The 71,790-nt window shown below is 42.3% G+C and overlaps 3 protein-coding genes across 8 annotated transcripts in view; all 3 read left to right on the top strand.

The window, feature by feature from the left end:
- Positions 1-18,690: 18,690 nt before the first annotated feature.
- Positions 18,691-21,348, top strand: LOC122001325 (probable receptor-like protein kinase At1g49730). Its single transcript, XM_042556014.1, has 7 exons — positions 18,691-18,996; positions 19,927-20,179; positions 20,282-20,334; positions 20,400-20,467; positions 20,596-20,685; positions 20,804-20,873; positions 20,954-21,348. Exons 1-7 carry the CDS (start codon positions 18,930-18,932, stop codon positions 21,253-21,255), a joined length of 903 nt encoding a protein of 300 aa, XP_042411948.1. The 5' UTR covers positions 18,691-18,929; the 3' UTR covers positions 21,256-21,348.
- An 841-nt stretch (positions 21,349-22,189) lies between these two features.
- LOC122001324 lies at positions 22,190-39,708 on the top strand. 6 transcript variants are annotated; one of them, XM_042556011.1, is made up of 8 exons: positions 22,190-22,336; positions 32,070-32,319; positions 33,133-33,256; positions 33,617-33,963; positions 34,066-35,833; positions 36,715-36,971; positions 39,054-39,145; positions 39,427-39,708. In XM_042556011.1, the coding sequence occupies exons 1-7, from the start codon at positions 22,251-22,253 to the stop codon at positions 39,123-39,125; spliced, it is 2,904 nt and encodes a 967-aa protein (XP_042411945.1). In that variant the 5' UTR covers positions 22,190-22,250; the 3' UTR covers positions 39,126-39,145; positions 39,427-39,708. The 6 variants fall into 6 exon arrangements, 5 of the variants coding, with proteins under 5 accessions (XP_042411945.1, XP_042411943.1, XP_042411942.1 ...); XR_006117318.1 differs by lacking the exons at positions 39,054-39,145; positions 39,427-39,708 and adding exons at positions 38,060-38,171; positions 38,265-38,557 and having other exon boundaries at positions 22,198-22,336; positions 32,013-32,319; XM_042556009.1 differs by having other exon boundaries at positions 22,198-22,336; positions 32,034-32,319.
- Positions 39,709-59,334: 19,626 nt separating this feature from the next.
- Positions 59,335-71,790, top strand: part of LOC122001322 (putative hydrolase C777.06c) — a 14,001-nt gene continuing 1,545 nt past the window's right edge. The window contains exons 1-6 of the mRNA XM_042556007.1: positions 59,335-59,582; positions 64,438-64,573; positions 64,781-64,908; positions 67,580-67,727; positions 67,808-67,913; positions 70,788-70,846. Of these exons, the coding sequence (XP_042411941.1) occupies positions 59,365-59,582; positions 64,438-64,573; positions 64,781-64,908; positions 67,580-67,727; positions 67,808-67,913; positions 70,788-70,846 (795 nt within the window). The 5' untranslated portion in view covers positions 59,335-59,364. The remainder of the gene's footprint in view (positions 59,583-64,437; positions 64,574-64,780; positions 64,909-67,579; positions 67,728-67,807; positions 67,914-70,787; positions 70,847-71,790) is intronic.

Below are 71,790 nucleotides of genomic sequence, written 5' to 3'. Positions count from 1 at the left end.
TTAGAGTACTGTTGGCTATGACCGCGCTATGAAATCTCGAAATACATCAGATGGATGTAAAGACAGTTTTTCTAAATGGAGATTTAAAAGAAGAAATCTACATTGAACAACCTGAGGGGTTTTCTGTGTTAGGACAGAAAAACAAGATTTGTAGATTGGTGAAGTTATTATATAGTTTGAAATAAGCATTAAAGCAGTGACATGAGAAATTTAATATTGTCATCAAGAAATGTGGATTTAGGATTAATGAATGTGATAAATTAATTATTATTTTTGCTTATATATATTAAAAAATTTTAAAATTTCTACCTATTTACAAATTTTAAAATATTCACTAGTCACTACTCCGACTAGTTACCATCCATGATTTATCTCTCTTTACATAATCTGGGAACGAGTTATAAGGTCGTTTGAAGTGAACCTTATCACCTTTTGTCATCGGATTGGCTATGAGAAATGTTTGGAGTGAGCAAAATCAATTATTATTTTTGCTTATATATATTAAAAAAAATAAAATTTCTACCTATTTATAAATTTTAAAATATTATATATATATATATATATATATATATATATATATAATTGTGTTTTCTAGATTTTCTAAAGTCGTTATATCATTTTCTAATTAAAAATTATTTAGAAGATTGTTCAAATTTGTTATATGATTTTAAAGAAGTAAAAAAAATAATAAAGTGAGGTCATAATCTACTTATTTTTAAATTTCTTGAGCATAAAGGGCTTTTAAATATTTATATGAACATGGGAAAAAATAGAGAAAAAAATAAAAACGAATGATAATATAAATCAAACAATAAAGAACAGCTCCTACAGCAATAGGTGATTGCGTTGATGTTAGACGTCTCTCAGTTCAACCTCACCAACCTCACCAGGATGCTAGGGGTAGGAGAAATACACTATTATAATTTTAGAGGTGGCTGGTTCTATTCTAGAAAGGGAATAAGTTGGAAACTTTTTTATAGTACATTACAGTTAGAATTTAAACTTTAAATGTTTGATTAATCACTTGAATGATCGATCATTACATCATAGCTCAGGGAGATGAATCCCTTTTTTTGGCATGAATGCCACATGAATGCCCTTTTTTGATTATTATTTTTAATTGACACTCAAGTTTTTATCAAATTAATTTTAAGACGATCAATCTAACTATCGGTTACTATTCAGAATATTGTACTGGTTCCCCTGTACAAAAATTTTATACAAATCCTGAATCATTCTTAACAACCTATTGTGTTCTTTAGAAATTAAATTTGGAATCGCAAATAGAAATTAATATTATTTATTCCAAATTCAACTTATCTGTTCTTAGTGATTTAGACTTGGATCGCAAACGATATTTAACATTATTGATCCAAATCCACTCATGTTACAAATTTAATTAAATATTAATTTCAGAGATCGACTTCTAAGTTAAACATGGTGAGGCACTAGGTCTTCTTGAGTATGGGAACATCCACCACTTCCTAGACAAAGCCTTTCAACAAAGTTCAATATTTAATTTCCTTATAGTAACTCTAGGTTTAACTAAAAGGAACAATCAAATCACAAATTCGAAAAACAAAAGAAACATAAAATCGAAAACATAAATTCGATAACCTGGATTCATTAGCCTCTTGTGTTTGGTACTAGCCAAAGATAACCCATCCAGGGGCTTGGGTTTCCGACGCCAAGGCAGGAGGATCGAAGGGCCGAGCGAACACGGAAAGCTCAAGTTCATTAGGAGACCAAAACTCTTATATGGGTGTTTTTTTTGTAGTGGTTGTCAGTAACTCATTTAATTAGTGGACATTCGATATCTTAAACATAGGAAGATTAACACACTCATGATAAGAAGGAGCCCATATAATAATATGGGATTGGTGCGGTAATTCAATAATAACTCTTTAGTGATATGAGTTATTGATGACCTCAAGTTAGGTGTTCAGGGCGAACACAGGAAGCTCAAGTTCATCGGGAGACTAAAACCAATTCTTCCTCTCGGTTCCTGTCGTAGCCTCTTATTTATAAAGTATTATACCCACCCATACTCACCTTCTTACCCATCCTAAGGTGGTCGGCCAAGCCAAGCTTGGAGCCCAAGCAAGGGGTCGGCCAAGATCAAGCCTTGATGGAGCAAGTAGGTGGTCGACCCTAGCTTGAACCCAAGCTTAGGTGGTAGGCCACAATAAATTAAAAGGGATTTTAATTTTTAAAATCTTTTCTTATGTGGAATCCATGGTTTTAAAAGAGAGTTTAAAATTTAAATATTTTCTTTTATAGTTTTCTACAAAGGATTAAGAGAAATGTTTGATATCTTTCCTTATTTGTAGTTAAAAGGAAGATTTAATTTTTGATAAAACTTTTCTTTTTTGTAACCATCCTCATGAGTTTAAAAGAGAGTTTTAAAAAATTATAAATCTTTCCTTTTATAGTTTCTACAAAAGATTAAGAGAAAGGTTTGATATCTTTCCTTATTTGTAGTTAAAAGAAAGATTTTAATTTTGGAGAAAACTTTCCTTTTTGTAATCATCCACATGTTTTAATAAAGAGATTTTAATTTATAAGCCTAGTGGCAAGACGCCACGTGGCTCTTCTCGCGTGGCGGCGATGATCCGTACGATGGGACGCGATTGCTTCGAAATGGACGGTTGGATGTCGACCTCGTCTCTCGTGACCTGCATCCGACGGCGGAGGCCGACCGACCTCAGCCGTATAAAGCCTCCTTCTCCTTCCTTCGCCGCATATTCGCTTGCGCGTTGCCTTCTGCTTCTTCCTTTGCCGTGACCTCCGACGATCCAATTCTTGTTTTTCGGCGGCTACCATCTCACCGGTGATCCTTTCCGTCCGTTTCCTTCTCAGTGAGTCTTCTCCCTTCGTTTACAAGGTCTTCCCCACTCTTTTTGCCTCTGCCGCTCCCGTTCTGGTTTCTTGTTGTCTCATTGCCTTTCCGAGATGGCAAGCTCCTCTGCGCCCGCTGTTGGTGTTCATGGCCCTTGGTACCTGACCATGGAGAGTCAATTTGATGAGGAGGGTGCTCGGCGCCTCGTTCGGACGTATGGGATTCCCGATAACTATGAAATAGTTGTAGCCGACCCGACTGACCGGCCCCATGACCCGCCGATCGGCACCGTTTGTTTCTTTTTAGACCAATTCCAGGGCGGCCTTAGATTTCCTACCCATCCATTCATTTTGGAGGTTTGTAATTATTTCCGTATCCCGCTCGGCCAACTTGTGCCGAATTCCTTTAGGCTGCTGAGCGGGGTGGTCGTCCTCTTTAAGCTGCACAGTATCCCTCTGGACCCCAAAATATTCCACTTCTTTTTCTACCCTAAACAATCCGAGCTGGGCACTTTTATCTTCCAAAGTAGAATAGACTTTAGATTTTTTGATAATATGTCGACCTCCAACAAGCACTGGAAAGAATTTTTCTTCTACATCCGACTTCTCGAGCGGCCCGCATTTCGAACCAAATAGCAGACCGCTGTGCCGACTCAGCCGGAGCTCGGCAAGTTCAGAAGCAACCCAGCCTATCTTCATGCGGCGAACTGGTTATCCGGTCAGCGATACAAGATCGACCAGTTGCTTCTCAAGGGGGTGTTGTATATTTTCGGATTGTCTCCCGTTCGGGCGAATCTCCCCTTCCGCATGAGTAAGGATTCTTTACTCTCTTAGTCTTTTTTGTCTAATTGATTTTAATTTCTTTTACTGCAGCTGAAGTCATGTGGCGCTCCAAGGCTACCGCTCATCTGAAGTTGAAGGCCGTGGAAATTGAAGCGGCCACCAAGAGAGAGCTCGCCGAGCGGGGTCTTATCCCCAGCCGCCCGGCAGATGCAGGAGAGGGGGGCTGCCCCATCCGCTTCAACGGAGGTTGAGGCGGATCCTGCTTCCTCAGCCCCCGCCGAGTCAGGCGTCCCCAGTCGGAGATCCACCATTGGAGGTTCGAGAAGTCGAAGACTCACCTTCAGCCGACGCCGAGGGGCACCACAGTGCCGATCGGCGTAACCGCTGCTCGCCGCCATCACGGACGGGACCCACGTGGCCGCCTCTGCACAGCCCTCGGCTCTCCTCCCGGACTCGTCGCCGCTTCGTCGGTTGGTGAAACTTCCACCATAGGGAGTCCTCGCATCGGCGGCCCGAAGAAGCTCGTGCCACCCTTCCATCAAGACTACCCTCCGATTCCCATCGGAGGAATATTCTTGTCCGTCGATCGGCCTTGAGCCAGTTCACGAAATAACCTCGACCGGTCCGCTCGCAAGCTCTTCGAGGGCTTGATTCAGTGGCCCTCATGACGCCCAAGCAGCTCGGCGATAACAACATGCAGCAGGCCACACAGGTAAATTCATCTTTCTTCATGTGACATGCTATTGTTTGATTCCTGATTTCATTATTTCCTTACAGCGTTGGGCTGAGCAAATCGCCACCAGCCAACGGCTAGCCGAGCTGGAGGATCTCCTGGAAAAACTCCAAGTATCGGGGGGTCCATCGGCCGAGCGGGAGAAACAAACCCTCGAGGCCGAACAGAAGAAGGCTGCCGATCTGGCTACAGAGGTGGCCCGACTCGAAGACTTGGTGAAGAAGCGGGACGGCGACGTGAAGCGCGCCAGTGGCCGGAAGAGGTGGGCGATTGCTGATCTGGATAAAATGAAAGTTGAAGTCCGGGCCCTAGATCAGCAGTCTAAAAAGCTAGAGGCCGAGCTGAATGCCGAGCGGGAGATCCGTTCGGCAGAACGCACAAAGGCCGAGGTGGACTTGAAGGCTGTCCAAGATACCTTAACCGCTTCCCGAGCGGCACTCAAAAAATATAAGGAGGGAGAGCCGAGTCGCTTAGCAGCAGCGCGCCAAGAATATCTCCACTTGGAGCGGTTTGGCGCAAAATTCGGCGACAACGTCTCCTCAACTTTCGCCGAGGCGGTCAAGGTCACCATGGCGTATTTGAAGAAGAGTGGCCACCTTCCTGTGGGAATGCATATTCCCGCCTCCGACCTGGCGGCCATGATTGATGACATCCCGGACACCTTTTTTAATTTTGAAGACCCGGAGTGAGGCGAGTTCTTTCAAGTGCTTTTTGTATTTCATCCGCTCGGCGGATGCAAAAACTTTTTTGTACGTGTCGTTCGGCCTCCTTATGTTCCTTGTATTTTTTGTTTGCCTTTCATTGCCTTTCTTTAGTGCGTTGCTGCTTATTCGTATAATCTGTTGGGCTCCCCGGGTTTCCTACTAAACGACTGATCAGGTTAATCGGTAGACTCGTTTTCCTCGAAATCGTTTTAACGTTTGGCCACACTGCTTGCATCCAGTGAATGCGAAGTGTTGGCAAACCGATGGCCGATCGGACCTAATTAATTTAGTACTTGCGAACGCTCGTTATTTGGCGTCCTCAGTTCCGTCCAAGTTCACAGTCACGAGTTCGGAACTCGATCTTTGACGGAGCTCGTCGGCGCGGATATTTATAGCCGATCGACGCGGCTCTCGATCTTTAACGACGGTGCTCGTCGGCGCGGATGTTTATAGCCGATCGGCGCGGCTCTCGATCTTTAACGACGGTGCTCGTCGGCATTTTGCTCGGACATTTATAGACGTCGGCTCGTCTCTTGATTTTTAACGACGGTGCTCGTCGGCGCGGAAGTTTATAGCCGATCGGTGCGGCTCTCGATCTTTAACGACGGTGCTCGTCGGCGCGGATATTAATAGCCGATCGGCGCGGCTCTCGATCTTTAACGACGGTGCTTGTCGGCATTTTGCTCGGACATTTATAGACGCCGGCTCGTCTCTAGATTTTTAACGACGGTGCTCGTTGGCGCGGAAGTTTATAGCCGATCGGCGCGGCTCTCGATCTTTAACGACGGTGCTCGTCGGCGCGGATATTTATAGCCGATCGGCGCGGCTCTCGATCTTTAACGACGGTGCTCCTCGGCACGGATATTTATAGCCGATCGGCGCGGCTCTCGATTTTTAACGACGGTGCTCGTCGGCACGGATGTTTATAGCCGATCGGCGCGGCTCTCGATCTTTAACGACGGTGCTCGTCGGCGCGGATATTTATAGCCGATCGGCGCGGCTCTCGATCTTTAACGACGGCGCTCGTCGGTATTTTGCTCGGACATTTATAGACGCCGGCTCGTCTCTCGATTTTTAACGACGGTGCTCGTCGGCGCGGATATTTATAGTCGATCGGCGCGGCTCTCGATCTTTAACGACGGCGCTCGTCGGCATTTTGCTCGGACATTTATAGACGCCGACTCGTCTCTCGATTTTTAACGACGGTGCTCGTCGGCGCGGAAGTTTATAGCCGATCGGCGCAGCTCTCGATCTTTAACGACGGTGCTCGTCGACGCGGATATTAATAGCCGATCGGCGCGGCTCTCGATCTTTAACGACGGTGCTCGTCGGCATTTTGCTCGGACATTTATAGACGCCGGCTCGTCTCCCGATTTTTAACGACGGTGCTCGTCGGCGCGGATATTTATAGCCGATCGGCGCGGCTCTCGATCTTTAACGACGGTGCTCGTCGGCATTTCGCTCGGTTTTTATAGCCGGTCGGCACGGCTCTACGATTTAACGTCTGGGCTAGACGGCCTTCAAGGCTAACTCCTTACCAGGTCGAGCGACCTTGGCCTTCATAACTTATCTCGCGCTTGAACAGTCTTTGTGCCCGGCCGAACGGCATGGGTCATTTGCTTGCGAATCCAATCGGATGGGAGGCCTTCACTATGAACGTACTCCTGGCCGAACGGATCAGGGTCTGCTTCGTCGAGCATTTTGGCTCGGATAATATACCTCCGTCCGGAAGGTACTGGGTCTTCGATCCTCGAGCGCTTGGCTCGACCCATTTACCTCCGGCCTAACGGCGCGGGGCCTTCGTTCTTTTGTTGGCGATGTCTTATTTGTTCTCTTGATTTTTCGTTTCTGCATTTCAAGTATTCAGTCGAAAAAGGTACACAAGATGATTTACATAGGCACACCTTTCACCCTGCCCGGTAAGGCTGAAGGTGGTTTGCGCTCCACGACCTATCTAACTGCCGACCGTCCTCGTCCTCCAAATAATACGCTCCCGAGCGGAGCTTTTCGATGATTTTGAAGGGACCTGCCCAGGGAGCTTCGAGCTTGCCAACGTCGCCGACCGACTTGACTTTCTTCCAGACAAAGTCGCCGACCTGGAATGATCGGGGGATGACGTGCCGGTTGTAGTTTTGCTTCATCCGTTGACGGTACGCCATCAGCCGAACGGATGCCTTGGCACGCTCTTCGTCGACCAAATCCAGCTCCATATTTCTCCGCTCGGCGTTACCTTCATCATAACACTGGACCCGGACGGACTCAATGCCGACCTCAACCGGAATGACCGCTTCACCGCCGTACACCAGATGAAAATGTGTAACGCCCGTTCCTTCCTTAGGAGTTGTTCGGATGGCCCATAAAGCGCTCGGCACTTCATCCGGCCAACTTCCTCCCAAGTGGTCGAGCCGAGCGCGCAGAATACGGAGAATTTTCCGGTTGGCCACTTCAGCTTGACCGTTGCTCTGAGGATAGACCACGGATGTGAAATGTTGCTCAATGTCGTAGCTCTTGCACCAATCCTCTAACATCTTCCCTGTGAACTGCCGCCCGTTGTCGGACACTAGTCGGCGAGGGATGCCGAACCGACAAATGATGTGTTGCCAGATAAATTTTTTAACCATTTGTTCAGTGATCTTTGCTAGCGGCTCGGCCTCCACCCACTTGGAGAAATAGTCTACCGCCACTAGTAAGAATTTCCTCTGCCCGGCCGCCATCGGAAATGGACCGGCAATATCCATTCCCCATTGGTCGAACGGGCATGAAACGCTTGACGCCTTCATTTCTTCAGCCGGTCGGTGGGAGAAGTTGTGATACTTCTGGCATGAAAGGCAGGTAGATACTGTCCGAGTGGCATCTGTTTGTAAAGTTGGCCAAAAGTATCCAGCTAGCAAAATCTTCTTGGCTAGTGATCGTCCGCCCGGATGTCCTCCGCACGATCCTTGATGCACCTCCTGGAGGATGTAAGCCGAATCTTCTGAGCTCACACACTTCAACAACGGGCGAGAGAAAGCCTTCTTGTAGAGCTGATCGCCGATAAGTGTGAACCGACCGGCCCTCTTCCTGAGCAGCTGGGCTTCATCCCGATCGGCCGGTATGGCTCCCGAGCGGAGGAACTCTATGATGGGTGTCCTCCAGTCACTCGGAAACGTGAGGCTTTCCATCCGGTCGACGTGCGCTACCAGCAGTACTTTTTCAATAGGTTGCTGAATGGTGACCGGCACTATCGAACTTGCTAGCTTGGCCAAGTCATCTGCTGCCTGGTTCTCCGTTCGGGGAATCTTTTGAATAAGGACCTCTCGGAAAGTGGCTTTGAGTTTTTCAAAAGCCTCAGCGTAGAGCTTAAGCCGAACACTGTTGATTTCAAAGGTGCCAGAAAGTTGTTGAGCGGCCAACTGTGAATCCGAATAGAGAGTCACCCGACCGGCACCCACATGCCGGGCTGCCTGCAATCCGGCTATGAGGGCCTCATACTCTGCTTCGTTGTTGGTAGCTTTGTAATCCAGCCGGACGGATAGGTGCATCTTCTCTTCTTGAGGTGAGAGCAGCAATATTCCAATCCCACTTCCGAGCCGAGTGGAGGACTCATCCACATATATTCTCCACATAGCTTCCGGCTCTGGCCTTTGCACTTCGGTCACAAAATCAGCCAATGCCGAGCGGGGCTGATATTGGATGTCAAATTCACTTAATTCCGTCGTCCACTTGATGAGCCGTCCGGACGCTTCGGATTCAACAAGACTCTTCCGAGTGGACTGTTCGTCCGGACAATGATGGTGTGAGCCAAGAAATACGGTCGAAGGCGCCGAGCGGCTAGAACCAAAGCAAAGGCCAACTTCTCGAGCTCGGTGTAACGAGATTCAGCATCTTTTAAAATGTGGCTTAGAAAATACACCGGCTGCTCTTCGCCGCTTGCCCTCACAAGTGCTGAACCTACAGCATGCTCGGTTGACGACAAATAAATATAAAGTGACTCACCCCGATCGGCTTGGCTAACATGGCAGAGAATTAAGATATGTCTTCAATTCTCCGAGCTCGATCACATTCTTCATCCCATCGGAACTTAGTAGCCTTGCGAATCTTGAAGAAGGAAGCTGGTCGGCGATTGAAGATGAATGGAAGACATCAAACTCTCAAGAACTGCCACTACTTCTCTTGCGAGCTTTCACCTTCTGGGATTCGATTCCCCCCTCGGTCACTATGTACCCCAAGAACGCCCTCTTTCGAACAGGCACTTCGGGATTTAGCTTGACCCCATATTTGCAGCGTTCGGAAGGTTTCTTCCACGTCCTTGAAGAGATCGGCGCTTGGACGGTTTGATAAGAATGTCGTCCACATAAACTTCCGATTCCGATGCTCCGGAACACTCGGTTCATCAAGCGTTGATAGGTGGCCGGCATTCTTCAATCCGAACGGCATCACATTGTAGCAATAAGTCTGTCGGCCGTTCTGGCTTACTTTTCTTGATCTTCCGGGCGGCATGATGATATCCTTGGTAGGCGTCAAGCATGCAAATTAATTAGCGATCCGTAGAGTCCACCGGTGATCTATCCGGGCGGGGATAAAATCCTGGGGCATGCTTTATTTAAGTCCCGAAAGTCGATCCACTTGCCGCCCGGCTTGGAGACCAATACCACGTTGGCCAGCCAGCTCGGGAACTGCACCTCGCGCATGTGGCCGGCCTCCAGAAGTTTTTCTACTTCCGCCCGGATTATAGCATTCTGCTCGGCACTGAAATCCCTTTTTCTTTGCTTCACTGGCTGAGCGTCGGGTCGGACATGCAGCTCATGCTGCGCTAGGCTCGGCGAAACCCCGGGCAACTCATGTGTCGACCAGACGAAGACATCATGATTTCGTTGGAGGCATTGGATCAGCTCCTCCTTCTGCTCCTTCTCCAGATCAGAGGCGATAAAAGTCGTGGCCTCTGATCGGGTCGGATGGATCTGAACCTCCTCCTTTTCATCATAAATTAAAGCCGGAGGTTTCTCGGTTATGGCGTGTACCTCAATTCGGGGTGCCTTCCGAGCGGAACAAGCTTTTGCTCGGACCATCTCTATATAGCACCGCCGAGCTGCTAGCTGATCTCCACGTACTTCTCCTACTTTGTCCTCCACGGGGAACTTTATCTTCTAGTGGAAGGTTGAGACAACCGCTCGGAATTCGCCGGCGCCGTGGAATCCCAAAATGACGTTGTAGGGCGAGGAGAGTCGACCACCAAGTTTATTGTCTGGTCCTCTGGCGGCTCCTCTCGGCGAGGTAGCCAACCAGATCTGTCCGGCGGTGAACCGTTGCCCGTAAACCCGTAGGCGGGTCGTCATGAGCGTGACTCGGCTCGATCAATTCTGGTGATCGAACGCCTTCTTGAATATGATGTTGACCGAGCTCCCTGTCAACAAATATCGGTGAATAGTGTAATTTGCTATTACCGCTTTAATGAGAGAGCGTCGTCGTGGGCACTTCTACTCCTTCCAAGTCTCCGGGCCCGAAAGTAATTTCCGATCCACTTGCCGCTCTTGGCTCTGACCTGCGTGGATCTGCATGGACTCCGCCTTTACGGCTCGATTGAGTCTCCTCGGTCGGCCCGCCAATAACGTTGATCTCGCCCCGGGAAGTATTGCTCCTGTTTTCCTCTTCCCGAGTGGACGGTCGTGACCGTTCTCTGGACGCCCGGCGATTCTCCTGTCTCGGAGATCGGTGCCGATCGGGTGTCTGTTGATGTCGCCTTTCGGTGCGGGTCCGGTCAGCTTCATGGGTCCTTTGTCTCCTGTTGATGGGAGGAGACCGTCGTTCGGCTTTCCTGGGAACAGGATTGGCCACAAAGGGAAGGCTTCGACAATCCCTCGTGTTGTACGTATCCGTCTGGTGGAAGGAGCAGAACATAGGGGTCCACCTCTTCTTTGGCTTGGGCCGAGCGGCAACCACCTCTTGTACGTGAGATCTGGCGTGGGGGGATTGGATTGCTTCGGCCCTCGGTCCTTTTGGCGGCTGCTGAGCGGCTTGTTGTTTCCGCTCGGCATGAATAGGTGCCCGCTCGGTTGGAGCTTCCTTTTTCCGGGCGGCTTGCGCTTCTTCTACATTTATGTATTCGTTGGCCCGATGTAGCATGTGATCATAATCTCGGGGCGGCTTTCGGATGAGCGACCGGAAGAAGTCCCCATCCACAAGGCCCTGCGTGAAGGCATTCATCATCGTCTCCGATGTGGCCGTTGGGATATCCATCGCCACTTGGTTGAATCGCTGGATGTACGTTTGAAGCGATTCTCTCGACTCTTGCTTGATGGCAAACAAGCTGACACTTGTCTTCTGATAACGCCAACTGCTAGCGAAGTGGTGGAGGAAGACCGTTCGGAAGTCTTTGAAGCTAGTGATGGATCCGTCCGGCAGCCTCCGAAACCACCGTTGAGCCGATCCCGAGAGAGTTGTAAGGAAGACGCGACACTTTACTCCATCTGTATATTGATGGAGTGTAGCTGTGTTATCAAACTTACCCAGATGATCATCCGGGTCCGTTGTTCCGTTGTACTCGCCGATCGTCGGAGGCACGTAGTGCTTGGGTAGAGGGTCTCGTAGAATAGCCTCCGAGAATTGGCGATTGATCCGCTCGGGAGATGAGTCCGCCCGGGGGGCTTTCCCTTTTCTGTCATCCCGCCTTGGCATTTCGTCTGAAGAAGAGCCTCTATCTCTTTGAGCTGGTGCGGCTTCAGGGGTGCGAAATAAGGCCCGGTGGAATGCGACGGTGGCTGGAGGTGCGTCCGCTCGGCCACCAGACGCCGATGTTGCTTGTTGCTCCGGCCTCTCGGCTGATGCTTTTTGTCTTTGCTCCATAAGTTTGGCGGCCCTTATCTCGACCAGAGCATCGAGTTCTTCTGTTGAAAGCGCCACCGTGTGTTGTCGTCCAGCCTCGTCCATTGTTCTTGTTCGAATGCAGGAGCGTTCCCACAGACGGCGCCAATTTGATCCTGTTCGAACCAAGGGTCAACGAACGCTGGGGATGCGGCGCTTCCTACTGGATCCTCGAGTGCTCCGGTGAACCTGCAACAAAACCGAGCCGGGAGGGATGTCCCGGCGACGGCCCTCCGACGCTCAAGTTAGGCGAGGAATAACAAGAAGGTGGCCTCAAGATGAAGATTTTTTATACCTCCGGTGAAGAGATGGAGGCCTTATATAGACCTCTCGAAGAAGCCTGGGCGCGCCAATCAAAGCAACCACCTGCCTTTGACCTTGCCCAGGTATGGGTCTGTCAGAAGGGCCATGCCCAGATATGGATCTGTCAGGAAGATGTCCATGAGGCCATACTGCTACTGTATCAACCTTTCCATGATGTGACGGCAAGATCCTCCATCGTGCGATCTTGTGTACGGCCTAATCATCAGACATGCTTCTGCTGATATCCCATATCCCGGGCCGAGTGCATAGGCCGCTCGGCCACCTTTGTACCCTCGCCCTTATCTTGGCCGAACGGACAACCTGCTCGGCCCTTTGGCCCCAGCCGAGCGGACTCCCCGCTCGGCCCTTCGATCCTCCTATCTTGGCGTCGGAAACCCAAGCCCCTGGATGGGTTATCTTTGGCTCCGCTAGGACCTACTCAGCTGCTCGGCGCGGCCATTAACCGCTTAGTCAGCCCTTCATCGGTCCTCAAGCTGAGTCCCTTCAGGAAGTGGGTCCCCCATTCTTACCGCCGGATCAATATCTAACTCCAAGAGTAGTACCACTCAACCTTATTGTCATGTCGGACTAAGTCCACTTGCAGGGTTTATATAACAATCCTTATGAGCTCCTCTTGGGGACATTATCAACGTAGATTACTAGGACACAGTTTCATTTTATAATTAACAACACACCATATAAATAATATCATTTCCCAACTTATCTGACCTATTGATTTATCGAACTAAATCACACCATTTGATAAATTTAAAAAATGAATATTGAGTATATATGCTTATTATTATATCATGATTAAAAGCACACACTTCCATAATAACAAAAGTCTTGTTCTTTTATGCAGTCAATATAAAAAGAACTTACCTTAAATAGTCCTGCTCAATACACTCAGAGTGTACTAGTATAATTTTATAGTCAAGATAAATTAATACCAAATTACACTACGACTATTCCAATGGTTTGTTCCTATCCATCTTAGTCGTAAGCTACTGTTTATAATTTATAATGAACTGATAACATAATCTTCTGTATGTGACACCACACATCATGTTATCTACAATATAAATTAATTGAACAACTACACTTAGCATAAATGCAGACATTTGACCAATGTGATTCTTTATTTTAAAATAAATGTTTACAAAAAGCTAGACTTTTAGCATACACTATAACACTAACTTCATGGAAATTTTTCATTGATTATCCAGGTAAATCGAAGAAGTACATGTGGAGACCATCCTCATTGTCAACGTTCTCAAATTAATTACCCATTGAGAAGAAAATCTCTCATAATATGTCTGTTGGAACCCTAAGGTTATTTTTGGTGTGATCAACCAAGTTAGGTTAGGTCCTGTTTTGATTTGATCCCTGTGCCTAAGTGTGCAGGAGCTTAGGAACACAGGAAGTCGAGCGAAAGACGTAGCTAGCGAGAAGGACAACACGGGAGAGAGTCGACGGGCTCGGTGCGTCCGAGGGACGAGGTGCCGCGGTGGACGAGAATAACGTACGCGACGTTCGAGGAACGAGAAGTCGAAGCGAAAACCTGCTCGAGGAGAAGACCGAAAATTAGATTCGGGTGAGCCCTATTCCGGTGGCTGAAATCACCCAAGCGAGCGGAACCGAAGTGGAAGATCCAGATCAAGGTGAGCAGAATCGGAGCAGAGGGTCTGGATCGAAAAAAGTCAACAATATTGACTTTGGTGGTCCGGGCACCCGGAACTCAACTTTTATCAAGATCAACATGTATGTTGACCGACGCGTCGGGGATAGAATTCTATCCCACTCCAGGCGCCCGAAACCCTTCCAAGCACCCGGAACAGAGTTATAAATATCAGTGTTGAGAAAATCGGACCGACCGGTCCGATCGGCCGAATCACGAACCGGTCCTTAATCTGGTCCGGTCAACCATCAAAGATGAAAAAAATAAAAAAAAACCAGTCAAAACCTCTCAAATCCGATCAAAACCGCCAGTTCAACCAGAATTGAAGAATGATTTTTAATTATATATATATATATATATATATATATATATATATATATATATATATATATATATATATATATATATATATATATATATATATATATATATATATATCAAACCTCAAAAACCTCAACCCGATCACCTCACCGGTTCAGTGGTCGGTCCGATTTTCAAAACATTGATAAATATAGCCCTGATTTTAGTAGTTCAGATAATAACTTGTAATTCCTTTCTTTCTGTTCTACTATTAATTGTGAGCTATTAATATTGTAAGATGCTACTCCGCTCGAAGGAGATTTTCATAAAGTGTGCTTCATTTTCCTTGGATTAGCAATCTTCTGATTGCAAACCAAGTAATTCTCCTTGTATCTTTGTCTGTTTAATTAGTCTCTTAACTTTTATTACAAGTGTTCTTAATTAATTTATAAGTTGAGAAAGGGTTGAGTTTGTTTGTGCTGGACAATTCACCCCTCCCCTCTTGTCGGCCTCCAAGAGACCAACAAGTGGTATCAGAGCCAGGACGCTTCAGAAGGACTAACCGCTAACCGAAGTAAATAAACCAATGGTCGGACCAAGCATCGTTCCACCAAAATTCGAGGGAGAATTCGCACACTGGAAATGTCGAATGGAGATATTTCTAAAAACTGACTTTGAGATTCGTTTAATAATCAAGTATGGTTTTGTAGCTCCTATGAATCAAAACGGTGAGGAGAAGGAGGAGAGTTTTTGAACGAAGAAAGAACAAAATGATTCCATAGCAAATAACAGAGCGGAATATCACTTGTTGATTATACTGCCACCTCAAGAAGTCAATCGCATCGGGAGCTACTCGTCGGCTAAAGAACTCTGGGAAAAATTCCTGGAACTCCACGAAGGCACATCCAAAGCCAAGCTCACAAGACGAGATATACTTCGGAACAAACTAACGAATATCCATTTGGAAAGAGGTGAGAAGGTAGCCGACCTACACGCGAAGGTAAAAGAACTAATCACTGAACTCGAAAATCTCGGTGAAACGGTAACCAACCAGGACTCGGTACGCTACGTACTCAATGTCTTTCCCAGGACTCCAGAATATACCTCAATAATCGACGCCTACTGCATCTCAATGGACCTGGAGGTAAGTACCCTAGAGGAACTTTTTCCTACTTTAGAATTACATGAAACCAGATGCACAGGTACAACCAAAGAGTCAAGGCAGATTTTGGCGCTAAATGCAACCAAGAAGGATGAACCCTTGTTGGACTCAGAAGAAGATCAAGAAGCTTACATGGTAAGGAAATTTAGAAAATTCTTAAGATCTAATAAATTTAAAGAAATGCAGAACAAGAAAAATCCAAGAAATAGAAGAAGGGTTTGATGCTACTAGTGTCAAAAGGAAGGACACATAAAAGAGGACTGTCTAGACCTCAAGGAAAATGATAAAATGCCCAAGTAAAACAAGTATAAGACTCTAAAGACTACTTGGGATGACACCTCATCATCTGAGTCAGAAATAAAAGAATATGTCGAACTAGCACTGATGACAAACCATAAAGAGCAAATCACTTCAGAAGCCAGCATCGATGAAGGGGGAGCGACTTCAGATGAATGCAGCGAAGCAGGGGAAGAATCAGGATTCAAGTATGATATGGTAAGTGAGGTATGCTTCTTACCTCCCGGTCAACTCTATTTTGGTATTAAATCTATGACAAAATCAGTGTGCAAGTTAAAAAATAAAAATGATAAATTAAAAAAATGAAAACTTAGAAATAAAAAGAATTTTGGCAAAATCATGTCTAATAGAAGATTTTGAAAAAGTAAGACTTGAAAATGCTAAATTAAAGGCACAAATAGAAAACTTAAAAAATTCTGCATGTTCAAATGTTTCTGCTTTAAGGTTACTTTTGGTTGGGTGTAATGTAATTGAGCTTGTAATGTAATCAAATTTGTAATGTAATGCAATGTAATATTGGTTACATTACTACGTTTGGTAATATAATGTATGTAATTTTTGATTACAAGGATGATTACATTTTTTTGTTTGGTGCCCATTATTTTTTATAAGGAATGTAATTCATATTATTATAAAATAACAAAAATATCCTGCGACTTTTACCGACGGGCCGCCGCAGGCTTCGACAGAGGTGTGGCGGCAGCCACCGACAACTAGCGGTTGTCACCACTGATCGCTGTTGGAGGCTAGCGGCGGGTGGGCGGCGGGCGATGGCGGGCGATAAGCAGTGGCGGGGGCTGAGTAGGGGTATATTCGACGTTCAAATTTTAGTTAAGCAGTGACCTTGTAATGTAATCGGATTACATAGTATTTACTTTGTAATCCAGATTATAAAACTTCACTACCTTTTGTAATCGAGATTACATTACATTACAAGTTTAAAGTTAAACCAAACAAAATAATCAGCATTGTAATTTACAAGGCAAATTACACCCTACCAAACGTAGCCTAAATATTAGAAACTATAAAGGATTAAACTGGTAATATAGATTTCACAAAGGTCAAATCAGAAAAGTAGCAAAATCTTATATCCCTAGAAAATATCTGATTAACCCTGTAGGAAGGAACTTATATTGGGTCCCAAAAACTTGTATAAATTAAAAGTGAAATTAGACTTAGGGCTTTCAGATATAAGATTAAATATTTAAATTTATTAAAAGGCTTTGTCTAAAAGTGGTTGATGATCCAATAACTAAGAAGGCCTAGTGTCTCACCACAGTCTGAAAGCCAATTTCTAAATTGAATATTTAATTGTCAAACTGATAATCATAAAATATTTAAATGCTTTCAATTTTTGTCAATGGTTTAACATTTATCAAAATATATTTACTTGACCTACAAATTTCACTGCACCCAGAACTCAACTTTTATCAAGATCGACGTGTACGTTGACCGACGCGTCGGGGATAGAATTCTATCCCACTCTAGGCGCCCGGAACCCTTCCAGACGCTCGAAACAAAGCTATAAATATAGCCCTTAGATTTTATTGAGTACCCTAGTTTTTTTTATTTGATCAAAGGGGGAGAAGAGAATGAAAGATTAAGTCTAGAGGGAGGTAGTTCAAATTTAAATTATGATTTTTTTATTATTGCATAATTGCAACTTTACTTACTTAGTATCACACAATTTTATTATCTTTACTTTATGATTGTTTTACCTTAACTTAACTTGGGTTGTTCACATCAAAAAATGGGGAGATTGTTGAAAACCCAAGGTTGTTTTTGGTGTGATCAACCAAGTTAAATTAGGTCATGTTTTAGTTTGATCCCTGTGTTTAAGTGTGCAGGAGCTTAAGAGCACAGGAAGTCGAGCGGAAGACGCGGTTAGCAAAAAGGACAACACGGGAGAGAGCCGAAAGGCTCAGTGCGTCCGAGGGACAAGGTGCCACGGAAGAGTACACCGGTGGATGAGAAGAATGCATGCGACGTTCGAGGGACTAGAAGCCGGAGCGGAAGCTTGCTCGAGGAGAAGGCCGGAAATTAGGTTCGGATGAGCCATATTCCGGTGGCCGAAATCACTCAAGTGAGCGGAGCCGGAGCGGAAGACCCAGACCAAGGTGAGCATAACCAGAGCAGAGGGTTTGAATCGAAAAAAGTCAACCATGTTGACTTTGGTAGTCCGAGCACCCGTAACCCAACTTTTATCAAGATCGGCGTGTACGTTGATCAACGCGTCGGGGATAGAATTCTATCTCACTCCAGGCACCCGTAACCCTTCCAGGCGCCTGTAACCCTTCTAGGCGTCCGGAACAGAGTTATAAATATAGCACTGATTTCAGTAGTTCAGATAACAACTTGTAATTCCTTTTTTTCTGTTCTACTATTAATTGTGAGCTGTTAACGTTGTAAGAGGCTACTCCGTCCGAAGAAGATTTTCATAAAGTGCACTTCATTTTTTTTGGATTTGTAATCTTCTCATTGCAAATCAAATAATTCTCCTTGTGTCTTTGTCTGTTTAATTAGTCTCTTAACTTTTATTATAAGTGTTCTTAATTAAATTATAAGTTGAGAAAGGGTTTGTTTGTTTGTATAGGATAATTCACCCTTCCTCTCTTGTCAATCTCCAAGAGACCAACAATGTTATGATTGAATTTCAAACTCCAGATGCTTAGTCTATCGTTGGAAGTTCAATCATGACACCTTATTATATTATTATTATTATTGATAATTTATATATCTAAATTTCATGTCTATAAAAATGGTGCAGAGACCATTAAAAAAAATTCAAAAGCGTTTATAAAATTCCATCCAAACGATCAGTTTCGTATTTTTGGGAAGAATCCCCTACTACGCACCTTATTTTTATGGTTTTATGAAGAAAGAGCATCAGCCTCTTGATTTTTTGTTTTTTTTTGTCAATGCTAATGTGCTAGAAACTAGAAAGGCATCTTATTTTTTTTTTTCAAATAAGAAAAAAAATTATTAGAGATTATTTTAATTTAAAAATGATAAATTGTAGGCAAAATGAAAGTGTGGTGGATGAGTGGCGAAAGAAGTAAAAGTAGAACGTGGGTTGGCTGGCGGTTAAAGCAAAGAAGATCCTCATCCTCTCTCTCGTTTGATCCCTCTCTCTGGTGGAGAAGAAATAAATGGTGGACCAAATCGATCTTGATTGGCCTTGGAGCCTTCCCTTTGTCCTTCTCCTCCTCCTTTCCTGCTCTCTCTCCCAACTCGCTTCGCTGTGTCACTCCGAATCATTTTGGGAAAACTCTGGCCTGGGATCGATCCGTGATGGAGCACCGATTGCTCCGACGGATGATGGCCCTAATCTTGCGGTGGCACCGCCTGTCGAGGTCAGGTAAAGTTCCGATTTTTCCTGGCGCTTTGCTTCCCGTGGTTGGAATTGGTGGAAATTGCGGGAGAGAATTGTTGGATTTTGCCGAAATTGTGCGCATCCCTTCTTGTAGATATCCTTGGAGAAGTTGCTTTTTTATATGCCGACGGAGTTTTCCAAATTAGTATTTTCTTTTCTTTTCCTTTTGAAAAAAAATCGCCATTTCTTTTTTTTTTAGTTCAATTTAGCAGCTTTTGCTGCCGCTACAGGCTTTGGTTGTTCCTTGATGTATCGGAATAATTCATAGGACGTGTGTGGAGGATGGGTAATAAATGATTAGTACAACTTCAAAAGCTGGATTTTGTGCTTACATATTCGAGATATCAGTCATTGTACACCTGGTCTCATAAGATTCATTTCAAACCATATAACTTTATAGAATTTGTTGTATTCTCACTCTTCTTCAATACACCGAGTTGTAAGGTTCAGAGTGTCTACGTAATACTAATAGTTTAATCAATTTCTAACTGGTTTTCAAAAACATTGTAGAGACTTGAGTATCAGGGTTTCAGTATACACTAATACCGCATACTGGTAGTATAATTGATGAATTCTTTCCTCGCTTTTATTCTTCTGGACATGCTGTTTTTCAGAATTGTTGAAGGCATACAATATCAGAGGGAACTAATTTCCAATATAATGATTCTTACTCCAAGTTATCCAAGTTTGCATTATTAGGAAGTGATTTGGAGTAGTGTTATGTTATTAGGAGAATACAGGACAAATTGCTTCCTAAAGACCTTTTCCTGTTAGATAATTGTCACTTAAATAGTTCCGTTAAGCGCAAATCAAATGGTAGCTGATTTAATCATTGCTCTGAATTCACCATCTATTGTACCTGTATTATTTGTAGACTGATAGAAAGCTAGGTAATGATTTATCTTCTTAATGAAGGCATACCATTTGTGAAGAGTTTCACATACAAGCAGATCAACAAGGCAACTAGTGGTTTCGGTGTGATTCTTGAAAGTGGTCCTCAGGGAACAATTTACAAAGCTCAATTTCCTAATGGACTTGTTGGTGCTGTTAGAAGAGTAAGATCACACCAACTACAGAATAATTCCTTCTTGAAAAATGTCCAACTCTTGGGGCGCTTGCATCATCGTCATCTTGTCAAGCTTAAAGGGTTCTGTGAAGGCAAAGACAGGTATGAGTACTTAGCATAGGTTTGGTCGAATCTCTCAATTAATCCAATTGATAAGGTGAGTATACTAAAGTTTCTCATTGTACCGTGCCACATTTTGCTTAGGTTTCTTGTTTTTGACTATATGGAAAATGGAAGGCTGAAGGATTACCTTCATGGTAAGATTATGTCCAGTTAAATCTACAGCATTGCCTGTAATTTCTCACAATTTTACTCCTGACAGACCCACTGAAAACACCCTTGGACTGGAGAACTAGATTACAGATTGCTATTGACATAGCGGCTGCTCTGGTGGGTATCTGATCAGAATGACATTTTTTTTTACGGGATATGCTCAGCAGCCATACTTGGGAGTGAAGATCTTCAATCACTAATTTACTTTCACTGAAACAAAATTTTACCTTCCCTTAATTATGCAGGAGTACCTTCAGTATTTCTGTGAACCTCCTATATACAATGTGTCCATCAGCTCAAACAACATTTTCTTGGATGAGAACTTTGTTGCGAAGGTAAATTTTTTCGCCCACACCTCTATTGGAAAGGCATATTTTCTCATGTGAGTTTATGTACCTTTTATCTAAGTAGAAAAAGAACTCTGTAGTAGCTACCACTGAACTTTTGTTTCAGTTATCTGATGTGGGCTTTGTTGATTGTGATTTAATCTGCAATGGTGAATCAAATATCACTTGTTCTGAAGGCCAGTCTCTTACACTTATAGCTTTGCTGTGTTTACATACAAATACTAGTACTAATAGTAGGAATTGAAGTTTCCGACAGATAACACTGAACAGAGAAATAGAAGACTTGTTTTCCAGTTCGGAATGCTACTTCTCGAGCTTATCACTGGGCAATCATTGCTTAATGAAGCTGAAATTGTCCATTGGATCCAAGAATCTGGATTTGCCTATTCAATCCACAAGATGGTGGACACTGATCTCGGTGATAGTTATGATTCCAAAGAACTTGGAAATTTACTTGTCGTGGCAAGATTGTGTACCAAGGCTGAGAATGATACATCAATCTCTATTCCCCAAATATTACGGTTTCTGCAGGGACATACAGGACATTCTACATTGTAATAGTGTGAGCCATACCGATATAATTTGACTTGCGAATTTGTATGCCCTTGAAGAGTGTAAATTTGGCTAATAAAGTTGAGAAGTTAGTGGGTTTTTTTAAGTGTGTTTCTTTAAAACTGAAAATCAGTTAAAAAAAAAAATGATTTTATGTTGAAGTGTGTAACTGGGCAATTTGGTTTCTGTTACATCAAAGAGTCAGTTAAGAGTGCTCTCTGCTGGCGACACATCTTTTGCCTCATGTTTTAGTTTGTTAATAGAAGCAAATGAAAGAGAAGGTTGATTATTATTTTCAATAAGAAAAATTTCCTGTGGTTGTCATCAGAGTCTTATTTTTCTCAATCATGTTGCGCCTGCTGCTAAAGCTGATTCTTTCTTGATTCTCAATCTTGTTATTGTAGATTTTAAGTACTTTTGGACCTCTTATTCGTGTCTCCATAAGAACGATTTCGAATGTCGACCATTTTTTTTTGATTTTTTAATTTTTTTTATTTTATGTTTTGAAGGCCAATAACATAAACTGTGCCTAAATAAATCAAAAAGAAAATAGTCTACCTCCGATATTAATCAGGTGAAACTCGAACACCGCCTGGATTATGAAGAAAAAAATGACATTTTTAACTTAATTCAATATGATGATTTCAAGAACATTGTTGCGTCTCATTTCGTCAAAAGTTTTTAAAGTTTTAAAAAACAAATATATTAAATAAAATTAAAATTTTTAAAAAAATTATATTAGTAAAATTATTCTGATTAATAATTTTAATTTACCCTCACTATATGTTTTCGAATTTAATAGCTCAACGGCGTCCATCTCCACCGTTTATTCTACTCATCCGACGGCGCAGAGGAACCATGGCAATTGGAAGTTCCAGATTCCACCTTAACGCCGTTAGCTTCGTTGGCTATAAAAGGGTGCTCGAGGAAAGTGAGGTGAAGCGACTTTTTTCCTTTCGTGTTTTATTTTTCGTTTCTCAGAGGGAGAGAGAGAGAGGCGGATGCGGGAAGAGGTGATTAGCTCAGGGACGGCGGACGTCGTCGCGCTCGCTAGATCTTCTTCTCCTCCTCCGACACCAGCAGCGAGGTCTTCTTTTTCTACGTCATCTTTATCGCTTGCTCTTTTACCACCTAGGGTTTCGCAGTTCGATTTTCGGTATCTTGTCAATTTTGTCTTCTTGTGCAATAACTCTCCGATCTGAAGCACTAGGATTCCACCCATGGCTAAAAGCCCAAATTTTAGCTTCTTATTCAAGCTCAAAATCCATACCTGAAACTTGTTTTTGCTAATGTTGGCTCGTTTTCCTTCCTCTGGCAAAGAGAATGCGTAGGTCTGTTGTTCTTGCTGTTGAAGTTCTATAATTTTAGATCAAACGTTGGCGTTCATGGTACAAAGTTTGACTAACGTAGCCACTTCATGCTCTGCTTATAGGTTTTGTTTTAAGGAGATAATAATTCTGATGAAGTCGCCTTTTTCAATATAGGCAGAACTAGAAGGCTCAACTGCAGATGAATAACCATTAACGACTCTTAAATGACAAAGTGCTACTTTTTCTGTCATGCTATTTCAGGAAAAAATATGTAAACCCGAAAATAAAATTTCAACTCTCATCACTTCTGGATTTTGAGAAGAGGGGATCTCTGCATTTAAGCTCAAAGGGAATTTATTAAAGGAAACAATTGTTATGCTGCTTTATTGTACAATCTTTCACTCTTTATTTTGCCAAAATTTCTTCTTTTTTTTTTCTAGCAAAGATATCAAACTATCAACATTTGACAAGGTACACAATTTTAAACTTTTCAATATTAAATATGGTTTAGAATCCTAACTGCACTAGAAAGTCATTTCACAGCTATCGATCTAGAATTGTTGAACCTAACAACTTGGTTCTGAAAATTGTTTAGACAACTTATGGGATTCTAACAAAAGTTTGTGGTGTTCCTTTATCAGCCGTGGAGCATCATGCACAAGCTGCTGACATAATTAAGACTTGTGAGCGCTTAAAGTTGTTCTCCAATCTAATTGAATCCCACCTTGCAGTCTAGAAGCCACTTACAATTTATAGAGGCACCTCAACTAACCTTCATGCAACAATCTTGTTTTCACATCCTCACATTATTGCCTTGCTTTCTCATAAGCACAACCTTCTAATTTGCATCGGTATTCTTGCTTGTTTATGATAACAATATATCATCCTGCTTATCCGAGCTTTCTTTTATAATATTGCTTTGCCTTGAGGCTGGAGCCACCACATCACTTGCGCACAACAACCATTAGGACCATGTGGTTGACTCATGTGCACATGTCGGATGGCTTGTTGTAGCTTTAATTGCAAACAACATAATGCTGAGCTGCACCACCATCCTATTCTTATGAAGAGGGTCTAATTCATTTTATCTATAGCTTTGAACAATTGTATTTGAAATTTCCTCATTAGAAAACAATGATGCTTCTCTCATTTTCTTGAGCCATTGACACAATAATTACTATCACCAATTGAGATGCACTTGGTTGGTATCCACTTCATTAAGGAATGTTGTCAACTTTGATTTGGTCCATCCATTTCAGGGAGCAATTTTTGTGAACTTGTCAAATCATGCTAAGTTGAAGCTGTTGATATTTGTCACTCACAATTTGATATGCTCTTTCCTTAATATTCTTCTTATCAAAAGATGGACTTGTTCATTAGCGGTTTGCATCCCAAGATACAAATTGAAGTTCAAATCAACCATGAGATCTTAATGACGGGTGGATTCCACAAGGTTATATGAGTGCCATGCAAACCACTATTGTGTTCTCACAACAATGACCATACGCTCTTTCCTTACTTTTAGTAATATGGTCTATCAGATCTAAGAAGGCCCACAAGGGTGAAATGTCAGAGCAAAAAGGAAATGCTTATGTTTTAATATTTTTGCTATATTTCCACTCCTATGAAGTAGGCCTTGTTAGGACCGAAAAGTAGCTAGAGGGGAGGGGTGAATAGCTCTTCGCGTGCTCGTTGCTCGGCGTTGCTTCGTTTCTTCAAGGATGCGCAGCGGAAATACAAAGAAACAAATACAAACACGCTAACACTTGGATTTTACTTGGTATCCACCTCCAAGGGAGGTGACTAATCCAAGGATCCACACAACGCACGCACCCTCCACTAATGAAACTCTCCTTTATGGTAACTACCAAGGGCGGAGAAGCCCTACAAGACTCAATACAAGAAGAAGAAAGGGTAGTAAAGAAATACAAGCTTACAAGCTTACAATGAGTGCACAAACCCTAACCCTAGTTTCTTCTTCTTGCTTTGATCCGCCTCTTGACTTGGAAGAGCCTCCAAGAACCTTCAAGAACTGAGCGATCTCGAGCTTGAGAAGAGTTGTGGAGGAGCTGGTGAAGATCTGAAATGAATCTGTGAAGTGATTGCCGAAGACAACGCTCGCCTGCGGCTCAAATACGACGCAACGGTTGGATCCCAATCGATTCGATTATTCCCAATCGATCGGGGAGGCTTTGGATCGATCCACTGATCGATCCAGAGCGCCTCTGTGCTCTGGAAAAACGCCTGGATCGATCCACGGATCGATCTAGCGCTTATCGCGCGAAGCAGCAGCGTCCCAATCGATCCACTGATCGATTGGGACCTCTGGATCGATCCACTGATCGATCCAGAGGCTTTCTGATCGATCCAGAGCCTGGATCGATCCACTGATCGATCCAGAGCTTGGTTTTTGCCCAAAACCAAGTCCCAAACCTCCCAAACCAACATCTGGTCAAACTTAACCTGTTGGTACGTCATGCCTAGCATCTAGTCACTCCCTTGACCTGCTAGGACTCCCTCACCAAGTGTCCGGTCAATCCCTTTGACCCACTTGGACTTTTCTTTCATGCCAAGTATCCGGTCACTCTCTTGACTTACTTGGACTTTCACCTAGCTTCACTCACTAGGGTTTTCAATCTGCCTAGCTTCACTCACTAGGTCTTTCACCTGGCTTCACTCACCAGGATTTTCATACTGCCTAGCTTCACTCACTAGGACTTTCACCTGGCTTCACTTACCAGGATTTCCATCTGCCTAGCTTCATTCACTAGGACTTTCACCTGGCTTCACTCACCAGGATTTCCATCCAGTCAGGTATACCTACTTGACTCTTCTTCATTCACACTGATCAGTCCTGAAGGTCTAACTTAAACCACACATTCTCCTCCTATTGGCACACATCAACCTATCTTTGAGCACACATTAACCCGTGCCTCAATTTTGGGCACTCTTCAACAAATGCCCCATTGTTGACAACTCTCCCCCTGAAGAGTTGCTCATCGTTGTTTACAACTTCACTCGTTGTGACCAACACGATAATGAAGGACCCATTCCCTTCATTAACCTTAACCCTACATTCTCCCCCAATGTAGGCAAATGCCCATCCTTGAGCATTATCCACTTGAAGCCACTTGAACAATGAGGATATCCACTTCCCATTAAAGTTCAAACGCTCAACCTTGAGCATGTTCTTAACGGAAGGTTGACCACCTTCCAAGGTTCATGAAAAATAGTTTTCATGTCTTTAAAGAGTCCCTCCCCCTAAAGACATGGTGGTAACTTCTGTCATTGCACCAACAATGACTTGGAATCCCCAAAACTTTTGGAAACCCAATTTTAGAAGTTTTGAGGTTCAAATATTCAAAATTTGAAACAAACCTCAACCTAAACTTCAACTTAGCCTTCCTTAACCAATCCATCCTCGTTTTCCACACGAAAATACCCCTTTTATGTATACAAATGTATTTTCAGGGGTTTGGAATGGTTACCTAGACTAAAATATGTTCAAAATGCTGAAAATAAGCTTTCCCAGTCAAAATTAGCATCTTCAATCGATTGGAGTTGGGTTCCAATCGATTGAACCCTGCTGAATCGATCCACTGATCGATCCAGCGAGCTTCTGCTCGCGAGAATTGCCTTCTGAATCGATCCACTGATCGATTCAGACACTCCAATCGATCCATGGATCGACCGGAGCTCTGATAGTTGCTGAATTTCAAATTCAACCAACTTCAGAGACCTCTAGAAAATTCTACAAAAATCCAAAAATCATGAAATTTCGTGTAGACATTATTTAGGGCATACTTTATCATGGAAAAATAGTTTTCTATGAAAATATATCATATCTTCAAAGATTGACACAATCTTGAAAACTTGCTAAAACTTTAGCGTTTTCTTCAAGTTTGTGTCTAACTATTCAATGGTGATTACTATCAAAAGATAGCCTTCACCAAGGTTTTCCAAAAGTCTTTTAAAATAATTTTCAAAATCAATATCCCATCACATTCCTTGGGCTTAATGCACATGACTTGTACATTAGCTTTCCCAATGATGGGAAAACACATAACTATGTGTTTTGATGAACCTAAAACTCAGAAGAATGCACTAAATCAACATCTTGAGTTTTGTTCATCTTCCTAACATCTCACTTGTATCTATTGTGGACAAAACACATACAAGTCATCTTATAGGTCTTTGTGAGATGTAAAATTTGGTTTTGTCCTATTCTAGGGATCATGCATATCTATCTAGGCATTTTAGAGATATTAGACATCCACCCAGGATGTCACTTGTTAATAAGTGTTGTTAAATGCCATTTGTCTTTAATTACAAGGAATTAAACTTAATGCATGATTATGCTATGGCATACATCAAAATGAAATAACTTTCAAAAGAAAGATTCCTATAATTACATGATGTATGTATGACATGACATGGTATTTTTGTATTTTCATAATAAGGTATGAGTGCAAAAATAAACATGATGTCATGACATATAATGGGCAAACAATCATGGCAAGATTCAGCATAAATAAAATATACCTAAATTACCTTTCTAAGTATCCTTACCCACTTAGCTAACCCCACTTGTTTTAACTTAAAACGTTAAACCTAGATTGCCCTAAATGCTTCAAAGAAATGCCAAAACCTAAATTGACATTTCTATTTCTCTTGATTTGTTTATGCCACTTAAAAATTAAGCATATCCTCAAATGTTGGCATATTCCATTTTTCCTCAAGAATAATCACATAAATCAAAGCCCGGATTGCCTTAAATTTCTAAGAGAACACCAAAATCCCAACTTGGTATTTCTCTAGGTTTTCCCAATTTATGCCATTTTAAGATAAAATCAATTTTTCACCATTAGGCACATTTTACTCTTTCAAGGAGTAAATAATAATTCAATTTCATTTTCAAAGGTTAACAAAAACCTTGAAAATGCTCCTTGAGTGTCAATTTCTTCATGATTGGGTTAACTACCCTTTCACTTAGAGTTGACACTCTCTAACCCATTTGGGGTAAAGAAACCGCTCCTAGGAACCCAACACCTATTGGTGCTCCTTGGATGCTCTAGGTATTCACTAGGGATAACTTCCCTAGATACCTTCCTAGTGACCTTGTTTGGCTTCTTAGAAGCCTTGGTCACCTTTTCTAGGTCAACTCTAGGGATAGCCTCCCTTGTGACCTTGTTTGTGACTTTCTTAGACTTCTTAGAAGTCTTAGTCACTTTGGTTGCAAAGATACTTCTAGGGATATCTTCCCTTGTATCCTTGACTTGACCTCTAGACTTAGGGTTTGTTCCATAACTATATGGAACCCTATGATAACTAGGCACATCCTTTTTAGCTTTGGGTTTGTATCCCAAACTTCTATGGTCATTGGATGACTTTTGCACCCCTAAACCTAGGTTATGCTCATTTTGCTCTAATAGGATATTTTCCAATCTTTTTAGGGTCTTTTCTAATTTATCAAGTCTTGACCTCAAGACTTGATTTTCCCTTACTAAGTCCTTAGTATTTGATTTTTCATTTGATCCATGAGCATTTTTATTCTTGGGCTTGTATCTATTATCCTTAGTGTTTTTGCCCAAATGTTTATCTACCTTCCTAACCTTAGGTTGGGTAGTCTTGGCATGTAGGGCCACATGCTTTTCCTTAATGCCCTCATGCTTTCTATTCTTATGGTAAATTGCATTAAAATGATAAAAATTTGAACTATTATGCTTTTTACCATAACGTAAAGGGGTAGGCTCAATAAATGTTACCTTCTTCTTTACCTTGGAGGCTCCCCCTTGACTAGTGCCTCCTTGATCCTTGACCATCTTCTTCCCCTTGGGGCATTGACTTCGGTAATGCCCTTTTTGTTGACACAAGAAGCACACAATGTGCTCCTTGCTCTTCTTTGTCCCGGGGGTGGTCTCCTTGGGCTTCTCCTTGCCCTTTTGTGTCACTTGACCCTTCTTCTTGGCCAAGTTGGGACACTTGCTCTTGTAGTGCCCACTTTCCCTACACTCAAAACATATTATATGTTTTTTATTTTTAATTGAAACATTTATACCTTCTTGTGTAGGGGTGGCGCTTTCTCCTCCATGTGATGTGGATGTAGAGGCTTCCTCTTGATCCGATAGTGATGCTCCTCCATTTGATTTTTCTTGACTTGTGGAGGTGGAAGCTTCTTCATCCTCTTCTCTTCTTGACCCGGATGTAGACGATTCTTCTTGCTCTTGATCTGGTGTCAATGAAGATTGCTCCCCCTCAATCCTAGAGGTGGAGGCTTCATCATCTTGTACATGGAACAAGGAGTATGCTCCCTCCTTGTTCTCTTCATTGCACTCCTTTGAAGATGAAGCTTCTTCTTGGACTTCTTCTTCGGAAGTTGAGCATCTCTCAACCTCGGAGTCCTCCTCTTGATCTCGCTCCAATGAGTCTCCCTCTTTGGATTCCTCTTGATTCGGTACAGTGGAGGGTTCTTCATGGATTGTTGCCAATTTGCTTCAAAGCTCCTTGGCATCGTTGAATTCTCCGATTTGAGCCAAAATGTGGCTAGGCAATAAGTTGACCAAAAGCTTGGTCACTTTATCATTTGCCTCGCTCCTTTGAATTTGCTCCAAGCTCCATTTGCTTTTCTTGAGAAGCTTGCCCTTGGAGTTTGTTGGAGCTTTGAAGCCTTCCATTAAAGCAAACCATTGCTCTATCTCCATCATAAGAAAATTTTCGATTCTTGATTTCCAAGAATCGAAGCTTGTGGATGTGTACGGTGGAGCCACCCTTGTGTCAAATCCAAGTCCATCTTGGAATTGCATCTTGAAGTTGAGCTTCTTGAAATCTTTGACTTTTGATGAATTTGCTTCAACTTCTTCACCCTCTAGCTCTTCTTGTTATGCTTGACCCTTCCGGCGATGATTCCGGTGAAGAGCGGCCTGGCTCTGATACCACTTGTTAGGACCGAAAAGTAGCTAGAGGGGGGGGGGGGGGGGGGGAATAACTCTTCGCGTGCTCGTTGCTCGGCGTTGCTTCGTTTCTTCAAGGATGCGCAGCGGAAATACAAAGAAACAAATACAAACACGCTAACACTTGGATTTTATTTGGTATCCACCTCCAAGGGAGGTGACTAATCCAAGGATCCACACAACGCACGCACCCTCCACTAATGAAACTCTCCTTTATGGTAACTACCAAGGGCGGAGAAGCCCTACAAGACTCAATACAAGAAGAAGAAAGGGTAGTAAAGAAATACAAGCTTACAAGCTTACAATGAGTGCACAAACCCTAACCCTAATTTCTTCTTCTTGCTTTGATCCGCCTCTTGACTTGGAAGAGCCTCCAAGAACCTTCAAGAATTGGCGATCTCGAGCTTGAGAAGAGTTGTGGAGGAGCTGGTGAAGATCTGAAATGAATCTGTGAAGTGATTGCCGAAGACAACGCTCGCCTGCGGCTCAAATACGACGCAACGGTTGGATCCCAATCGATTCGATTATTCCCAATCGATCGGGGAGGCTTTGGATCGATCCACTAATCGATCCGGAGGCCTGGATGCTAAGCGCTGGATCGATCCACGGATCGATCCGGCTATTGAAGCAGCGGCGTCCCAATCGATCCACCGATCGATTGGGACCTCTGAATCGATCCACCGATCGATCCGAGCTTCTGACTGGAAAGTCCGGATCGATCCATCGATCGATTCGGCTGGATCGATCCATTGATCGATCTGAGCTTGGTTTTGCCCAAACCAAGTCCCAAACCTCCCAAACCAACATCCCGTCAAACTTAACTGTTGGTGCGTCATGCCTAGCATCTAGTCACTCCCTCGACTGCTAGGACTCCCTCACCAAGTGTCCGGTCAATCCCTTTGACCCACTTGGACTTTTCTTTCATGCCAAGTATCCGGTCACTCTCTTGACCTACTTGGACTTTCACCTAGCTTCACTCACTAGGGTTTTCAATCTGCCTAGCTTCACTCACTAGGTCTTTCACCTGGCTTCACTCATCAGGATTTTCATACTGCCTAGCTTCACTCACTAGGACTTTCACCTGGCTTCACTCACCAGGATTTCCATCTGCCTAGCTTCACTCACTAGGATTTTCACCTGGCTTCACTCACCAGGATTTCCATCCAGTCAGGTATACCTACTTGACTCTTCTTCATTCACACTGATCAGTCCCTGATTAGAATCTCCCCATATGAACAACTGCACCTGCATTGTCCATGTGTCTACATGTATTGTTAAACATCGAAACTATGACCAAGACTCAAGCTTGGTCAAACCAGTCAACCTTGACCTAAGGGATATTGCACCAACAGGCCTTTGATCACATGTCTATCGAAACCATTGGGATTATCATTTCTCCAATTTTTACAGCATTGATAATAATTGTGGAATCATGTAAAACATCAATTATTCCTACATGGATGCAGTTCGTTCATATTCAATTGGTATACTCATGTTGATCTGAGTTCAGTCAATCAAATAGTTGGATTTATTTATATCTTTTTTTCAATCCATTAATGAATCTTATTTGTAGTATGTAACATATCCCAATGTAATTGTCGATTCTTTGAACTCATTGGAATCTAACTGCATTTTTGAATAGGACAGCCCAATTTATATATTTGTTTTTGAGCTAAACGTTTAGGTATTAAATGCTAGTAGCTAATTCTGTCTCATTCTTTAACTTGTTTAGCTTGGTCAATCTACATCTTGTGTTAAGTTTGATTCTAGGATTCTTCATTGTACCACTAATTTGTCTTAGGATTTCCGGCAACTTATGTTTTGTCAACTTTTATTGAGTGGAAATTAGGACTTCTCTTATATCAAGGTTGGAGAGATGACATTACAAGTGCAACTACAGCTTTCATTAACACTTCTGGCAATAGTTGCTTCAGTACCAAACTATTTTCTTAGAAACTTGCATGCTTGTGGAAATAATTATATTATTTAACTACTCATATCCTAGTGCTATTTAGTAAAGAGAATTTGTATAAACATACACGCCCTTTGAAGTGCTCTTACATATCATAACTTATTCCAAACTTGTTTGTGGGAGCAGTTATGTCTTGGTTAGGAAAGAAGCATGCAGATTATTTTGTGCTTGGAGAAACTACTTCTTAAGTTTAGGAGAGATTCAAATGATGGATTACTTACTATATGTGATTGTAAGTAATCCATATTAAAGCAGAACCTCCATATGAGAGATTCAATTGACTGTTTGTTGTCCCTTTAAAGCAGTCATTAGCAGAACCTTTCATATTCTATTCTGAATAGGTTGAATGTCTGTTTTCATAGGATTGGGTATTCCTATTTTTCTTTTCCCTGTATAATTACACATCTTATAGATAGGGAACAATAAATACACATTTCTTTGGCATCATCAATTCTATTTTAATAAGCAATGCTGTTTGAATGAACCTTTAGTTTAACATGGCTATTGAACAGATTATATTTTATACTGAAGCATTTCAGAAATGAAATGTAGCTATCTTCTTCTCAAGCATATTGCCACTTCTTATAGTTCTGTTGGGGCATCCTCTCCTGCTGCTCCAACAAATGCAACCAGCATTGATTGGCTTGGTAGCGTCCAGGGTTCCAAGGTTGGGTCTATATCTCGTGTTGGCCCCCAACTGCCTCGTACTTCAATGAGCACAAGTGCTTCTGGCTCTGCTCTGGGAACTTCAGAACCTTCATGCCGACCCTGGGAACGGGGGGACCTACTTCGTCGTCTTGCCACGTTCAGGCCTTCAAATTGGTCTGCAAAACCAAAGGCTAGTAATCAAGTCTTTCTGAACTTTTCGATTGACTTTCGATCTAGTTGTTGAGTTTGTTCAATATTTATGTGCTAATCTTTGTCTTTTTTATGTTCTTCCTTGCAAAACTCAATAGTGAAAATTTATGTATATGTGTTGTGAAAAATTTTATATAAACCATCACCCTTTCTTTCTTGACATTTATTGTAGAAATTGGCTTCTTTGGTTCATGTATTTTTGGATTTGATGCTGCAAAAAATTGGCTAGCGGTTGATTTGAAACAATATCATGTGATGATTTTTAATAAATAAAATAATATGATAAGGTGAAAGTACACTCCAAATGCTAGAAAGAAGCTATTGAGCACATGACCATCCACAATCACCTGTTATATGTCAATGAAATCTCTCTCTTATGTTAATTTGACTTTAGGACAATTAGTTGACTTATTTATCTTTGATGTTATTGAACTATTCAAATCAGTTTCATCTCTGTTAAATCTTGTCCTGTTATCTCAATCCCGGCAATGAAATTTGTGATTTTTTATCCAGGTTAGTCTATTCATATTACATGCATTCGATTTTCAAACAAGTTTAAAATATCTTTGGGAATTCCAGTGAGGAATATGTATCACATTCATTTATCAGTTTTATACATACAAAATAATATCATAATATTTTGCAGTCCTTTTTCTACCCTAAAATCCTTGTCTTTCTGATCTCCAAATATGTTTCCCTTCTATTTGATATTGAATTTTTTTATTCTGATAGAAGAACAATTATTGATGTCCTGTTGCTCAGTATAAACGCATGCTACATGCTAAATCTGCAGGGATCAAGTTCACTATCTTGTGCTCGGAGAGGATGGATTAATGTTGACACGGATGTGATTGAATGTGAATCTTGTGGTGCCCAACTCACCTTTACCGTATTAGCATCTTGGACTTCTACAGAAGGTAATTTTCAGAAAAATATTTATTAAAATTTCATAATATTTACTCATATTGACTACTATCTCTTTTATCGTTCTAAATATTCTTTTACATTGATAATTTGGTTTTCTAATACTGTCTGATTTCCACTTATTTTCATTTGGTTTGGTTTATTATAGAATGATTTACACTGGATTTGAGCATGTAACAAAATAGTGTCTGATATTAGCATTTTTGTTTTGACTTGTCTTGATGTCTTTAACTTTTGCTTTTATTGCACAGCAGAATGGTAGTTTCTATCAGTTTTCCACGTTGTGCCTACATCTAAACTCTCTTGTATACTGCATGATCCTATCAACTTCATGTATATTTTCTTTGTACTAGTTGACCAGGCTGTGGAAACATTTGCTGAGCAACTTGATGCTGGCCACAAAGATTCTTGTTCTTGGAGAGGAAATTGCTGCGCTGACAGTTTGGTGCAATTTCCTCCCATGCTTCCATCAGCAATTATTGGTGGTTATAAAGACCGTTGTGATGGCCTTTTGCAGTTTCCCTTCCTTCCAGTGGTAGCTTCATCTGCTATTGAGACTATGAGGCTCACCAGGAGCTCAAAGATTGATCACATGTTAGCTCAACCTAGTGGTTTTTTTTCTGGGGAGTTAGGTTGTAAAGATGATAACAATACAAGCAGAAAGGTATCTCGAGACTATTCCTCTTGTGGTCATTTGCATGTAAGTTATTCAATTGTCCAAACATTTCTTAGTGTAGCAACACATTTAATAGATTCTTTTATGCTCTCCATCTCCATTTACTGGACTTTCTTCTTATGGTAGGCACAAAAACTTATAAGTCTCTGTGGATGGGAACCTAGATGGCTTCCAAATATTCAAGATTGTGAGGAAAACTCCGCTGAATCTGCTAAAAATGCACACTCAGTTCATCGTGCTGAAGATGAATACGATCGTGCTGATTTTCGTGTCCTTAGTAAGAATGCATTGATTGCTTCCAAAAATCAAGAAAAAGGAAAGGGGAAGGCCTCCATTGAAGAACCAAAGTACAACACAAGGTCACCTTTACTTGATTGCAGCTTATGTGGTGCAACTGTCAGAATTTGCGATTTTTGTACAGTGCCTCGTTCCGCTCGATTTGGTGCCAACAATACTGATAACCCTGATGTTGGTAAAAAGTTAACTTTGACGCGAGGTGTAAGTGCTGCTAGTGGTATCAATGGATGGGTTGCTGCAGATGCTATGGGAAAGGAGCATATTGAGGAACGAGATGAAGCAGCAATCGCAGATGACGATAAATCACAGTCAGTTGTTGGTGTGGATTTGAATCTGACTATAGCAGCAGGTTTGCCATCCCATAATAATGACTTGCCAGTAATGCCTGAGCGTTTTGACGATGGTGGTATGGGAAGGGATCTGATAATTGGTCAGCCTACTGGAAGTGAGGTTGGAGATCGGGCAGCATCTTATGAGTCATGTGGTCCAAGTTCAAGGAAGTGTAGCTTGGAGGATGGTGGGAGCACTGTTGACAGGCCACAAGACAGAATTTTGCATGCTGACAGTATAGAAGGAACTGTTATTGATCGAGATGGAGATGAAGTTGATGATGACACACAATATTCAGGCGGACCTAACAAACGGGCTCGTGGGTTTGATATTTTTGATACATATCATCCTTTATCTAGGATGGGTTCATCTGGTGCTGGCCCCAGCCGCAATTTATGCTTTGATATTGTTGATGCCAACAGAGTTGAATCCAAAGAAGAGAGTGACATGGGTGTTGGCTTCCCGTCTCACAGAGATTCTGCCCGTGCTTCGTCTGTTATCGCAATGGACGTCATTTGTAGTGGTGAAGAAGATTCCATGGAAAGTGTTGAAAATTACCCTGGAGATGTTGCAGATATCCAATTTCCTTCACCTACCATGCATAGGAATCTTGATATGAATGATGCTTTGGATTCTGGTAATCAAATTCAGCAAAATGCATACATACAACATGCTGCTGCAAGTGTTGCTAGGGAAGTTGGGGGTAGCAGTACTGTTGAAGGGGAAGAAATTGTAAATGCAGAAACTGTCACTGCTTATGCGCGGGATAGGATAAGTCTAGGCATTAGTGCTGGAAGTGTTGGTATGGGTGCAAGTCATGAAGCTGAAATTCATGGAACTGATATTTCTGTGCATAGGCCAGAGAGTATTGTAGGTGATGCAGAACCCATTGCGGAAGTTACGGAGAATTTAGGGCAAACTGGTGAGTCCACCCCAGGACCTGCACTGGTGGATGATTCTCTTCGACAGCCAGTCATTAGAGAAGATCCTCATGGCTATAGCCAGGAGATGATGTCTCAATCAGTTGGAAGAGCTGACAGTGGCTCAAAGGTTTATGGTTCACTTAAAGCTGACTCAGTTGAAAGTGGGGAGAAGGTAAGTCACACCTTAGGTCCAGAGAACAGTGCACATCCTTCACTTTCTTGCAATGCTATGATATACTCAGCATATGAAGTATCTAAAGAAGAGGTAAATCAGAGGGGCAATGTGCCAATTACTGATGAATATGGACTCATGATGTCTGGCAATATTCCTGGAAATAGGATAGGTATATCATCTTGGTTTTTATTTATCCTTTTTTATTCCCATATATCATTATATCTTAGCTTTTACCTTATAGTTGTACTTGATATCTAATTCCTATATCTTTGGTATGTTTTTTTCGACAAGTATAAATAAAACAAGTTAGTTGTAGTTGCATCTTAACTTGCAGTGCTATAATTCTCAAAATTTATAATTTTAGTCTGTGTACCTTGTGTGCTTTATTTTTACTTGCCTTGCTTTTAATCTGTGTATCTTAAGAATGTTGCTGAGTCTTGTTCTAACTGCCTCAGTGAACATATCAATTTCAGTTAAACCCCATTGCATCCCACCTCAGAAAATTAATACTAGATTTTGGTTGAAACCCCTATCTATATCATATGAAACACAAACGAGTCTACGTTTTAGTACAAGGTTCTTTCCTTCCATGTGAATCTTGCTTGAGAAAATTTATCTACAAGTGACTCTAGAACTTACGAGATAACTTCTAGCAGCTTGGCCATTCTATTCTTATGATGTTTATAATCAAAATAAATAGCAGAAACTAAAATTACTGAAACCTGATATGACACTGGCAGAAATGTCGAAAGGACAAATTCATCCTCCACATTTTGTAGGTCTTCTTCAGTTTTACTTCACTTATATAAATTAATATTTGACTTGTGCCAACTTGGAGATCCATATTAAAAATATTGCTTTCAGTTTACTCTAGCATTCACGAAAAATCAGAGAAATACTCTGAATCTTTCAGCCAATATTATAATTTTCACAATTTATTTTTGGCATATTGTGCTTATGGTAACTTTTGGTGATCTTATGCTTGCACCACTTGTTATTGAGCTATCTTATTTCAGTTCATCAAGCACTGTTGTTTTTTTGTTGCTTCAGGAACATCTAATGGAGAAAATGGATATTATGTGGAAAATGAAGAGTTTGATCCACTTAAGCACCACAACTGCTATTGCCCATGGGTCAATGGAAATGTAGCTGCTGCTGGTTGTAGCAGTGACACTGGATCCGCATCAAATAATTCAGAAGTTGCCTGTGGTTGGGAACTTACTCTGGATGCCGTGGATACTTTCCAGTCTCTTGGTCATTTACCAAACCAAATGATGCAATCTGAATCAGCTGCTTCTCTAAATAAGGTGAGCTCACTAGTTTGATTAATTACTTGTATGTGCTTTCCAAACCCTTAATTTTTTTTTAACTTATTATTGTTCTTTTTGAACAGTTTGTGCCTAGTTCCATCCTTGTTATTTGAATACTCATGTGTAGCATGATAGATTTTTGAGTATATATTTCATCTCACCACACCCAAATATAGAGTTTGGATGATGACATAGGAGTGCTGCACATAAAGTTGGTGAGGCAAAAGTTTAGTTTCTTGTTTTGAAGTGGACTTATAGTTGTGAAAAAGATGGTTACATAAGAATTAATCTTTTGAAGGGAGAGAGCTATTCTATTTGCAATATTGCATTTTGGATTCAAAATGCTATAGCTCTTGTTTCTCGGATGTAGACCTTGTAATATGGACTCTAACTAACACTTTATTGGTAGTGAATCCTTGGAGGGCTTATCTATCTATGAATGTATAGATGGAGACAAAAAGTGAGAGCAAATTCAGTGAATTTCACCTTCCAATTAACCTTCTGTTTTGATGTCAAAGTTGTCAGGTCTCCATGATATAGGTGCTTATGTTGACTCCTCGAACATCAAAGAGGTTTTAAATTCTTGTGTAATAAATATACAAGTCATAGGCGCATAGATAGTGCCTAGAACATAAAATGCTCAAATCGGTAAAGATAATTGCTAAATGCTGAGAAAACATATGCAAGTTTGTTTTTTTAGTTCGACCATAACTTTCATAGATGACAACAACAAATACTTACATTGTAGTTTTTTTATCATACTTTCATGGATGACCCTTGGACAAGCTAGGTTTCTTTCGCATAAATATTTTGGATGTTGTTGCCTTATCAATCAAACTACATAAATAAAAAAAATTCAAAAGTTAAACATTCTATCAATATCTGCAACGAGCTAAAATGTATGAAGAAAAGCTGCTTCCGCAATGTTATTCATCTTTGTTTCTATGATATGTTTAAGCACATAAAATAAATGGTCTAAAGTTATCTTGTTAAATGATACTGCATAGAGTCTCAGTCATCTTCAACTAAAAACCAAACAAGTATTCTTTTGTTGCTCCTAACAGTAATTTATGGAAATTATGCAGCTGATAAAGAAAAGTGCATGCTTTGGAACTTAGCCGATTGCCTAAGCTTTTGCCAGACATTAGCCATTTGTAAGAACTTTGAAAAATTAGCAGCTCATCATTTGGCACTCAGGTGATTGTCTATGATAGCTGTTCCAGCGAAACAGAGAACGATGAAAATATGTTCTATATCCCAACTAACTTTGGGTTACCTAAATTTGTTTAGGGTGCCTGGAGATAATTCACTACCAGTCTCCGTAGCTGCCATGCTGACTAGTTTATCTACATATCATTTTATGACATCTACATGAAACTGTGTGGAAAGTTAGGTTATTGTGATATCTAAAACTTCACCAAATCTCATCGTTAGGGAAATTGTAGGTGCTCCAGTTAATGTTCAATCTCCATGCTATTGCTCAATTAATTGATGTTTGTTCAGATTATTAGTTAGAATAGATGGTACTTTATATTTCATTTTGCTCTCCCTCTCTGTCGTATTCATTCACCGTGAAGCTATTATCGTTCATTTGTTTGATGATATAGTTACTATATGCGTGAAGGATGGTATTTTTTAGCTCTATTTCACTGGAGTAACTCTTAGGATATTAAGGCTAAACTCTTAAAATTGTTATCCTTATATTACAGTGACATTCATTTACACTTGGTGGGTTTATACTTACACTTGAACTACTTCTCAATCACACAGTTTTTGTTTCTATAGTGTTGTCTTTATTGTTACTTACAAGTTGCAATACTATAACACTTGATGTTATAGTGTTTTTGTTTCTACTTCTCAATCAACAAAATTCCTTCCACAGTAGCAGGAAATTTAGCCTAGAGAATGTTGAGCTTGTAATTCATTCTTTGACTTATAATCCTTCTGAAGTTGTGTATGGGTATTCTTCTGTGCTATTGCTAACTTGATCTTTTCATTTTGTTGTTTAAATTGACTTTTAAGATGCTAGTCAAAAAGCACCTGTATTGTAGTAAGTTCTCACATTCCTCATTCTCACAGGATGATCATGTTACTCCTAATCAGAAACTTTTGACACACCATTCTGCAAATAAAAGGCAAGGAAAGCATTGATCATTCATTCCCCTGGACTGGTATGCTAATATTATTCAAGTATCTTTTCATGTAATGTATACCAATACTTGATTTAGTTGCATTACCTCTTTCTCAAACCATAAATGTTTATGGTTAAGAAATGGTACAAATTTTCTAAAAGAACGTACATATTTGGTCACATTAACTCTGGAACAATTTTCTAAAAGAACGTACATATTTTTCTTTTTTATATGAAGAATTAAACTAAGGACCAATTATCATGTTATAATATTTTAAAGTAAATAGTTTATTTCTTCATTCTTCTGTTATTTATTTACAGGTCTGCACGGCAGGATATTCCAGTTGGCTTTTGCAGACACGAATTTGAATCGATTATTACGGGTGCTGAACTCTTTAGCATGATCTCTAAGATATTGTACTTTATGTGATATAGTGGCAGTCATAATTGTTACGTTATAATTTTTAAGGATCTAATATAGCTTCTCGAGTAGAGTCTGGCATTGAATTTAAGGACTTGTGTTGTATTCTTAGATTGTGACTTTAATAATTAAATGGGTAGTTCTGATCCTTGTTCCATTCTCAAAATGGAAATTTGATTTAATTGATGTTTTTTTTGCTTCATTAAGTATTTTTCTTACTATGTATCGAAAAGGAATATTTGGTCAGTGATGAATTTGTTGCTCGAAGAGCTTGCTTTGTAAGTGCAAATTAAATAGACCTTTCCAGAAGTTAGATCTCTATTCTTTATTAAAGGTATCCGTGTGCAACTTATTATTTTATAGGGAATTGTTTCTATATCATCTATGGTTCTTTAAATCGTGTACTAATCTCTTTCTTTAAATTTTATACTATACTTATAAGAGCAATGAGAGGATTACGGTTTGAATAGTTTGTAGGTTGACTTTATAAGTGTGAATTTGGATTTTTTTTTATGATATTTCGATCCTTCATGCTGAATAATTTTGATATCTGAAGTTTGCATTTTATCACAAGAAAATATTTTCCAGTGCGTCGATCGTGTGTGTCTTTGAGATTTCTTAATGGCTTGCCAAAGCAAAATATATAATTGCTTTAAAGGAAATTTTTTATTTTACTCTATATTTTATCCTACTTTTTAGAAATGCTCTTTAGAATTTTAAAATCATTATATTATATTGTGTCGTCCTTTTCGAAGATTTCTTACCTTAATATTCGTCCAGTTCACGGTTCAAATGACTCATTCTAACTTCTAACCCGATAACTGTAATGGAGCTAGGCGGAATCCGGTTGAAGACTGACGAGGAGGACGACGCCGTGGCCCCTCCACTTCCTACTGCACTGACACGGACTCGTAGAGTGGGGAGGTGATGGGATCGTCGATCGGTTTTGGGGGTGGAGCCCTTGCTGACGGAGGTGGGTCGGATGTCGTAGCAGGTCGCTCCTCTCTCATTTTTCTCGGGACCGGTTGTTCCGGCACCGTCCCTAACGCGAGATGCTTGATCCACGCTACGGATCCTCCTTGCCCCGTCTGCACCCGGGCCCTCTCCGTTCCTCCTGAGAGAAACCCTAATTACATGTCTTCGTTAACCGCTGAAGCTCAAGCTTTGTTCTTTTACATAATTTGTACATCCTAGCCGTTAGTGCCGGCTTAAGGCATAGGCTTCTAAGGTCCCGCTCCCTCTCTCTCCAGCGAGATCCGATCATCTCCATCTCACCGCAGTGGTTCTCCGGTGCTGTCCTCCACCTGCCGACGTCCGTCAATCCATTCCTGCTTCCCGTGGTTTGGAAAGGTAAGGGGAAGAAGCGGCGGCGGCAGTGAGTTCCATTGCCATTTCTCCGGCGTCAGTCCATCCATTGGCGGTGAATCCTTGAGCTTGAAGTGCCCCTGCCGAAGTGGTTGCAAAGGCAGGAAGTTCCTGAAGGAGCTCCGGCAGTCCACCCTCTTCGACAACAGAAGCTTGCCACCTCTCCCATGAGCTAAGGCTTCTCCTCTCGCGCCGATATTCTGCCGCCTCCGCTCGAGTGATAAGCTGACGCAACTCAGCTCGGCAGAATCAGCCTCGCTTCCCTCTTGCGACGCCGAGCTTCCTTTCTCCAAGCAGCCGCTGTTTTTCTTCTGCCCTGTCACCAGCAGCCCACAAGCTCTATTCATGGCTACGTCCAGCGCATCAAAATCAGATATCTCAATCTTTACCAACCATATTACCGCACCTCTTTCTTCCGAGCAGTTGGACGGTAAAAATTATATTTCCTGGGCATCTCACATTGAACTTTGGCTTGTTGGACAGGGTTATGAGACACATCTCACTCAAACTGAAGAAGATATTCAAGACGCCGATCGTCCTCTATGGAAGAAGGTTGACGCTCAGTTGTGTTGTATTATCCGAGCCACCATCCATTCATCTCTTAGGAATGTCTTCCGTACTCACAAAACCTGCAAAGCTGTTTGGACACAAGCTCAACAACTCTTTACAAACACCTCTCGGAGACTCTATCAAGTTTGTGAAGATCTCATGACTATCCTCAACGTCAATCAGATTAAGGATTCAATGTCAACTTATCTGGGTTCAGTTTCTAGCCTTCTTTGTGACTTCAATGAACTGCTCCCACCTGCGGCTGATCCTGTTGAAGAGCTTGAAAATCGAAAGAAATTTTTTGTCTTTGGCTTTATATGGTCTGCCCACAGATTATTCTCATGTCCGTGACTAGATCCTGGGCAGCCCCACAGAAACTACCATGGAAAATACCTGGGCGACTTTTCTCCGTGTCCCGGCCAAAGTCTTGATGATGCCTTCTTCTGTTCCTGTCGACTCGTCAGCTTTGGTCTCTCGACACAAAGGACCTCCACCTCACAAGGGTGACAAAGGACGCCCTTGGTGTGATCATTGCCACCGACCGGGACACACGATTGATAAATGATGGAGACTACATGGTCGTCCTCCTCGTGCTGCTCAGATGGTTCAGAGTTCTGTTGCTCATTCAGCTTCCACCTCACAGTTAATACCTGATTCGACTTCGACACCTTCCTATACTGACTTTCTGAAATGGTTTGAGGATCGACATGCTTCGGGTTCCACTGCTACCATTGCAGACGCTGGTACTTCCTTTGCTGGCATTTCTCGTTCTTCGGGTCCTTGAGTTCTTGATTCGGGGGCCACTGATCATATCACTGGTAATAAATCCCTTTTTTCCTCTCTCACTACTTCTGATAATTTACCAATGGTCACCATGGCCAATGGTTCCCAAACTCAATCCAAGGGTATTGGTATTGTTCATCCTTCTTCATCTCTTTCTATTCATAATGTTCTTTATGTTCCCGGCGCTCCTTTTAATTTATTGTCGATAAGTCAACTTACTCGATCTCTTGATTGTGTCATTTCTTTTACTAAGGCGTCTGTTTCCTTACAGGACCGGAGTACGGGGGGGATGATTGGCTTCGGATGTGAATCTCATGGCCTATATCGGCTTCAACAACCCTCTTTTGTTGGTTCGGCAGCGACATCTCCACTTCTTATTCATGCTCAGTTGGGACATCCAGGTCTTAATAAGTTGAAACAATTACATCCTAGTCTTTCTCACTTAGAGTCTTTATCTTGTGCGTCGTGTCAATTAGGTAAGCATGTTCGTAGTTCTTTTTCTCCTCGTGTTGAGAGTCGGGCTATGTCTCCTTTTGCTTTGGTTCATTCTGATGTTTGGGGTCCGAGTCGTGTTTCTTCTATAATGGGGTCAAGGTATTTTGTTACTTTTATAGATGATTTTTCCCGTTGTACATGGCTATATCTAATGAAGGATCGTTCAGAATTGTTTTCTATTTTTAAATCCTTTTTCCTTGAAATAAAAACTTAATTTGGTACTTCCCTTCGAACTTTACAAAGTGATAATGCACGTGAGTATTTGTCTGCTCAGTTTCGTACCTTCTTGACATCTCATGGTGTGCTACATCGCACGTCTTGCCCTCATACCCCTCAACAGAATGGGGTTGCAGAATGCAAGAATCGTCATCTCCTTGAAACCACTTGGACCCTTCTTCTCCATTCTCATGTCCCTCATCAGTTTTGGGGTGATGTCGTACTTACTGCGTGTTATCTCATCAATCGCATGCCTTCATCCACTCTCCAGGGTAAAATACCTCATCAGGTACTTTATCCACATCAGTCCCTTCATCCTCTACCACCTCGGGTCTTTGGTTTTATTTGTTTTGTTCATGCTCTTGATCTCGGCATTGACAAACTATCTCCTCGGTCTCATAAGTGTGTCTTCCTTGGGTACCCGCGGTCTCAGAAAGGGTACAAGTGTTATTCCCCTACTCTTCGTCGGTACTTCATCTCTGCTGATGTCACATTCTTTGAGTCGGTTCCTTTTTTTGGTCCTTCCGCTTCACAGGCCGAGGTTTCACCCTTTCCACCTCACCAGTGACTATCTTTTATCCTCCGGAGGCGTCTCTATCACCTCCAGCCTTGTCTCCTCCTTTGCAGGTTTATCAGCGTCGTCCTCGTTCTGCTTTGCCGCCGACCAACACTAACACTGCTGTGGGCACATCTTTGGAGCCAAGTCCTTCGTCGTTTCCTCCGGTCCCATCTCCTGACTCTGATGTTCCTATTGCACTTCGAAAGGGTATACGTTCCACTCGTAATCCTTCTCCTCACTATGTTTCTTTAAGCTATCATAATCTTTCCCCATCCTATTATTATTGTCTGTCTTCCTTGTCGTCTGTTTCTGTTCCAAAGACTGCAGGTGATGCCTTTGCCCATCCAGGATGGAAACAGGCTATGCTTGATGAAATGAGTGCCCTACAAAGCAGTGAGACTTGGGACCTCGTTCCTCTACCTCCTGGGAAGTCAGTGGTTGGTTGTCGATGAGTGTTTACGGTGAAAGTTGGTGTGGACGGCACGGTTGATCGGCTTAAGGCTCGTCTTGTCGCTAAAGGCTATACTCAGGTATTTGGATTAGATTATGGCGATACCTTTTCTCCTGTTGCCAAGATGTCTTCTGTGCGTCTTTTTCTGTCTATTGCTGCAATTCGCCATTGGCCCCTTCATCAGTTGGATATCAAAAATACATTCTTACATGGTGACCTGCTCGAGGAAGTCTACATGGAGCAACCTCCATGTTTTGTTGCTCAGGGGGAGTCTTATGGTCTTGTATGTCGCTTGCGGAAATCTTTATATGGTCTCAAGCAGTCACCCAGAGCATGGTTTAGTAGATTTAGTACTATAATTCAATAGTTTGGCATGACTCGAAGTGAGGCTGATCATTCTGTTTTTTATCGCCACTCATCTACTGGTTGCATCTATGTAGTGGTTTATGTTGATGATATTGTCATAACAGGTAATGATCATCTTGGAATTTCACAAGTAAAATAACATCTTTTCAAACATTTCCAGACAAAAGATCTCGGCAAACTCAAATATTTTCTAGGGATAGAAGTGGCACAGTCTAAAGATGGGATCATTATATCCCAAAGGAAGTATCCAATGGATATTCTGGAAGAAACAGGAATGTTAAACTCAAAGACAGTCGACAATCCCATGGATCCTAATGTCAAGCTCCTACCAAATCAGGGGGAGCCTCTTTCAGATCCTGAACGGTATAGGCGATTGGTAGGGAAACTAAGCTACCTTACTGTCACTCGTCCGGATATCTCATTTGCAGTGAGTGTAGTAAGTCAGTTTCTTAGCTCTCCATGCAAAGAACATTGGGATGCAGTAACTCGCATTGTTCGATATATCAGAGGTGCACCAGGAAAGGGTCTTTTATATGAAGACAAAGGACATACTCAAGTCGTAGGGTATTCTGATGCAGATTGGGCAGGATCTCCCTCTGATAGAAGGTCCACTTCTGGATTTTGTATATTTATCGGAGGTAACCTTATTTCTTGGAAAAGTAAAAAACAGAATGTTGTGGCAAGATCCAGTGCAGAGGCAGAATATCGAGCTATGGCTATTGCTAGTCAAGAACTTATATGGTTAAAACAGTTGCTTCAGGAATTAAGGTTTGGAGAGGTTACACAAATGTCACTCATATGTGACAACCAGGCCGCTATGCATATTGCCTCAAATCCAGTCTTTCATGAAAGAACAAAGCATATTGAAGTTGACTGTCACTTTGTCAGAGAGAAAGTCATATCTGGAGAAATATCTACTAGTTTTGTCAACTCAAATGATCAACTAGCAGATATATTCACTAAATCACTTAGAGGTCCCCGGATTGACTACATATGTAACAAGCTTGGTGTGTATTATCTATATTCTCAAACTTAAGGGGGAGTGTTAGAATAAGTAAAGGGGTATTTTTGTCTTTTGGTGTATATCTTCTTTTTTATATAAAGGCCTAACTCGTGGTTCTCAAGACACGAGATTTTAGGTTTTGCTTTGAACAAACACTACACCTAAGTTCTCATGTAGATGTAGCGGTTTATATCGATACGTTACAGTCGGATCCTGCAACGCAAACTCTTGTATATTTAGCATTACACCTGAGTTCTGGAGATGTAACGATCTTTGCTGAGACATTACAATCGGACCCTACAACGTGTTTCTTCCGGAGAACAACCGAGCATTAACACGATAGTTTAATGGATCCATTCATTGAACATTTGTCATTGTTTTAATGCTAGCTCATTGGTTCGTCATGGGCGGAATTAGCCGTTAAAATTGATTGATATAGATATTAATTGCCAGTTGAATGAATATCAGCTTATGTGGTTCCTATCTTTCCTGAAAAATCAATCGAAATCAACCATCTCATATAGATCGATGGTTAAGTTAAAAAAAACACAGAGATCTGAGGAGATTACTTGGAAACAAGTTAGTTCCACTGGAAAAATAGATTAAATTAATTGAAATCTTATCGGATCGTGAATAATAGGATGGAATAGGTTGAAATTTTTATCAAATTAAATTGATTTTGATGAACTCAACCAATCTAGCCAATTCTTTCTTGACCTTCACTTGAATATTAGTGAAAGCATATAGTAGAGGGAGAAATAGTTCTTGTGAATTCTAGTGTAAATCTCTCATTTCCTTGCCTTCCTAAGATTTGCTGTTTGATTAACCGAACAAATTTATTGTTGTATGTGATCTATCATTATATAGACAAAGCATCTCATCAATTTCTTCCTATGCTCTACTGTTGATTGAGAGTTGTTGTACTTCTCTCCATCGATAATTCCTCAAAATAAGGGTGTTAATTCTGATGGGTCGGATTCTAGTCGGGTTGAAAAACAAAATTATAAAAAATTCCTATCCGAATCCGACCCGAACCCGAATACAACTTGAAACCCCTAAACTCGAACCCGATCAATCACTTTTATCTTAGTACTCCATTATTATCATACTTATATTAATATTAATATACATCTTAATTTTCAAAATAAATTTTGATTTAACTTCAAAAACCCACTAAAACCTAAATTTAGTCAACTTGAGTCAATCCGAATCTAACCCTGAAAATCTCCAACCCGAAAACCCTCCAACACGAATCCGACCCTAACCTGAAAAACCCCCAACCCGAGCTTGATTTTTTTTAGGTAGACTGGGATCGGGTCATTGGGTTGGGTTCATTTTCGACACCCCTACCTCAAAACACCTTTCTCAAATAAACTAATATGGACATTAAATTATAATCTACTATAGTAAATAATATATTAAATCTAATATTATTTAATTACTTTTTGTTAATAAATGTGATAATATTTATGAATAAATTTTTAATTATTGACTCTATATTATTAATATATTATTTATTATCTCTCAATAATCTAATGTAAATAAATTTAGTTTAGTATAATAATAATTGAAAATTTTTTAATACTATTTTATTCAAATAATGACAATAGCAATAAGACATTGTTAAACTAATAATAATGATAATCTAACTAATTAAATTTCAAATATTTATTTATTATTTATACATCTTTGTTGCTATGATTGAACATTACTTGCCTTTTGATCCGGTTGTAAGAACAAGGGCCTCCCGTCCGGTGGAGTCAACGTCACGTGGAAGTCAAAGTGGCAGGTGGCCGGTCGGAGAGGGGTGGGTTCGATCGGCCGGGCGGCCGGCCGATGTCTAGTTGATGGTTAAAAGCGCCCTGTCGAAAGTCAGGGTTCCGGCGCTCAGCGGACAAGATCGCAGGGCCGATCGGACTGCACGCTCGGCCAAAGCCATCAGGTAGCATACTGCTAATAGTCTCCACAAAGCACGTGTTGAGAATCTCCCAAGTAAACCACCGTATACGTCCGACCGGATGTCGCGGAAGCTGGCCGGCCGGACGCCCTCGAGGGAGTAAGGGCAAGAGGACAAGTGACATCTTTTTCTGACAGCGGGTATGTTCTACCTGTAGGCCATACTCCAAATCTTATGACAGGGGGTTCCGCTGTCCCATCGAGGACATGCTTGTACTGTAGCAGTATGAGTCAGGTAAGCTCACTGACAAACCCTTACTGGGATATGTGCCACGGACATGTGTACACCTCGGTATGTGTACACTCGCTTCTCCGCTGCCCTATATAAAGGCCCTCATCCTTCGCCGGAGGTACGTGTTTTAGTATTTTGGGAGCCACTTTTTCACTGCTTGCTTGCCTGACTTGAGCGTCGGAGGGTCGCCGCCGGGAACCCCTTCCCGGCCCGACTTTTGCGCAGGCTCGCCGGAGATTCGTGCGACCAGACAGAGGCCTACGTCATCGACTAGGAGAGCGCCACGTGCCCAGCGTCCGTTGGTTCAGCGATTCGGACAGGATCAATTTGGTGCCGTCTGTGGGAACACTCCTGCATCCGAGCGGAAGCAATGGACGAAGCTGGACGACAACACACGGTGACGCTTTCCACGGAGGAACTCGACGCTCTGATCGAGTTGAGGGCCGCCAAGCTTGTGGAGCAAAAACAGAAAGCACCAGCCGAGCGGCCTGAGCAGCAAGCAACGTCAGCATCTGGTGGCCGAGCGGAAGCACCACAGGCCACCGTTGCTTTCCATCGGGCCTTATTCCGCACCCCTGAAGCCGCAGCAACTAATCGAGATTGGGGATCATCTTCGGATGAAATGCCGAGACGAGATGACAGAAAAGGGAAAGCCCCCCGAGCGGACGCATCGCCCGAGCGGATTAATCGCCAATTTTCAGAGGCTATTCTACGAGACCCTCTGCCCAAGCACTACGTGCCTCCGACGATCGGCGAATACAATGGAACCACCGATCCGGATGATCATTTGGGCAAGTTTGATAACACGGCAACCCTGCATCAATATACAGATGGGGTGAAGTGTCGGGTTTTCCTCACCACCCTCTCGGGATCGGCTCAACGGTGGTTTCGGAGGTTGCCGGACGGATCCATCGCCAGCTTCAAAGACTTCCGAACGACCTTCCTCCACCACTTCGCCAGCAGTCGGCGCTACCAGAAGACTAGCGTGAGTCTATTCGCCATCAAGCAAGAAGCTCGCGAGTCGCTCCGAGCCTATATCCAGCGGTTCAACAGAGTGGCCATGGACATTCCAACGGCCACCTCGGAGACCATGATGAATGCCTTCACACAAGGCCTCGTGGATGGGGATTTCTTCCGATCACTCATTCGGAAGCCGCCCCGAGATTACGACCACATGCTACACCGGGCCAACGAATACATCAACGTGGAGGAAGCGCAAGCAGCCCGGAAAAAAGAAACTCCAGCTGAGCGGGCTCCTCCTGCCGAACGAAAGCCTCACGCTGCTCATCAGCCACCTAGAGGACCACGGGCCGAAGCGATTCGTGCTCATCCAAGACCTCATGTCCAAGAAGTAGCAGCCGAGCGGTCCAGGACAAAGAAGAGATGGACCCCAATGTTCTGCTCCTTCCACCGAACGGACACACATAACACCAAGGATTGCCGCAGTCTCCCTCTAATCGCCCACCCCGTTCCCAGAAGCGGTGGTCGTCGGTCGCCATCGGCCGACAGGCGACAGAGGCCCCATGCAGCCGATCGGACGGTAGCGAACAGACGACAACAACATACTCCCGAACGGCATCGCTCTCCGAGGCGGGAGAATCTCCGAATGTCTAGGGAACATCCTCGACCGTCCGCTCGGGAAGAAGAAAATAGGAGCAATACTTCCCGAGGCGAGATCAACATCATAGTTGGTGGGCCGACCGGAGGAGATTCCAATAGAGCAAGAAAGGCGAGCGTCCGGCAGCTCCAGATCCATGCAGTCGGCTGCAGCCGAGAGCGGGCGAGTGGACCCGAAATCAGTTTTGGGCCCGGGGACTTGGAAGGAGTTGAAGTGCCCCACGACGACGCTCTGCTCATCAAAGAGGTAATAGCCAACTACACTATTCACCGCGTTTTTATTGACACAGGAAGCTCGGTCAACATCATATTCAAAAAGGCGTTCGATCAACTGCAAATTGACCGCGCTGAGCTGCTGCCCATGACAACCCCCCTCTATGGGTTTACGGGCAATGAAGTCCTACCGGTCGGACAAATCCGGCTGGCTATCTCACTGGGAGAAGAGCCGCTCAGGAGGACGCGGACAACAAACTTCGTGGTGGTCGACTCTCCCTCATCATACAACGTCATTTTGGGACGACCGGCGCTCAGCGAGTTCCGGGCGGCCGTCTCCACCTTCCACCAGAAGATCAAGTTCCCCGTCGAAGACAAAGTGGGAGAAGTACGGGGAGATCAACTGGCAGCTCGGCGATGCTACGTTGAGATGGTCCGAGCAGAAGCAAATTCCGCTCGGAAGTCGCCACGGATCGAGGTGAATGCTATAACTGAAAAGCCTCCCTCTTTAGTTTATGAAGAAAAAGAGGAAGTGCAGATACACCCGACCCGATCGGAGGTCACGACATTCATCGCGTCCGATCTGGAAGCGAGTCAGAAGGAGGAAGTGATCCAATGCCTCCGAAGAAATCATGATGTCTTCGTCTGGTCGACGCATGAGCTGCCCGGGATTTCACCAAGTATAGCGCAGCATGAGCTCCATGTCCGTCCGGACGCTCGGCCAGTAAAGCAAAGAAAAAGGGACTTCAGCGCCGAGCAGAATGCTATCATCCGAGCGGAAGTTGAGAAACTCTTGGAGGTCGGCCATATACCCGAGGTCCAGTTCCCGAGCTGGCTGGCGAATGTGGTGCTAGTTTCCAAGTCCGGCAACAAGTGGAGAGTGTGCATCGATTTCCGGGACCTCAACAAGACGTGCCCAAAGGACTTTTACTCCTTGCCCCAAATCGATCAACTGGTGGATTCTACGGCCGGTTGTGAGTTGATATGCATGCTCGACGCCTATCAGGGATATCATCAAGTGCCGCTCGCCCGGGAAGATCAAGAAAAAGTTAGTTTCGTGACGGCCGATGGCACCTACTGCTATAATGTGATACCGTTCGGATTGAAGAACGTGGTAGCCACTTATCAACGCTTGATGATCAAAGTGTTCAAGGAGCAGATTGGGCGGAATTTGGAAGTTTATGTGGACGACATTCTTATCAAGTCCGTCCGAGCGGCCGATCTCTTTAAAGACATGGAGGAAACCTTCCGAACGCTGCGGAAATATGGAGTTAAGCTAAATCCCCAGAAGTGCCTGTTCGGAGCAAAATGAGGGTGTTTCTTAAGTTATATAGTGACCGAGCGGGGTATCGAAGCAAATCCCAGCAAGGTGAAAACTCTACAAGACATGCCGCCTCCAAGAAATATGAGGGAAGTGCAGCGTTTGACCGGTCGGATAACTGCTTTGTCCAGATTCATATCCAAAACCGCCGACCGGAGCCTTCTTTTTTTCAAAATCTTGCGCAAGGCCACTAAGTTTCACTGGGACGAAGAATGCGATCGGGCGTTCGAAGATTTGAAGGCATATCTGAACTCTCTCCCGGTATTAGCCAAGCCGGCTGCGGGTGAGCCACTTTGTATCTACTTGTCTTCAACCGAGCAAGCAATCGGCTCGGCACTGGTGAGGGCGAGCGGAGAAGAGCCTGTGTATTTTCTTAGTCATATTTTAAAAGATGCTGAATCTCGCTACACTGGGCTCGAGAAGCTGGCTTTCGCTCTGGTCCTCGCCGCTCGGCGCCTTCGTCCATACTTCCTGGCGCATACCATCATTGTCAAAACCAATAGCCCGCTCGGGCGTGTATTATTGAATCCAGAAGCGTCCGGGCGGCTCATCAAATGGACGACGGAGTTAAGTGAATTTGACATCCAATACCAACCTCGCTCGACAATCAAAGCGCAGTCCTTGGCAGACTTTGTGACTGAGGTGCAGAATTCAGAGCCGGAAGCTATGTGGAAAATATTTGTGCACGGATCATCCACTCGGATCGGAAGCGGGATTGGAATACTGTTGCTCTCCCCTCAAGAAGAAAAGATGCACTTATCCGTCCGGATGGATTATAAAGTTACAAACAACGAAGCAGAGTATGAGGCCCTCATAGCCGGATTGCAGGCAGCACGGCATGTGGGAGCCGGTCGGGTAACGCTCCATTCGGATTCGCAGTTGGCCGCTCAGCAGCTCTCTGGCACATTTGAAATCAACAGCGCTCGGCTTAAGCTCTACGCTGAAGCCTTTGAGAAGCTCAAATCCAATTTCAGAGAGGTTATTATCCAGAAGATACCCCGAGCGGAGAACCAAGTGGCCGATGAGTTAGCCAAACTCGCAAGCTCAATAACGTCGGTCGCCATCCAGCAGCCAATTGAACAAGTTTCGCTGGTGGCTCACGTCGACCGGATGGAGGGCCTCTCGTTTCCGAGCGACTGGCGGACACCCATCATGGAGTTTCTCCGCTCGGGTTCTACGTCGTCCGATCGGGATGAGTCCTAGCTACTAAGGAGGAGAGCCGGTCAGTTCACGCTCATTGGAGATCAACTATACAAGAAGGCTTTCTCCCGCCCGCTTCTGAAATGCGTGAGTTCAGAAGATGCAGCATACATCTTCCAAGAAGTGCATCAAGGGTCGTGCGGGGGACATCCGGGCGGGCGATCACTAGCTAAAAAGATATTGCTGGCCGGATACTTCTGGCCAACTTTACAAGCAGACGCCGCTCGGACCGTCGCGACGTGCCTTTCTTGTCAAAAGTATCATAATTTCTCTCACCGACCGGCGGAAGAAATGAAGGCCGCTACTGTCTCTTGTCCGTTCGATCAATGGGGAATGAATATTGTGGGACCGTTTCCTATGGCGACCGGACAGCGGAAATTTTTATTGGTGGCGGTTGATTATTTTTCCAAGTGGGTGGAGGCCGAGCCACTAGCCAAGATCACCGAGCAGATGGTCAAGAAATTTATTTGGCAGAACATCATCTGTCGGTTCGGCATCCCCCGACGACTTATTTCCGATAACGGGCGGCAGTTCACAGGAAAATTGCTTGAAGATTGGTGCAAAAGCTATGGCATCGAGCAACACTTCACATCTGTAGCCTATCCCCAAAGCAACGGTCAAGCCGAAGTAGCCAATCGGGAAATTCTTCGCATTCTGCGCGCTCGGCTCAACCATTTGGGAGGAAGTTGGGTGGATGAAGTGTCGGGCGTCCTATGGGCCATCCGAACGACTCCAAAGGAAGGAACGGGTGTCACGCCTTTTCATCTGGTATACGGCGGCGAAGCGGTGATTCCCATCGAAGTCGGTGTCGAATCCGTCCGGATCCAGAATTACGATGAGGGCAACGCCGAGCGGAGGAACATGGAGCTGGATTTGGTTGATGAAGAGCGAGCCAAGGCGTCCGTCCGGCTGATGGCGTACCGTCAACGGATGAAGCAAAACTACAACAGGCGCGTAATCCCCAGATCATTCCAGGTCGGCGACCTTGTCTGGAAGAAAGTCAAGCCGGTCGGCGACGTCGGCAAGCTGGAAGCTCCCTGAGCGGGCCCCTTCAAGGTTATCGAAAAGCTCCGCTCGGGCGCTTACTATTTGGAGGATGAAGACGGACGGCAGTTGGATCGGCCATGGAGCGCGAATCATCTCCAGCCTTATCGAGCCTGATGAAAGGTGCACTGGTGTAACTCATTTTTGTGTATATTCTAGTCGCCCATGCCCTTATAATGCAGGAAGCAGAAATGAATTAAAGGATGGCTAGTGTGTCCGCCGAGTGGCTGTGTTAAAGATTAGCCTGTAAGGCCGTCGAGCTCTGACGTTAAATATCGAGAGACGAGCCGGCGTCTATAAATCTTCCGAGCGGAAGACCGTCGAGCTCCGACGTTAAATATCGAGAGACGAGCCGGCGTATATAAATCTTCCGAGCGGAAGACCGTCGAGCTCCGACATTAAATATCGAGAGACGAGCCGGCGTCTATAAATCTTCCGAGCGGAAGACCGTCGAGCTCCGACGTTAAATATCGAGAGACGAGCCGGCGTCTATAAACCATCCGAGCGGAAGACCGTCGAGCTCCGACGTTAAATATCGAGAGACGAGCCGGCGTCCATAAATCCTCCGAGTGGAAGATGCCAACAAAAAGGATGCAATTGTCCCAGAAACTCGCCTTCAACATCGTTAGATCGTCTCTACGTTCCGCTCGGCCCAGCACCCAAAGGTACTTCATCGGTATTTAGCGAGCGATCTCTGCTATTAACGCGGAATATTAAGTAGTCGAAATATTACATATTAAGCTGAGCGGAAGGGCAATGCCAAATACTTAGTAACCTTTCGAATACCAGAGAGGTGATAATAGGCGAGCGGGCAACACACATATTCACCAGCAAAAGGACAGAGTACATGAAAGAAAAACATTGCATTAAAATTAAAACTTTAGGTCGAGCGGCCTAAGTACAGAAAAGATCATTTTTTGGCCTAGCGACCTAACTACATCTACCGACGTCTACTCAATGTAATCATAAAGGGTCTTGGGGATGTTATCCAGAAGCGCCACCTGATCGCCGGCCGGAATAGCAGTGGACTCCGGAAGAAGCCTCTTAGACTTCAGATATGTCATGGTGGCGGTCATAGCCAAGTCGAAGGCTGTGTACATCCGCTCGCAGATTTTCTCCGAGAATTCGGGCGAGCGGATGTAGCCCTGTCTCAGAGCAGCAACCCGACTCGGCTCGGCCTCTTGGTACTCTTTGAAGGCCAATTGAGATGCAACGTGGGATTCCTGCAAAGTGGTCAGCTCGTCCTTATGCTTGGTGGCGTCGGCCGAGCGGCCCACTTTCTCTCTGTCAAGCTGCTCCGTCAGCTCCTTTACCTTCAGCTCCAGGCCCCGAGCCTCCACGTTCTTCTTTTCTAAGTCGGAAATGGCAGTGTTTTTCCGAGTGGTGGCCAAGGTTATTTTTGTGTCGAGCGACTTGACTTGTCGCTCGGACTCTTTTTCTGCTCGGCCGCCAGCAAATCTTGGGCCTTCTTAAGCTTCTTCTGCAGCTCGGAGTACGACGGGCCTTGAGAGCCGGACGGACCGCACGCCGCCTTCAGCTGCCTTAACTCCTCATCCACCATGGCTAGGCGGTTGGAGACTGCAATCTCCTCCATCCATTTCTGGCAAAAGAAAATTAGAATTGTTAGTGGCCGATCAAAAAGAATACATACGAAACTTCGGAGAAAGCGAACTTACCCCCGTGGCCTCCTGCATGTGGCTATTGGCCAAGTTTCGGAGGGGGATCAGTGCGATGCGTGCCCGAGCATCAACCCACATCTCAGCTAGGGGCCCTTTCAAGGTAATGGTGTGCTCGGGCGCGGTTGGTCGGTCGGCCTCTGGCAGCAGCTCTTCAGTCGGGAGATGAAGAGTGACCCGAATCGTGTGGCCATGATCGGGGGTCGTCCGACCGGCGGTCGGAAGGGGATCAAAAGCCGGCGCAGAAAACTGGGAATGAATGGTTGAGTGCTGGACTGAGTGACGAGCGGGCGGAAGGGTGCTGACCGGAGTAGCCTCAATTGGAGCAGCCGCCTCGTCCCATTCAGAAGGCGTCCGGTCGGACGAAATGACTTCGACCTCTGGCGCCTTGCCCCGAGCAGTCGCAGTGACCCGCTCGGATGGTTGGACCGCGGAGGTAGCCGACCGAAGGGGAGTCTCCACTCGGCGCCTCTTTTGTAGAGGTTGTCCCTCTTCCCGAGCGGAACCTTCTTCAAGGGCAGTTTGTCCTCCGCTGGGAGTGGCCACGCTTGCCACGTTCTGTTGAGAAGCCGGAGCAGTTGACTCAGCCTGAGTCCCGCTTTCTCCTTCATGGGATCCGACCGGCTGGATACCCAGCGCTTCCATTTCTTTGGCCGCCGCGGCTTCTAGCGCTGCCGCCTTTCTCTTCAAAACGCCGGCCATCACCGAATCCATGACGATGTCCGCTGCAAAGGAAAGAAAAGAAATCAGTTAGCAATCAAAGCAAATGCCCAAGTAAAATTCTTACCGAAGCCGGTCGGAAGAGGAGTCCGTATGGGACTCAGGCCGAAGATGTACATCACTCCTTCGTGAAGAAGCTTATTGATGTCAAGTCGCAGACCGGCTAGCATATTTGCAGCATGGAGGTAGTCCGGTCGGGTCTTGAATTTCTTCAGCTCGGGAGTGGGGGGTAGGTTGACCTGCCACTTGGTCGGGAAGTTGGCCTGATCGGGCATACGGATGTAGAAAAAATAATCCTTCCAATGTTTATTGGAAGAAGGTAGTTTGTTGAAGAAGACTAAGCCGGGCCGAGCTTGGAACATGAAGGTGCCCAGCTCGGCTTGCTTGGGATAATAGAAATAAAAAAAGACCTCCGGTCGGAGGGGGATGTTGTGAATCTTGAACAAAACAACAACACCACAGAGGAGACGAAAGGTGTTGGGTACCAGACTGCCGAGCGGAACACCGAAAAAATTACAAACATCTATGATGAACGGATGTACAGGGAAACGCAGACCGACGGTAAACTGGTCGCGGAAGACACAGAAAGCTCCACGCGGCGGCCTGTGCGGCCGGGCGGAAGGACCGGCTAAAAGAAGTTCAAAATCTTCGGGGATTTCAAAATTATCGGTTAGAGTGTCAAAGTCACGCTGATCAAATCGTGACTGCATGGTAGTGTACCAAGGGCCAAGGGACTGGTCTTCGGGATGGGAAGAGCTAGCCATGGGCCGATCGGAAGAAATCAAAAAGGCAAAAAGGCAGGAGAAAAACAACAGCAAGCGAAAAGAGGTTTCAAGGATTGAAACTGGGGAGAGAAATATGGAGTAAACACCAGAAACAAGAAAGAAAAGGTATAGAGCCTTACTGCGAGGAAAAAGGATCAAGGAAGAGGCGCCGGAAAGCGTCGGAAAGTAGGAAGGTTATCGCTGGAGCACCGAAACACCAGAGACAAAGGTAGAAATCGCGAAAGCAAGTGAGGGGAATAGGAGAGAGCGAAGATTTTATATAGCGGGGGCCGGGCGACCTCCGCCGTTGGATCCAGGTCACGGGAATCAAAGTGCAGATCGCGCCGTCCATTTCAAACCGCCTCGATCCCATCAAAGCACCACACCGCCGCCGCCGTACGATGATGACATTTCGCCACATGGCGTTCGGTCATTCGATGCATTTAATGAGTGCATGCTCAGCCTTAATGTCGAAGATTGGCACGGGTTACGAGGAGATCCGAAGAAGGTTGCTGTTGACTAACCTTAAAGGCCATCCCTGTGAAAAGCCGAGCGGATTAGGTGTGCCTGAAGGCGCCGCCCGGCTAGGCTAACAGTCCAGTCAGTCGGACTAATCGCCTCCTTCGACTAGACTTGAAGGGGAGGCAAGTGATCCGGTTGTAAGAACAGGGGCCCCCCGTCCGGTGGAGTCAACGCCACGTGGAAATCAAAGTGGCAGGTGGCCGGTCGGAGAGGGGTGGGTTCGACCGGCCGGCCGGTGTCTAGTTGATGGTTAAAGGCGTCCTGTCGAAAGTCAGGGTTCCGACGCTCAGCGGACAAGATCGCAGGGCCGATCGAAAGCCATCAGGTAGTATACTGCTAATAGTCTTCACAAAGCATGTGATTGAGAATCTCCCAAGTAAACCATCGTATACGTCCGGCCGGATGTCGCGGAAGCTGGCCGGCCGGACGCCCTCCAGGGAGTAAGGGCAAAAGGACAAGTGACATCTTTTTCTGATAGCGGGTATGTCCCACCTGTAGGTCATACTCCAAATCTTATGACGTGGGTTCCGCTGTCCCATCGAGGACATGCTTGTACTGTAGCAGTATGGGTCAGGTAAGCTCACTGACAAGCCCTTACTGGGGTATGGGTCATGGACACGTGTACACCTCGGTATGTGTACACTCGCTTCTTCGCTGCCCTATATAAAGGCCCTCATCTTTCGTCGGAGGTACGTGTTCTAGTATTTTGGGAGCCACTTTTTCACTGCTTGCTTGCCTAACTTGAGCGTCGGAGGATCGCCGCCGGGAATCCCTTCCTGGCCCGACTTTTGCGCAGGCTCGTCGGAGATTCATGCGACCAGACGGAGGCTTACGTCATCTACTAGGAGAGCGCCACGTGCCCAGCGTTCGTTGGTTCAGCGATTCGGACAGGATCACCTTTTATATCAAATTATTTTAGTTTGAAAGGTTTCTAATGCAGTTATTGTCTGCATGAACTGGCTGTGGTATTGGCTTTGAATTGTATGCTTTATAATGCAGTCACTGTCTTGCTTGACAGGTAGTCTCTAGGAGTACCCACCTTTCCTTTCCCGAGGTTTGTTTTAGTTTGCAACCTATAGAAAAAGGGGAATTTTAAAACTTTAAATGCATAAATCAGAATGGTTTAATGACTTTATGTTTGTTTAGACACTTGAAACATTGAAGAGAATGCGTCCCAAGCAAGCACTTCTAGTCGGAATGACACACGACTATGACCATGACAGCTATAACAAACTACTTGAAGAATGGTCTAGCAGGTAACGAATTCTTTCTCAAGAGAAATTCCTCAGTCTTTGAGGAGGCCTTAAACATCATTATCTGAAATTGGTGCCGGCATTGGCTGTTTTAATATGATAGTAACAAGAGTTTTTTGTAAGTTCAATTATGTTTGAGGATGTATGTTAAGCGACTGCCACTGGCTATCATCTGTTGATTTATTTTCTGCAGAGAAGGGATCTCAGTGCAGCTTGCTCGTGATGGTTTACAAGTGTATGCTGATTTATGAATGCCTGGTGCACATGAAGCATGCTTCTTTGCCAGGTTCAGTAGAATCCTTCTGTTAGTGTGGCAAAACTATCGCTGCTTTAATTGACGATACAACATCTCTATTACTGATCCTGCAGTCGTACCGTCTGGTGAACATATATTAGATATTCTTATTTTTTGTAAATTAATCTTCTTCTTTTTGTGTGGGTTTTGATGATTGTTCTCAAAACATTTTAGAGACAAATGGGCATTGTATGTGTTCCCTGTATGTGTAACTAAAATCATCAGAAATATTTGTTTTCTTTTGGAAATGAAAGTTCCCATCTCATTCTTGAATCTTTACATGACATATGTTTTTTACCAATATTTTGAGTAAATAATGATAATGTGGTAAAAGTCAATTCTCTCATCCTACATCGTCTCTGTCAATCCGTTTCTAGGTCAACACAGGGGAAGATAAATTATTGATGATTATTAGCCATTAATGTAGTGATCAACCATTAGTGCAATGATCAAGAGGTCCCCTCGGATCTCTTCGGATGGGTCTAATGGTTAGCATATGAGCTGTTGTCACAATGAGGTCTAGGGTTCGAATCTCGACAAAGTCGAGGTAAATGTCTCCTTTATGTGTTAGTCACTATTTCAAAAGCTAATAGCTGCTCGTGATTTACTTCCTCCGTGTTGGCCTTGAGACGGGTTGACGGGGGCGCTAGGGGCGAATACGTCAAGAGGTCCTCTCGGATCCCCTCAGATGAGTCTAGTGGTTAGCACATGAGGTGTTGCCACAATAAAATCTGGGGTTCGAATCTGAGTAAAGTCGAGGTAAATGCCTCCCTTATGTGCTAGTTACTATTTCAAAGGCTAGTAGTTATCCGTGATTTACTTCCTCCGTATTGGTCTGAGACGGATTGACGGGAGCATTGAGCGAACGTATTCATCTTTTACTTAAAAAAAAAAAAAAAAAAAAAAAAAAAAATAGGAAGAAGACACGTTCGGATGCGCCGATTCAAGTAAATACTGATAATTGGCTAGAGTTTATTTACACATGAATTCTAGATAATCAATGCAATACATGAATTATATTCTTTCTCGATGTGAACAGACTCGATTTGATTTGCACCGGTTATCGCCCTGGATAATAAGGCGAGCAGACGCTATTCGGAATTGTACTTTTAAAGATGGGCCAACTTGTGTCTTCAGATGGGCCGACTCGGCCCTTGTATTGACAAGTCCATTTAAATGTCTACATAAAGTGCTGGCTGCCTACATTTTTGACGCGGTAGTGCGAGTGAGGAGAAGGCATGGGATCTCAGCACGAAGAATTCGAGAACGGAACCCCTCCGGAGAGATCCGTGGCCATCAATGGTGTCGGCACCGGTCGTTCTTCGCTCATCTTTCTTGGCACGGGTTGCTCCACTGCCGTCCCCAACGCTAGGTGCTTGATCCGCCCCACCGATCCTCCCTGCTCCGTCTGCTTCCAATCGCTCTCCGTCCCTCCGGAGCGCAATCCCAACTACAGGTACACACTCTTAGACTTCCTTGGTTGCTGATCCCGTGCCTTCTCCGATGGATCTGGATCCACGATCTTGGGCTTCTGTACGAAGCTTGGATGCCAGATTTTTCATTTACGCTATCTCGAACTATTAGCTGCTATATTGACTTGGGAACACGTGAAATGATGGGCGTGTAGTAAATGGTGAAACTAAACCTCAAAGGGAATAGGGAAACGAGGAAATCTCTCAACAATCGGGACGTGATGTGATGCGGACGATGATTGTGTATGGGTTAATCTGATTGATTAATTCTGTTCTTACATATTATAAAAGATGAAAGATTCGGTTACCAAGTAGTATTTGAATGATTGGATAGTTGTGATGGAGTAGATGGAAAAATTTCTTCAATTATATGACCTTTTATCTTCTGTGTTGTGGTCTTGTCATGTTAGATTTTCATTCTTCTTGTTTTCTTAATCAATTTTTTTTTTTTTTTTTTTTTTTTGACAATAGGCATCATCATTCACAGAGATAAAAATTAGATAGTTCACTATGTAGACCTGTAAATCTTGGTTTTGAGGAGCCACAATCGTGCTCCCTTTGTCTGATAGTTCTGGGATCTTATTCATTACCAGCATTTCCTATTGGCGCATGTTGTGGGTAAAAAAATCTTCATCCACAGTAAAGCTTGGGTTGATACTCAAAGGTCATTTTGTTTGGTGTGATATGCTAAACTTGATTTCATGGTGCTACAATACATGATCTAAAATGTCTGAGACTTCATTATCTTTGGCATTCTAAGTAAAACAATAATGCCTTAATGCCTTGATGCCTAAATATTGGAATCATTTTCTTCTATTATTCTAAATTTCTTAGATGATCTTTTTTTTACATCCAGGACCATGGTCCTCGCTCTCAATTATTGACATTTGGAATGTTCCATTTTTGATCCTAGGTAACAGTCAAGCTCAGTAAGCTGGTTAATTAATTAGATTCCTGCCCTCTCACCTTCAGACAATAAATGAGGCAAAGTAGAATATTCTCTTTGCTTTTCTGTATGCTTTATTGACTATGGAAATGCAAGTGGTATCTAGATGCGAAAATTTAGCAATTACCCGTTCCACTAAAGATGATGGTACTCTACCTGCTTCTTTTGTGGATTATACTTCTGATTAGATGTTTTATGAGTGTAATTTTTATAAATAGACACACTACTTATATGATTGATTGTTGAGGATTGTGTTTTCCTTTATAAAAACTGTATTCCAATCAGGATCAGTGACACATTTTCATTGCATAATAAATAATGATCCTTCCCAGTCAGCTTCTCGACATGGAAGGCATTATAGAAAGAAAAACTTGTAAATTTTAATCGTATGGCTTTTGAGCTCGTCAACTTGGTTGGCTGTGCGAACAACAATATTTCTTATGCACATGCAATCTTATACGTTGATGCACTGGTGCTCATGTTTAATATAAATGTTTGATGGTGCCTTTGCAGGTACTAACTTTTCTCCATCTACCTACCCCAATATATTTTGTCTGCTTCTTCTTTGTTCACCGCTTTTTTCCGTTTCCTTTTTTCTGGGGTTTTTATCTTTAATGTACATGGTGCAATCTTTAAAATGAATATTTTTTTGAAGGGTTTGTAGGATCAAATGACTGGCTAGATGGTGGAGAATAGAAGTATATATATACTTTTTTTTGCTAATTCAATACTTAAATAAAATATTAGCCAAAGGTGTATGCACATTACAATTTACGAATCATGATAGCCAAAGTGGTTAGCCAGCATGCCGAAACACGAAATCAAAATTAATGCTATTCTAATACAAGAATATAACGTGCTTTGGAGGTGAAACTCTTACTCAGCTTCCCCACGAACAAAAAAGTGATTCAAACATTCCTTTGTATTACGGCAATGGAGCTACAAATTTGTCCAAGAGTGGACTGGAGCAAGAAAACTCTTTATAATGTAAAATAAGAATGAAATAGTTCCTAGAATTCTAGAAAGAAACCCTCTCAATGAGATCAAAAAGAAAAGCAAGAGGCTTAATCAAATGTCACAAATTTCCCCTAAGAGGAAATGAAGCATAAGGAAAGGAAGAGAAAAAGGGTTACTGATAGTGCTTGAAGTTGACAATGGAAGCCTTGAGCTTGATCCAAACTTTGATTTGGGCACTTGAAAGCAGTAAGTTACAGCCAAATTTTATCTTTAAAGGATGTAACATCAGTGCCCAAATTCGCATTGAAAAGCCTTTTAAATCACATTTGAATCATGGTCTCAAGTTCATTTACATTTCAATATGGATGAAAGTTATTGATCTGTTAAACTGCTAACATGGTCAAGTTGACTGACCCATTCAAAAATCAGATTTGGCTGCTGGATCCATTGATATTATTCACAGTTAACTAAAAGAGTATTTCCCGTCATAATACACACACACACACGCGCGCGCGCGCAAACACACAAACACACACATATATGTATATATATAAGTTGATTTATCAAGTTATTTAGATAATTGCTGAGTCGACTGATGCTCAATTAGTAATATTTTGTTCCCTAAAACTTAGATTTTGATTTTAGTTGATTGGACCAACTTTCCAGTTGAGTCGACTGGATGACTAGTCGATTAGATCAGTGCATAAGGTTGAGCAATTCAATAGTTGCTTATGAGCTCCATAAGCTATTCTAAGGTTTGAGGTCTAAGCTATTGATGAAAGTAATACAATTCAGGAACACTCTTAAATGAATTTTATGTTTAACTATTCCATTAATTGAGATGCCAATATTTGACTCCATTATGAAAGAAATTGTAGGTAGTCAGCCCACTTTCAAAATGAAAGCTCATGAGAGGATTTGACACAACAACACTGCAAGTCACAAGAGACTGAAAAGTAAATACTAGATAACACTAAATTCTACCTAGGCTATCTTATGCCAACACATAATGCAATATCATAATTCAATATAGGATTCACATAGAATCTCTGCATTTGATATGCTTATAACTTTAATGGCAGCTTTACACAGCTTCACTCACATTCAAATCCATATCAAGCAATACATACACATGTGCATGATGAAACCTAAAGATCTCTTTATCTGAACAATCATGTTCAAGCTCGTCAAACCACAACTACTAGCTTAAATGTATTGATAAAAAATAAAAATAAATGTGACAATAGTCATGAGGGAGGCACTAGGGGCTTCTAGTTTATCAAAAAGGAAAGTATGTGGTTTTATTGAATGTGTTGACGTTTTTTATTTGGTATCATAATGCAGGAAATATGGCTCCAGTTGATGTGCCTCATAGCTTGAAATCTGTATTCATCAGGTGGTTAGGTATGGTAGGGTACATGAAATTGAAAGATAGAAATGAGTAGTCTTGAGGTAATGTTGAAGATGGTGATTATGTATGAAAATTTTGAATAGTAAACAATCAGGAACATATGTTTTGTGAGTGAGATGCGTGACTAATCTAATTTCTCCTGATATGGTGGGACTTTCAGGAAGATTGATAAAAGAATCAATTTAATGCTAGATTTTTCTATAAATAGGATGGGGATGCCAAATATTAGATGAAATCAGTTAAAAGTCGGTCAAATCAATCATTTTCTGCATAATCAGCTAGACTGATTTTCCTCTATTCTGAGCTTGGATCTCTGAATAAGTTGAAGTGATGATAATTAACCTGCTCAATCTTTTTTTATTTTCTGACATAAGTAGTCTGACTGCAGGAGTTTTTTACTTAATAGAGTTTTTGACCTTTTAATAGGGAAGATGCATTCAATTGCATTTAGAGAGATGTGTTGTGAACACTTGCACCTCCAATTGGAGAGAGACACATATTATGGATCATTAATTAGTATCAAGTAGAAATCATGTTTGACCTTTTGCTAATTAATAGCTTGTGTTTTAAACATACTATTGGTAACTTAATTAGTGTCTTGGTCATACGTAGGTTGTAAATGAACCAAGCATTCGTGAACAAGTTTGGTGTTCGACTTGGTAAGAGCTTGTTTATGTTCGTTGAATATATACAAAACTAATTAAACAAACAAGGTTGAACAACTCGTTAAGTTCGTGAACAATGTTCATGAACCATATTCATTAATAAAACTCTTATCAATATGTTAAATAAATAATAAAGTAAAATAAAATATTTAAATAAATAAGTTTGAATTATCAAACTGTAACTAATCAAATAACTAAAAGTTTGAAACAATCACACAAACTTAAATTGAGAACTCGATAGTATCTAAACGAACCAAGCTGAAACCTAGCTTAAGCCAAGCTTCAAACAAGCTCAAGCTCATAAAAAATAAACTAAGCCAAGTTTGAATAATTATTTCAAAAGCTTGGTTCATTTTAAGCTCGGCTTGACTCAGTTACCTTATTAAACAAAACTTGAACACCCCAAAGTTCGGCTCGACTCAGCTTGTTTACAGCCCTAACTACATACCATCATCATCTATCATCAAGTTGTGTTAGTCTCAGCTATTTAGGGATAGAATACATGGATCTTATATCTTTATTAACATTTAAGATCCATGTTCACAAGGTTTAGTCGTTTTATGCAGCTAACTATCATGGCCTAACACCGCTAACCTTTTTGTCTAGGTGAGGCTGAGATTAGCAGTATTAACTGTAAATAGTCATTTTATGCAGCTAACTATCATGGCTCAACACCCCTAACCTTTTTCATCTGTCCAATTTTATTTATTTATTTGATATTATGAGGCTGGTTAAAGAAAGTAATGCTACATGCTATTAGTCAATGGGGTGCTTTTTTTGAATGTTGAATGCCAGATTAAAGTTCTCAGCATTATACTTCTATTATTGTTTACTAATAATCGTGCATCATATTGGTTCAGGTGTAATACATCCCTTTTGATTGATTACTGCCAGGATGATGGTATACACAACTATATACTGATTGATGTTGGAAAGACCTTCAGAGAGCAAGTTTTGCGGTGGTTCACCTACCATAAGATTCCTCAAGTAGATTCTGTGGGTATTAAATGCTGTGAATTTTGTCCATGTATTTTTTTTAATTTTTTTTTCTGGTAAAGGTAATTTATTATCCATACACGGAGCAACATTCCTTGATCATTGTTCTTCTGCTAGTTATTGTTATATCTGGATTTAATCATATTATGATGTGTGAGTGGATTAGTATGCTTCTCTTGCATAAACTGAAACCTGTATTTGCTGCAGATTATTTTGACCCATGAACATGCAGATGCAACTCTTGGCCTTGACGATATTCGCGTAGTTCAACCATTCAGTCATACAAATGATATTGATCCAACACCTGTTTATCTTACCCAATATGCGATGGACAGGTACTTTTATACCCTTCGAAATACCCGACTTTTTAAAATTTTTGCATCTACTGTAGCCATAATATATTCTGGCATTGCCTATTTTATATTTGGTACTGCCTCTTTGCATAATCATTCTTTACAACTATTTGAGATAAACTACACGAACCTTTTCATCATTTCATCTGACTTTCAAATCACCTTTGACGGTTAAGTAGATTTTTTGTTTTTACTGTCTTCCTTATTCAATTCCAATTATTTCTAATTGATCACTCATTTTAAAATCTCCACACCATCTTAATATGTTTTCTTTCATCTCTATGTATCCAAACTACTACTACCTTCTCGTTGATGGTAACATTCTTATTTTTTCTAGAGAAACTCATTCTTAGCTCTTCTATGCTAACTTTTGCAATGAGTTGATTACCCAACATAAAGTATGAATATTTGCACTGATATTGTAATATGTACCTTTTAAGCGAAGGGAAATATAATCATTGCGCTAAAATCTAGAAAGTCTTATTTATTTTATCTAGACAAACTTTGTCCTTTTTGTGGTACCTTCATCAACCTTTCCTTGTTAACTAATAAATTCAATATATCTATAATCAAACTTAGTGGGATAAGACTTTGTTGTTGTTGTTGCATAATCTAACTTAGTTGTTTTTTTTTTTTCATTATTGAATCTATGCCAACAATTTTAATTCTAAACCTTTTGTTTTTAAAACTCATTTTTATGGTTTTGAATTAATTAGTACCAACATTCCACTCCCATAAAGTTGGACTTCTTTTGAACAATATAACAACAATATTGCCGGAGGAAAAACCAAATGAAGTTATGCTAATGCGATACTAAAATTAAATCAATTAAAGGAAAAAATCATGGAATGAATACGGACGCTACAATTGAAATTTTTCATTTTGGCATGGAGCCTGGACATGGTATGGGGCCATGCAGCTACAATGTTGCCTTGTACCATCCATGTTGTTCCTTTGTCCTGTCGTACTTTATACTCACTCAATTGACACAAGAATTCATTTAGTTGACAAAAGAGCAATCACGAGGAGTTGGAGCCATGGGGTTTTGATTCCTTATGCGGATCATGGAAGGAGAAGAGGAGGTGAAGAAATGCCTTGACCCTGATTTCTTATGTTGGTTATGGAAGGAGAAGATGAGGTGAGGAATTATTGAGGGGAGTTTGCTGAGAAGATTGCATACCAGTGAGGAATCAAGATGGAATTGAGGTGGCATAGTGAGATGGAGAGCACTATTTGTTGAAGGAATTAAAGAACTCGATAGATCAATCAATCAAGGAAGAAAAAAAAACCTAGGAGGAAAAAGGTGAGCTCATCAACATCACAATAACAACGTATAGAAAAGCAACAGTCATCATAATCGTAGGTGGGCATTCACATCCATAGCGACATTAGGATGGGAAAGGGATGGATGCAAAACTTGATTAATGTACTATATATGTGTACTTTATAACTCAATAATTAGAGTGCGATAAATCTAGTTTAATAAATCTGGTAAAATTTGTAATTAATTCTAAATCAACTTTGATAGATTGTATTAATGATATTAATAAATTCTATATTTTCATAAATATTAATATGTAGATACTATGTTTTAAAAAGGCTACTCGGTACACAAAGCTCCCGCTAATGAGGGGTTCCGAGAAAGTGTCATACCATATTAGGTTCATTATATGTAGCCTTATCTTGTATTGCAAGAGGCTATTTTCACGATTCAAATCCATGACCACTAGGTCACATGGCAGTAACTTTACCAAGATCCCCCTTCATGTAAATACTATGTTTAATTAATAAATATTGTACTAAATAATTATTGTATTAATTGATTTTAAGTTGATTAAGATTATAATCAACATTATTTACTATAGGAATATTAATATGTTTTTATCTTCTAAATAGTAAAATTATGAGTGTGTGTACTTGGCGTGGTAGAGTGGGTGTAATGATTTGTTTTCATAATTATTTGACTTTTTAAAATAATGTGTGGATAGACAAATAGTATTAAAAGAACAATCTTATGTTGGCTTGGAAATAGACCACTTAAAGGATTGATTGTTCTAATCTTGAGCTTTGTAATGCTTAAGAGCCATTGGTTTATTCTTAAGAGCCGTGTGACCTGGAGGTGGGTTCGAGTATCGGAAACAACCTCTTGTAAAGTAGGGTAAGATTGTGTACAATAGACCCTTCCCTGGACTCCGTATTGGTGGGAGTTTCGTGCATCGGGCTGTCCTTTTTTATCTCTTTTTATGGGGATTCCAAGGGTGATATGATCGTTATATTGGGAATGATATCTCCTACCAATGTTTCTAAGGCACTCTTTGGATAAGTTACTCTACAATGTTGAAGTGTGTTGGAGAACAGTTAATTCTCTTCGTTCAGTAAAAGTACCTTACAAGTGCTCTATTCTTTCTGATTCTATGTTTTTCCTTCTTAGTCTGGAGAAAGTTATGGTAGACAGATCATATGTCTCGTATCCTATTAGCACTTATATAGCATTGCCAGCAAAGAAATTTTTTAGGGTGCCAGTGTTTATAGATATTATATTAGACAAACTGATTTCTAACCTTTTGAACACGTTGCATTTATCACTGTCACTTTGAAAATCATATGCTGTAATTTAACTCGATCCTTCAATTTCTTTTTTTTTTTGAAACAGCCTCGCACAAAAATTTCCTTACTTGATGACGAGAAAGTTGAAAGAAGGTGCAGAAGTGAGGCGTGTTGCCCAGCTTGACTGGAATATAATTGAAAATGACCCCAATGCAAAATTTGTGGCATCTGGCCTAGAGTTTACCCCTTTGCCTGTAATAGTCTTGAACCCAGTTTAAAGTGGCAATTTCTTTTCAATTCCACATTATTATTCACCTTTCATTTTTTTGAACAGGTGATGCATGGTGAGGATTATGTTTGTCTGGGCTTCCTTTTTGGACAAAAATCAAGAGTCGCATATATTTCAGATGTTTCACGCTTCCTTCCTAGCACTGAGAAGCGTATGTATTCATTTCCATGCTTCTGAGAACCTCCCTTCTCAAATAGATACAAATAGACCACATTGAAACAAAACAGGTTGCTAAACACAAACAAGGTAGCTCATCATTGGCCATGCTACAAAGTGAAGCATATTGGATAGCCCCAGAAAACCACTACTATTGCAACAACCAACATATTTAACCCAAACAGCATGCTAACTAGACAGGGCTGAGATCTTCTCAATCAGGTTTGAGATCTATTCAGCTAGATTTGGGTGAGGAGCATTTGATTTGGTTCAACATGGTCTTTAAGAGGTCCCAGTTCCCTGTCATAACCCTCACCTTCCAGCTGCCGAGCATCTGAGTCCATCTTCTTACCAAATTGTAAGCTCTTCCCTTCTGAAAGTCATGTAAACTATGTAAATCCAGGACTGTACTGCAGTGTTACCCCCTCTGGCCTGTAAGTCTGGAGCTAGAGAGGTTCTAATTGACCCAAAAGTTTGGTGAGGAGACGTTAGGCCCTTTTCATTTAAGGTATCTACAAATAATGTCCCATCCTATTGTGGCTACATTGAATAATAGATGATTTGGAGTCTCCTATAGTGCAGGGCTTGCAACGGGAACTGGATGTGCCCAAGACTAGACGGGTTGGGTAAAGGAAAGCCCTGAATTCGCTGTGAGAAATCTATCTCCTTAACCAAAATATCTTTCTCAACCCAAATCTCAAATAAGCAGGGAAATTTAAGTGTCAGTGCGCAACCATCAGGCCATATGAAGTGCTAGACATCTATTGAGTTGCATGAGTTGCTCCTGACCACATGTAACGAGATACTGGAAAAATAAATTTCTCAGACATTCCACATGCCCCTCCAAATAGCAGACCACTTGTGGTTGAGGGCATAAATCATCTAAGTACTACAGTTCAGATTGCATTCATGGAGAAGTTTTGTCCAAATCAAATATGGTTTGATGAACCAGTTCCACCTCCATAGCCCAAGTTGATTGAGTAGGTAGAGCTGATAGAAAAGGCACCCTTGCTTGCTAATCAGAATATCCCTCCAGTGGGGGTGAGGGGGATATCATGCTGGGCTTGCAACACTAGCTGGATATGTTCGACCAGGAATGTACTAGGAAAAAAGGAAAAGCCTTGAATTCCCTGTGAGAAAGCTAGCTCCCTAACCAAAATATCCTTCGCAACATAAATCTCAAGTACGCAGAGAAATTTGAGTTTCAGAACACTCACCATCAAACCATCTGAAGTGCCTGATGCCAATGAGTTGCAACTGACTAAGAGATGAGATATTGGAGAGACAATTGCCACAGACTTTCCATATGCCCCTCCGAAAAGAGAACCACTTGTTGTCAGTGGCATAAATCATCTACTTATTATAATCTTGATCCAATTCATGAAGAAGTTTTGTCCAAATCAAATATGGTTCAATGAACCAGTTCCACCACCATTTACATAGAAGAGCTTGATTGAAGACTTTCAAATTCAAGAACCCCAACCCTCTTAACTGATTTGGTCTGCAAACGAGATCCCATGAGACCAGATGCCTCATAATAAATCCCTGGTTCATCCTGTATCTCCATAGAGAGTTCTACCACCTAAGAGGGTAAGATATAGATTTGGGATGGACAAATTGTAATGCAGGTTAGAACACTGTTCAAAAGAATTAGCCTCCCTCCAATAGATAAGAGTCTTCTGCCAAGGTCGAGCCTTCTTTGCATACACACTGCAAGGGAATCAAATGTTCCTTGTTTGGTTTGTGAGTTTATTTCTGGTATCCCAAATACTTGATTAGCAAGTTCACGAGCTTAAATTTGAACACTTGAGCTAACAAGCTTGTTTTAGGAGAAAAAGGCCCCAAATAATAAGGAAGTGAAGATTTGTCGAAGTTGATACTTCCTTAGTTCCTTTTGCTCGATTTGTAGGATACTGTGCAAAACATCAACAATCAAAATGAACATATAAGGGGATAAGGTTTACCTGTTTCATTAAGCCCTTTTTTGCAAGCAAACATCCTCCCTTAGTGGTCACCAGTTCTGAGCCTCTTGCTGAATTAGAATAGTCATGATACATGAAATCCAACCAGTAGGGAAACCAAAACAGATTGGAACATCCTGCAAGCTGCCCAACTAATATTATCAAAAGCTTTGGTGTAATCTATGTTGAGCATGACAAACTTCTTCCTATGTTTTCTACACCAGTTATAGTCTCAGAAGCGTTCATGAAGCAATCGGCAGCCTTACACCTTTACAAAAGCAAATTGCTGGGTCCCAATAGGATGATCTGGAACGAAGGGATGGAGCCTCTTGGCCAATAGTGTGGAAATGACTTTAAAAATTTGATTCTCTAAAGCTATTGGTTAAAACTCCGAGGCAGAAACAGCATCTTCCACCTTATAGATAAGGAAGATGGTTCAGTGAATCAAAATCTGAAAAACCTCTATGGAAATCTATGAAGAACAGCAAAGCATCTTCTTTAATTGAGTCCCACATAGAGAGAGGAAATATGGCGTTGACTCATCAGGCCCAGGCTCTTGTTTTCCCCTAGGCTGTTAATAACTGATAAAAAGGGTGCCACCAGTGCAATGAGCTGATCGGGAATAATGGGGTCTATCATAGCTCAAAGGAGGAAATTGAGCTTAACATGACAGCAGTCAGGGATTCCCACTTAGGAAGAGAGGTGATCAGACAAGCTTTGAATAATAGTAGCCTCCTCGTGAATAATATTCTCATCATAAACAAGAGAGTGTATCAAGTTTCTTTTCTTCCGTCCATTGGCTATGACATGAATATTCTTACTTTCCTTTCTTGCTTCTTTGCCTTCTTGTTTTTACCCCTACTTTGCAAGGCTGCTCATCGTTCTCACAACCATCTTATCTTGTGCAGTTATTTCAAAATCTGAAGGCAGGCAGCTTGATCTTTTAATTTTGGATACACTATACAGGGTCAGTTGATTTCTTAGAGCACACGTATTTCTATATTCTTGTATGAATTTTCTTATGTAGGTTTGTTTATTTTTGTTTTTATTTGATTTCCTTTTGAGTGTTTTGGAAAGTTTTCCTTTTCTTTGCTGAGTTCATTTTATCTTTATAATAAGCTCATTTCTTAGACAGTTTTTGTACCAGGACCAATGGACAATATGGCCAAGGGACAATTGAAAAAATAATAATAATAAAGTTCAACTTTAAACTCCCATCATTTGGTCTGCTTCCTCTTCGCTTGACCAATTTCACATGGCTTACTAGTTCTACCTGAAGTTCTAATTAAGTTCTTAATCAAGTGGTTACATTATAAGAGTAGGGAGTTGCATAGTGAATGTGATCTATAAAGGGCAGCCCGGTGCGTGAAGCTCCTACTAATGTAGGGTCCTGGTGAAGGGTCTATTGCATGCAGCCTTACCCTGTTTTGAAAGAGGTTGTTTATGAGACTCGAACCCGTGACTCTATTGGTCACACAATAGTGAATGTGGTTGGCATAGTTATTAAAGTCATTTGCCTGGCTGCACCTAGGTGCAAGACATAAACAGGCGAGCCTCTTGCACCTAGTCACCTTAAGTGAGCGCCTTGTGAGTCAACTATACAAATCTGAATATCTGGTGATGATGATAATGATATGATTGAGGAAGTTGATGAAGATTTAGATATTTGAAGTTTTTTAATTTAAATTATGCATATAACATATTTATTTGCTATGAATTTTAAATTTACATTATTATTTAATATTTTATGACTATAATTTTATTAGTCAAATAATTTTCTATATATGTTTGAATTGTAAAAATTTATAGCTAGAGCGCTTTACTTCGGTAAGGCGTGTGCCTCATGCCCCACAGCATCCATGCGCTTTTGGGCGCCTCACTCCTTGAATAATTATGGTGGTTGATACTATT

The sequence above is a fragment of the Zingiber officinale genome, chromosome 7A, assembly GCF_018446385.1.
Source record: "Zingiber officinale cultivar Zhangliang chromosome 7A, Zo_v1.1, whole genome shotgun sequence".
In the NCBI taxonomy this organism is placed as follows: Eukaryota; Viridiplantae; Streptophyta; class Magnoliopsida; order Zingiberales; family Zingiberaceae; genus Zingiber; species Zingiber officinale.
The sequence above is the reverse complement of the archived record's forward strand: the minus strand, read 5'-3'. Positions and strand labels throughout refer to the sequence as shown.

Excerpts from the sequence above, each read along its gene's own strand:
- LOC122001325 (XM_042556014.1), top strand. The coding sequence starts at position 18,930 with ATGGAGCACCGATTGCTCCGACGGATGATGGCCCTAATCTTGCGGTGG. Across the intron at positions 18,997-19,926 it reads GCACCGCCTGTCGAGGTCAG|GCATACCATTTGTGAAGAGT; the intron begins GTAAAGTTCCGA and ends TTCTTAATGAAG. Across the intron at positions 20,874-20,953 it reads AAATATCACTTGTTCTGAAG|ATAACACTGAACAGAGAAAT; the intron begins GCCAGTCTCTTA and ends AGTTTCCGACAG.
- LOC122001324 (XM_042556008.1), top strand. The coding sequence starts at position 22,251 with ATGCGGGAAGAGGTGATTAGCTCAGGGACGGCGGACGTCGTCGCGCTC. Across the intron at positions 22,337-32,012 it reads CCTCCGACACCAGCAGCGAG|CATTTCAGAAATGAAATGTA; the intron begins GTCTTCTTTTTC and ends TTTATACTGAAG. Across the intron at positions 32,320-33,132 it reads ATTGGTCTGCAAAACCAAAG|GGATCAAGTTCACTATCTTG; the intron begins GCTAGTAATCAA and ends CTAAATCTGCAG.